Raw genomic sequence first — 51,907 nt, 5'->3', positions numbered from 1 at the left:
AGGATACTCTCCACCAAGCTGCTGTACACCATCTCCAGAACATCCTGGCTGACCCCAAACCGCTTCCATTTCCTGATTAAAAACAGCCACTGGTTTGCCTTACAATATATTTGATTAGTAATAGAGTTATAGTAAATAAAACAGTCACATGACATCTTATTTTTACAAAGTAAAACATAAAAGCGCTGCTAAAGGGTGAAGATCCCTCAAATGTTAATAACTATCGTCCTATCTCCAAACTCCCTATCCTGGCCAAAGTCTATGAATCCATAGTGAACTCACAGTTAAACACTTCTTAATTAAAAGATCATACTGACTTGGGTTCAGTCTGGCTTTATAATCGGGGCACAGCACCACATCTGCAGCTATGGCAGTGGAAAATTACATCATTAATGCACTTGATAAAAAGCAACATTGTACTGCTTTGTTTGTGGATTTATCAAAGGCCTTTGATTCAGTTGACCATGAATTGTTGCTAGCTAGACTCAGAAACATTGGTCTCAGTGAAGGGGCAGTAAATTGGTTAAGGAATTATTTTTCTGACAGAACACAATGTGTACATACTGACAATCAAAAATTTAGCTTTCTTGAGATTAATATAGGTGTGCCCCAGGGTTCCATTTTAGCCCCAGTGTTGTTCTAAATTTGTATTAATGATTTGGGAAATGGGATGCAACTGGCCAAATTATATCTATATGCAGATGATACAGTCATATATACATGTGCTCCTTCTCTGGTTCAGGCTTTTGAAGAGCTCCAGACTGTTTTTCAGTCACTGCAGGCCTCCCTTAATGGTCTCAAACTGGTCTTGAATGTACAAAAAACTAAATTCATGACCTTTAACAGTTACAACTCAAAGAAGGTTAGCATTGTCATGTCTGGTGGCTTATCCATTGAAAAAGTGTCCTCCTACAAATATCTAGGTATTTAGTTGGATGACAAGTTATTCTTTAAAGTTCATGTGGATAATCTTGTGACAAAGCTTAAATTGAAATTGTTTTTTTATTTTCGTAATAAGGCTTGTTTCCAGCTTATGGCTAGAAAGAAGCTTGTTCAGGCCACTTTTTCACTCTGTCATTGATTATGGTGACTTGTTGTATATGCATGCAGCCTCCTCTGTCTTACAGAGACTGGACTCTGTTTATCAAATCAAATCAAATCAAATGTTATTTGTCACATACACATGGTTAGCAGATGTTAATGCGAGTGTAGCGAAACGCTTGTGCTTCTAGTTCCGACAATGCAGTGATAACCAACAAGTAATCTAACTAACAATTCCAAAACTACTGTCTTATACACAGTGCAAGGGGATAAGGAATATGTACATAAGGATATATGAATGAGTGATGGTACAGAGTGATGGTACAGAGCAGCATACAGTAGATGGTATCGAGTACAGTATATACATATGAGATGAGTGTGTAGACAAAGTAAACAAAGTGGCATAGTTAAAGTGGCTAGGGATACATGTATTACATAAGGATGCTGTCATGTTTTGTCATTGGTTATCATGTCTTGTCTCTGTGCTTCCCTTCTATTCGTTTCCCTCTGCTGGTCTTATTAGGTTCTTTCCCTCTTTCTATCCCTCTCTCCCCCTCCCTCTCTTCCTCTCTCGCTCTCTCTCTCTCTATCGTTCCGTTCCTGCTCCCAGCTGTTCCTCATTCTCCTAACTACCTCATTTACTCTTTTCACACCTGTCCCCTATTTTGCCCTCTGATTAGAGTCCCTATTTCTCCCTCTGTTTTCCGCTTCTGTCCTTGTCGGATCCTTGTATGATGTTCGCTGTTCTGTGTCCTTGTTCCGCCCTGTCGTGTTTTACCTTCTTCAGATGCTGCGTGTGAGCAGGTGTCAATGTCAGCTACGGCCGGTGCCTTCCCGAAGCGACCTGCAGTCTGTGGTCGCGTCTCCAGTCATTCCTCTCTACTGACGAGTGGATTTCAGTTTTCCTGTTTTTGCTTTCACCTAGATAATATCCAGGATTATCGCTTTTGTCTAAGACTGGAATAAAGACTCTGTTTTCGTTAAGTCGCTTTTGGGTCCTCATTCACCTGCATAACAGATGCAGTCGATGATGTAGAGAACAGTATATACATATGCATATGAGATGAATAATGTAGGGTAAGTAAAATTATATAAGGTAGCATTGTTTAAAGTGGCTAGTGATATATTTACATAATTTCCCATCAATTCCCATTATTAAAGTGGCTGGAGTTGGGTCAGTGTCAATGACAGTGTGTTGGCAGCAACCACTCAATGTTAGTGGTGGCTGTTTAACAGTCTGATGGCCTTGAGATAGAAGCTGTTTTTCAGTCTCTCGGTCCCAGCTTTGATGCACCTGTACTGACCTCGCCTTCTGGATGATAGCGGGGTGAACAGGCAGTGGTTCGGGTGGTTGATGTCCTTGATGATCTTTATGGCCTTCCTGTAACATCGTGTGGTGTAGGTGTCCTGGAGGGCAGGTAGTTTGCCCCCGGTGATGCGTTGTGCAGTCCTCACTACCCTCTGGAGAGCCTTACGGTTGAGGGCGGAGCAGTTGCCGTACCAGGCGGTGATACAGCCCGCCAGGATGCTCTCGATTGTGCATCTGTAGAAGTTTGTGAGTGCTTTTGGTGACAAGCCGAATTTCTTCAGCCTCCTGAGGTTGAAGAGGTGCTGCTGCGCCTTCTTCACGACGCTGTCAGTGTGAGTGGACCAATTCAGTTTGTCTGTGATGTGTATGCCGAGGAACTTAAAACTTGCTACCCTCTCCACTACTGTTCCATCGATGTGGATAGGGGGGTGTTCCCTCTGCTGTTTCCTGAAGTCCACAATCATCTCTTTAGTTTTGTTGACGTTGAGTGTGACTCATCCTTGCGGTTTATTACAATGCCAAGTCACTCACCCACCATTACACCTTGTACCAAATGGCACATTGGACCTCACTTTATATGCGCAGAAAGATACATTTGTATGTGTTCATCTACAAAGCCCTTTTGGGTAAACTCCCTCTTTACCTCTAGTCTGCTCTCCTTCACCACCAACATTTACCATACCCAGTCTGCTAGGTGGTTGCTAGTAAAGTCCCCAGGACATTCACAGTATTAGACAAGACTGCCTCCTCTTCTTGTGCACCAGACACATGGAATATTCTACAGTCCATGCTTCATCGAGATATGTTAGTGCCACTGAATGAATTTAAAATATTGACGGGACACTCTGTTACAGAGGAGTGTAATGCTTGTTGTAGGCTGGATCATGTTGTATTGTATTGTTGTATGTTTTAATAATGTAATGTATTGATTGTTGCTGCCTTCTTGGCCAGGTCTCCCTTGAAAAAGAGACTCTGTTTCTCAGTGGGCTTTCCTGGTTAAATACAGGTTAAATAAAGAAAAGAGAATGGTACAAACCGGCAAGGTGTGCAGTGATTTATTTTGTTTGTTGCTGCTGATAAATAGGCATAACAAACTCATCATTACACTATTGTCTTTCTAAATTATTAATCAACCTCTTCACCCTCCTTATCATTCAGTTAAGAGTAATTTAAATTAAATTGTGAAGTAAGGTGCACAATTATCCCAAATCGTTAATTTGCTAGTCATTCACTGAGGAGAGAGAGAACCATTAGAGCCTGGCCGGGTACCAACGGAACGCTGTCTTGGCATGTTAAGTCGGCAATAGGTGTGAAAAAAACCTGGGTAACAAGGCTCTAAATACTTTCTGTTTGTGATTTCAAAATTCTGACAAATGAGCAATGTAAAATACAAACATTCAGGAAAATCAGGGAAGTCGCAGGACATAGCAAACTTTTGGGGGGAAGATTTGTTTAAATTTACAAAATTAAACATCAATGGCATTTGGCCTATGGTGGTTCTAGTGTTAAAGATAGAGTTTGCACAAATTAAAAATTACATTGGTTTCCTTGCCTTGTAAACAGTCTATGAGCGAGATAAGACAACAATCTAGGCTTGGGTTTTGTTTACCTGGTCACTGTCTCCAACCTTTTAGCATGTATAGCACAAAACCATTGTAAGTGAATATCCCTGATATTAGCATTTTTCGCATTTCATTTCCAAATCATCATAAAGTAACTTTATTGAGCTATACAATAATTTTAGGAAACGGAACATGGAAATGCTTATATTGCGGATTTCCACTTGCATTGGTTTAGTGCTAAAAATGCTAAACAAAATCAAAGCATGGATTGCTATCTTACCTTGTCCATCTACTTGCTAGCATGCTGGCAAATACCCATAGACTTCCAGTCAACGCTAGTTATCAATTGCGCTGGCGCTATATTTAGCACCACTTGGCTCGACACCCAGAAAGGAAAGGGCTACTTCTTCATTTCTCAAAGGAAAAACATCAACCAATTTCTAAAGACTGTTGACATCTAGTGGAAGCCATAGGAACTGCAACCAGATGCCTCATAAATCTAATATCTAATAGAAAACATTTGAAAACAGTCATCTGAATTTATTTTCCCCCTGGATGGTTTGTCCTCGGAGTTTCGCCTGCCAAATAAATTCTGTTATACTCACAGACATGATTTGAACAGTTTTAGAAACTTGAGTGTTTTCTATCTAAACCTACCTATATATAACTATATGCATATCCTAGCTTCTGGGCCTGAGAAACAGGCAGTTTATTTTGGGCACGCTTTTCATCCGGACATGAAAATACCCCCCCCCCTAATTTGTGGAGAAGTTGAAAAACTAGTTTTAATGACTCCTACCTAAATGTATGTAGAATTCCGACTTTGACTATGTCAATTATGTGATGATCCCACCGCATTCTGTCCCCTCTGCCATGTATATCTCACTAGGTCGGGGTATTTAAGCCTCCTTATATCCACTAATTCCAATATATCCATGACTTTCATGATTTCCTTAAGTGTCTGAGGGTGAAAGTTTGTAGTGTTATTTCCTTTATGGTCCATAGAGGTGTTTAAATCCGTATTATTATTATTATCTCCCACCATGATAACAGTCTAGTGTTGCTTGTAGAGTTGATCAATTCTTATATATATTTTCAAAGAAGCTTGGACCGTATAGGTTAATAAGCCAAATCTGTTTATGGTCCAATAACATATTTCAAATAATTAATCTAACTTGATGATCTGTTTGGACAATTTGCACATTTGGATCGAATTAGTTAATTGATATCATCACCCTTTTTGAATTTCTTTGCCCATGGGAGAAATTTACACTACTGTTCAAAAGTTTGGGGTCACTTAGAAATGTCCTTGTTTTTTGAAAGAAAAGCAACAAAAAAAATCCATTAAATCACCAGTCTCAATGTCAACAGTGAAGAGGCGACTCAGCAGAGTTGCAAAGAAAAAGCCAAATCACAGACTGGCCAATAAAGAGAAAAGATTAAGCTTGGCAAAAGAACACAGACACTGGACAGAGGAACTGACTAGAATGCCAGCATCCCTCTTCACTTTAGACATTGAGATTTGTGCTTTGCGTCTACTATTTAATGACGATGCCAGTTGAGGACTTGTGAGGTGTCTGTTTCTCAAACTAGACATGAATGTGCTTGTCCTCTTGCTCAGTTGTGCACCGGGGCCTCCCACTCCTTTTTCTATTCTGGTTAGAGCCAGTTTGCGCTGTTCTGTGAAGGGAGTAGCACACAGCGTTGTACGAGACCTTCAGTTTCTTGGCGATTTCTCGCATGGAATGGGCTTAATTTCTCAGAACAATAATAGACTGACAAATTTGAGAAGAAAATGTATTTGTTTCTGGCCATTTTGAGCCTGTAATCGAACCCACAAATGCTGATGCTCCAGATACTCAACTAGTCTAAAGGCCAATTTTATTCATTCTTTAACCAGAACAACAGTTTTCAGCTGTGCTAACATAATTGCAAAAGGGTTTTCTAATGATCAATTAGCTAATCCAAGTTTATCATTTTAAAAAGCTAACACAATGTGCCATTGAAACACAGGAGTGATGGTTGATGATAATGGGCCTCTGTACACCTATGTAGATATTCCATTCAAAATCAGCCATTTGTAATGCGATGCTACTGGCGGCAGAGAAGTCAGGAGCAGGAGAGCGGAAACTGATTTCCAACGGTTGTGATTAATAACCATAAACCACCGTCAACAGAATAATACAATAAATGGGTCAAACAAAACCCGGTAAATACCAGCATACCGTGAACAAGCACTACAACAAACAATTACGGACAAGGACATGGGGGGGACAGTGGGCTAAATACACAACATGTAACTGATGTAATTGGAACCAGGTGTGATGGAAGACAAAACCAATGGAAAATGAAAAGTGGATCAGCGAGGGCTAGAAGGTCGGTGACGTCGACCGCCGAACGCCGCCTGAACAAGAAGAGGGACCAACTTCGGTGGAAGTCGTGGCACCGTTTCCTGCTACAATAGACATTTACAACATTAACAATGTCAACACTGTATTGAAGTTATTTTAAATGGACAAAAAAGCATTTTTATTTATTAAAAACAAGGACCTTTCTAAGTGACCCCAAACCTTTCAACGGTAGTGTACATATTTGCAATTCCTAAATGCAATTTCTTTCTGTAGAAAAACACAATTTCTACCATATCAACCTCACAGAAACATTGTAATGGTGTTATGGGTATCCAGTGTACATTCAAGTGTCCGAATGTGGTAATTGTTACAGTAGTTGTTAAATGTGGCTAAAAGTTAGTGTTCACTATAAAAACTGAATATCTACAACACCAACCTATCTCTGACATTGTGGTGGTGTCTGGGGACATACAGGTGTTTTTTTGACCTCTCCAAAGTGCCTGTTTAGCCTAGGCATATCCAATGTATTGGTCCCACATACAAAATAACTGTTTACAAAAACAACATAAAAGTAACAGATATACAGTACAGTCCCAGTCAAAGGTTTGGACACACCTACTCATTCCAGGGTTTGTCTTTATTTTTACTATTTTCTACATTATAAAATAGTGAAGACATCAAAACTATGAAATAACACATATGGAATCATGTAGTAACCAAAAAAGTGTTCAACAAATCAAAATATATTTTCTATATATAGCAACCCTTTGCCTTTATAACAGCTTTGCACACTCTTGGCACTCTCCACCAGCTTCATGAGGTAGTCACCAGGAATGCAATTCAATTAACAGGTGTGCCTTGTTAAAAGTTACATTTGTGGAATTTATTTCCTTCTTAATGCGTTTGAGCCAATCAGTTGAGTTGTGACAAGGTAGGGATGGTATACAGATGATAGCCCAATTTGGTAAAAGACCAAGTCCATATTATGGCAAGAACAGCTCAAATAAACAAAGAGAAATGACAGTCTATCATTACGTTAAGACATGAAGATCAGTCAAGAACTTTGAAAGTTTTTCAAGTGCAGTCGAAAAAAACATCAATCGCTATGATAAAATTGGCACTCATGAGGACCGCCACAGGAAAAAAAGACCCAGATTTACCTCTGCTGCAGAGGAAAAGTTAGAGTTACAATCCCAAATAAATGCTTCACAGGTTTCAAATAGACACATCTCAACATCATCTGTTCAGAGGAGACTGCGTGAATCAGGTCTTCATGGTCAAATTCCTGCAAATAAACCATTACTAAAGGACACCAATAAGAAGAAGAGATTTGCTTGGGCCAAGAAACATGAGCAATGGACATTAGACTGGTGGAAATCTGTCCTTTGGTCTGAGTCCAAATTTGCCATTTTTGGTTCCAACCCTATGTCTGTGTGAGACAGAGTAGGTGAACAGATGATCTCTGCATGTGTGGTTCCCACCGTGAAGCATGGAGGAGGAGGAGGTGTGATGGTGCTTTGCTGGTGACACTGTCAGTGATTTATTTAGAATTCAAGGCACACTTAACCAGCATGGCTACCACATCATTCTGCAGTGATACCACAGCATTCACCATCTCACACATACTCTAAAATCAGAAATATATTTTGATTTGTTTAAAACTTGTTGGGTTACTACATGACTCCATATGTGTTATTTCATAGTTTTGATGTCTCCACCATTATTCTGCAATGTAGAAAATCATAATAATAAATAAACCCTTGAATGACTAGGTGTATCCAAACTTTTGACTGGTAGAGTAAATTAAAAACATATAAAAATGTCTTATCAAACACAAACTTGGTTACACAAGTGTCCATCACTAAAAAGTAACTATTTACAAATGCTGAACTATGTACAAATGGCATTCTTGTGTTATTGTGTATCTTGTGCATGTCGTGATAGTCTTTGAAGTAGTTCCCTCTTTGTCAGGAACAAAAAGTGATCTGGCATTTCGGAGAGAAGATCTGTCATTTCACCCTTTTTTCCCCACTGTGTCTTGTGCAACACTTGCAGTTCTTCCTTTTGTCTTTTGGCATGTGTGTTGGATAGTGGTGCTCACCTTGAGTGGGGAGTCTTGTGATGGTTGTGAGGTTGCTTTGGGGCCCCAATTCAGCCATTTACAACACCAGCTGCTCTCGGAAGGCCAACTGGGAGAGAGGGGTTTGACCTTTTGCTTTGGGCATCTACTTGTTGAGAATGAAAGCATTTCCTGTAGCAAAAGTCTTATACCACTTCCTGGTCTTATGGAGGACCTGGTAGTAGCCTATCAGAGCATCAGATAAGTCAACACCCCCCATGCTGGCATTGTAGTCCTTCACAGAAATGGGGACATTCTTCCAATTTTCAGACTCCTTGAGATGATCGTTATTGAATGCCTTATGCTGTGTGGTTAGCATGATTACTTCCCTAGTGTCCTTCCATTTCACAAAAAGCAGCTTGCTAGTCCTGATCCAAAATATGGCCCCCCTCTCATCTGTCTTTGTCATGTCGTTTACCTTGGTTTTGGGGAACCTGATTATGTCAGGACGAATGGTGCCACAAGCCCCTATTTTCTTTTCCAAGAGGCCTATGAAAAGTGGATGAAGAAGCATCAGACAAGGTTATTGACATAGTGGAGGTTGAAGACCTTGACCGGCGGGGGTGCTTGCTGGGGAGGGGTGGCTCCCAAACGTTATCATCCAAATCCTCTGCATCCTCCACTCTGTGGTGAATAATATAAAGGTATACTGTTAAGACATTTATAAAACAACATTACTGTAAAGTAAAAACACCATGCCTAAACGTTATCTGTACAGTGACTCACATAGAAGGTGTGAACCACACACACAATACAAACAGTAAAAAATTGAAGTCAAAGGCAGAGGTGAGAACCACAAATGTGATTCACCACCTGGATTCTGTCTTATGTAGCAAAATGTGAAATGGTGGTTTTTACATTGGATAAAAGTAGAGACTCAGAGCTACAAAATGGTATATTATACATTGCATTTGAGGAACAATGGGAAAGTAATTCTGCTTTGAAAGTTGACCAACTTGTAAACTCACTTTTGAGAAAATCTCCTTTGACTGTTTTGGTATCTAGTGAAGAACCCATCTTTGTCCACACCCATTCAGCATTGTTCACACCCTCTTAAGTTTAGTCCTACCCATCTCGTCTCAATTTTATTACGCTTTTTTGCAGATGTTTACCGACACAGGCCATATTCAACGGGTGTTGTACACACGTCACGTAACGTCAGCTAACGTTAGCTAGTTAAACAACAATGAACAAAGTGCCAACACTGTCTAACATTAGAGTCTATCTAGAAAAGCAAACAGCTCTGGGAAACAAATACTTGAGCTTACGCTCAAGTGTCGCTCTTGTGAAGTTGTGACGTTTGACATACGCCTAGTTTCCTGAACCAAGTCACATTTTGTCATGTTTGTCATTTATTATCATGTCTTGTCCCTGTGCTCCCCATTCTGTTCGTTTCCCTCTACTGGTCTTGTTAGGTTCTTTCCCTCTTTCTATCCCTCTCTCTCCCCCTCCCTCTCTCACTCTCTCGCTCTCTCTTCTCTCTGTCGTTCCGTTCCTGCTCCCAGCTGTTCCTATTCCCCTAATCATCATTTAGTCTTCCCACACCTGTTCCCGATCCTTTCCCCTGATTGGAGTCCCTATTTATTCCTTTGTGTTCCGTTCCTGTCCCGTCGGTTCCTTGTTTAGTATTCACCATGCTGTGATTGCGTTTCGCCCTGTCCTGTCGTGTTTTTGCTGTGATTGTGTATCGCCCTGTCCTGTCGTGTTTTTTGCCTTCATCAGATACTGCGTGTGAGCAGGTGTCTCTGTCAACTACGGCCTGCGCCTACCCGAAGCGACCTGCAGTCTGTGGCCGCTTCTCCTGTCATTCCCCTCTACAGACTAGAGGATTTCTGTTATTCCCTGTTTGGACTTGAATAAACTCTGTTTCTGTTAAGTCGCTTTTGGGTCCTCTTTCACCTGCATGACAGAAGGAACCGACCAAGGAATGGACCCAGCGACTTCAGACGCTCGTTACACTGCCGTCAAGATCCAAGGAGCCATGCTCGGCAGACACGAGCAGGAATTGTCTGCTGCTCGCCATGCCGTGGAGAACCTGGCCGCTCAGGTTTCCGACCTCTCTGGACTGTTCCAGAGTCTACGTCTCGTGCCACCTGTTACTTCCTGGCCTGCCGAGCCTCCAGAACCTAGGGTTAATAACCCACCTTGCTACTCCGGGCAGCCCACTGAGTGCCGCTCCTTTCTCACGCAGTGTGAGATTGTGTTCTCTCTCCAACCCAACACATACTCTAGAGAGAGAGCTCGGGTTGCTTACGTCATTTCACTCCTTACTGGCCGGGCTCGAGAATGGGGCACAGCTATCTGGGAGGCAAGGGCTGATTGCTCTAACAAGTTCCAGAACTTTAAAGAGGAGATGATTCGGGTTTTTGACCGTTCAGTTTTTGGTAGGGAGGCTTCTAGGGCCCTGGCTTCCTTATGCCAAGGTGAACGGTCCATAACGGATTATTCTATTGAGTTTCGCACTCTTGCTGCCTCTAGTGAGTGGAACGAGCCGGCGCTGCTCGCTCGTTTTCTGGAGGGACTCCACGCAGTGGTTAAGGATGAGATTCTCTCCCGGGAGGTTCCTTCAGATGTGGACTCTTTGATTGCTCTCGCCATCCGCATAGAACGACGGGTAGATCTTCGTCACCGGGCTCGTGGAAGAGAGCTCGCATCAACGGTGTTTCCCTGCTCCGCATCGCAACCATCTCCCTCCTCTGGCTTTGAGACTGAGCCCATGCAGCTGGGAGGGATTCGCATCTCGACTAAGGAGAGGGAACGGAGGATCACCAACCGCCAGTGCCTCTATTGCGGAGTTGCTGGACATTTTGTTAATTCATGTCCAGTAAGAGGCCAGAGCCCATCAGTAAGCGGAGGGCTACTGGTGAGCGCTACTACTCAGGTCTCTTCATCTAGATCTTGTACTACTATGTCGGTCCATCTACGCTGGACCGGTTCGGGTGCTACATGCAGTGCCTTGATTGACTCTGGGGCTGAGGGTTGTTTCATGGACGAAGCATGGGTTCGGAAACATAACATTCCTTTCAGACCGTTAGACAAGCCTACGCCCATGTTTGCCTTAGATGGTAGTCATCTTCCCAGTATCAAATTTGAGACACTACCTTTAACTCTCACAGTATCTGGTAACCACAGTGAGACTATTTCTTTTTGATTTTCCGTTCACCGTTTACACCTGTTGTTTTGGGTCATCCCTGGCTAGTATGTCATAATCCTTCTATTAATTGGTCTAGTAATTCTATCCTATCCTGGAACGTTTCTTGTCATGTGAAGTGTTTAATGTCTGCCATCCCTCCCGTTTCTTCTGTCCCTACTTCTCAGGAGGAACCTGGCGATTTGACAGGAGTGCCGGAGGAATATCATGATCTGCGCACGGTCTTCAGTCGGTCCCGAGCCAACTCCCTTCCTCCTCACCGGTCGTATGATTGTAGTATTGATCTCCTTCCGGGGACCACTCCTCCTCGAGGTAGACTATACTCTCTGTCGGCTCCCGAACGTAAGGCTCTTGAGGATTATTTGTCTGTGTCTCTTGACGCCGGTACCATAGTGCCTTCTTCTTCTCCGGCCGGGGCGGGGTTCTTTTTGTTAAGAAGAAGGACGGTACTCTGCGCCCCTGCGTGGATTATCGAGGGCTGAATGACATAACGGTTAAGAATCGTTATCCGCTTCCCCTTATGTCATCAGCCTTCGAGATTCTGCAGGGAGCCAGGTGCTTTACTAAGTTGGACCTTCGTAACGCTTACCATCTCGTGCGCATCAGAGAGGGGGACGAGTGGAAAACGGCGTTTAACACTCCGTTAGGGCATTTTGAGTACCGGGTTCTGCCGTTCGGTCTCGCCAATGCGCCAGCTGTTTTTCAGGCATTAGTTAATGATGTTCTGAGAGACATGCTGAACATCTTAGTTTTTGTCTATCTTGACGATATCCTGATTTTTTTTTCTCCGTCACTCGAGATTCATGTTCAGCACGTTCGACGTGTTCTACAGCGCCTTTTAGAGAATTGTCTCTACGTAAAGGCTGAGAAGTGCTCTTTTCATGTCTCCTCCGTTACTTTTCTCGGTTCCGTTATTTCCGCTGAAGGCATTCAGATGGATTCCGCTAAGGTCCAAGCTGTCAGTGATTGGCCCGTTCCAAGGTCACGTGTCGAGTTGCAGCGCTTTTTAGGTTTCGCTAATTTCTATCGGCGTTTCATTCGTAATTTCGGTCAAGTTGCTGCCCCTCTCACAGCTCTTACTTCTGTCAAGACGTGTTTTAAGTGGTCCGGTTCCGCCCAGGGAGCTTTTGATCTTCTAAAAGAACGTTTTACGTCCGCTCCTATCCTCGTTACTCCTGACGTCACTAGACAATTCATTGTCGAGGTTGACGCTTCAGAGGTAGGCGTGGGAGCCATTCTATCCCAGCGCTTCCAGTCTGACGATAAGGTTCATCCTTGCGCTTATTTTTCTCATCGCCTGTCGCCATCTGAGCGCAACTATGATGTGGGTAACCGTGAACTGCTCGCCATCCGCTTAGCCCTAGGCGAATGGCGACAGTGGTTGGAGGGGGCGACCGTTCCTTTTGTCGTTTGGACAGACCATAAGAACCTTGAGTACATCCGTTCTGCCAAACGACTTAATGCCCGTCAAGCTCGTTGGGCGTTGTTTTTCGCTCGTTTCGAGTTTGTGATTTCTTACCGTCCGGGTAGCAAGAACACCAAGCCTGATGCCTTATCCCGTCTGTTTAGTTCTTCTGTGGCTTCTACTGATCCCGAGGGGATTCTTCCTTATGGGCGTGTTGTCGGGTTAACAGTCTGGGGAATTGAAAGACAGGTTAAGCAAGCACTCACGCACACTGCGTCGCCGCGCTTGTCCTAGTAACCTCCTTTTCGTTCCTGTTTCCACTCGTCTGGCTGTTCTTCAGTGGGCTCACTCTGCCAAGTTAGCTGGTCATCCCGGTGTTCGAGGCACTCTTGCGTCTATTCGCCAGCGCTTTTGGTGGCCGACTCAGGAGCGTGACACGCGCCGTTTCGTGGCTGCTTGTTCGGACTGCGCGCAGACTAAGTCGGGTAACTCTCCTCCTGCCGGTCGTCTCAGACCGCTCCCCATTCCTTCTCGACCATGGTCTCACATCGCCTTAGACTTCATTACCGGTCTGCCTTTGTCTGCGGGGAAGACTGTGAGAGCCGCCAATAAACGCAGGATTAAGAGTCCAAGGTATTGTTGCGGCCAGAGAGTGTGGCTTTCCACTCGCAACCTTCCTCTTACGACAGCTTCTCGTAAGTTGACTCCGCGGTTCATTGGTCCGTTCCGTGTCTCCCAGGTCGTCAATCCTGTCGCTGTGCGACTGCTTCTTCCGCGACATCTTCGTCGCGTCCATTCTGTCTTCCATGTCTCCTGTGTTAAGCCCTTTCTTCGCACCCCGTTCGTCTTCCCTCCCCCTCCCGTCCTTGTCGAGAGCGCACCTATTTACAAGGTACATAAGATCATGGACATGCGTTCTCGGGGACGGGGTCACCAATACTTAGTGGATTGGGAGGGTTACGGTCCTGAGGAGAGGAGTTGGGTTCCGTCTCGGGGCGTGCTGGACCGTTCACTCATCGATGATTTCCTCCGTTGCCGCCAGGATTCCTCCTCGAGTGCGCCAGGAGGCGCTCGGTGAGTGGGGGGGTACTGTCATGTTTGTCATTTATTATCATGTCTTGTCCCTGTGCTCCCCATTCTGTTCGTTTCCCTCTACTGGTCTTGTTAGGTTCTTTCCCTCTTTCTATCCCTCTCTCTCCCCCTCCCTCTCTCACTCTCTCGCTCTCTCTTCTCTCTGTCGTTCCGTTCCTGCTCCCAGCTGTTCCTATTCCCCTAATCATCATTTAGTCTTCCCACACCTGTTCCCGATCCTTTCCCCTGATTGGAGTCCCTATTTATTCCTTTGTGTTCCGTTCCTGTCCCGTCGGTTCCTTGTTTAGTATTCACCATGCTGTGATTGCGTTTCGCCCTGTCCTGTCGTGTTTTTGCTGTGATTGTGTATCGCCCTGTCCTGTCGTGTTTTTTGCCTTCATCAGATACTGCGTGTGAGCAGGTGTCTCTGTCAACTACGGCCTGCGCCTACCCGAAGCGACCTGCAGTCTGTGGCCGCTTCTCCTGTCATTCCCCTCTACAGACTAGAGGATTTCTGTTATTCCCTGTTTGGACTTGAATAAACTCTGTTTCTGTTAAGTCGCTTTTGGGTCCTCTTTCACCTGCATGACACATTTGGCATAGCAAGATCAGGATCGAACATAGAGTGTGAAATAGCTGAGGTCCTGGCTGGTATTCCCAGTGTTACACAGTCAAAATCAAATCAAATGTATTTGTCACATACACATGGTTAGCAAAAGTTAATGCGAGTGTAGCGAAATGCTTGTGCTTCTTGTTCCGACAATGCAGTAATAACCAACGAGTAATCTAACCTAACAATTCCAAAAATACTACCTTATACACACACAAGTGTAAAGGGATAAAGAATATGTACATAAAGATATATGAATGAGTGATGGTACAAAATGGCAAAGGCAAGATGCAGTAGATGGTATCGAATACAGTATATACATATGAGATAAGTAATGTGGTGTATGTAAACAAAGTGGCATAGTATAAAGTGGCTAGCGATACATGTATTACATAAAGATACAGTAGATGATATAGAGTACAGTATATACATATGAGATGAGTAATGTAGGGTATGTAAACATTATGTTAAGTAGCATTGTTTAAAGTAGCTAGTGATATATTTTACATAAATTTCCATCAATTCCCATTATAAAGTGGCTGGGGTTGAGTCAGTGTGTTTGCAGCAGCCACTCAATGTTAGTGGTGGCTGTTTAACAGTCTGATGGCCTTGAGATAAAAGCTGTTTTTCAGTCTCTCGGTCCCTGCTTTGATGCACCTGTACTGACCTCGCCTTCTGGATGATAGCGGGGTGAACAGGCAGTGGCTCGGGGGGTTGTTGTCCTTGATGATCTTTATGGCCTTCCTGTGACATCGGGAGGTGTAGGTGTCCTGGAGGGCAGTTAGTTTGCCCCCGGTGATGCGTTGTGCACACCTCACTACCCTCTGGAGAGCCTTATGGTTGTGGGCGGAGCAGTTGCCGTACCAGACGGTGATTCAGCCAGACAGGATGCTCTCAATTTTGCATCTGTAGAAGTTTGTGAGTGCTTTTGGTGACAAGCCGAATTTATTCAGCCTCCTGAGGTTGAAGAGGCGGACCAATTCAGTTTGTCTGTGATGTGTACGCCGAGGAACTTAAAACTTACTACCCTCTCCACTACTGTCCCGTCGATGTGGATAGGGGGGTGCTCCCTCTGCCATTTCCTGAAGTCCACAATCATCTCCTGTTTTGTTGACGTTGAGTGTGAGGTTATTTCCTGACACCACACTCGGAGGGCCCTCACCTCCTCCCTGTAGGCCGTCTCGTCGTTGGTAATCAAGCCTACCACTGTAGTGTCGTCCGCAAACTTGATGATTGAGTTGGAGGCGTGCATGGCCACGCAGTCGTGGGTGAACAGGGAGTACAGGAGAGGGCTCAAAACGCACCCTTGTGGGGCCCCAGTGTTGAGGATCAGCGGGGTGAAGATGTTGTTACCTACCCTCACCACCTGGGGGCAGCCCTTTCTGTACATTGCTTAAGTTAAGGGTCTCATCTATGGCTTTAATCTAAAGTACCCTAAAGAACTGAAATATACCATTGCAAAAAGTATTTTTGGAACTTGACGATCTCAGGACCTCTCCACGGGTCCAAGCTCTAAAGATGAAGTTACTTGTTTTCAGAGATACACTCAGAAGCTGTGGTCTAAACCCTACTCAGTAAGTTGAAAAGCTAGTTGCTAAGTGTTATAGGAGCTACAGTTTACATGATGCTCTTTGTCAGATGAAGTCATAAGAGACATTGTCAATTCCCGTTTAAAAATCAGCTTTGTTTTACAACTTACTCCATATGCACTAGTGGATATCTTTCAGGATTATTTGTCAGGTGCAAGCTATCTGAATGTAACTTTACATAAGGAGGCAGGGTGTAGTTATACCCAGAATGCTTACAGATTACAAAATAATAAGCTCTCCACAAATGCCCAAAGTGTAGGGTTTAAGGGGCAATTTGAGATTGAAGTTGGAAGAAATGTTAAGATTTTATTCAAAATAAAGGTGTTGAAGTTTGAAATTGAACACTGTTTCTTTTTGCATATTCCCTTGTACAGAAATAATAATTTTTGTTATTTATCCCAAGAATAATGAGGAAATTATTTGCATCAGCTTTTTAAAAAGGTGTACAGCAATTTTGAGGACGAAGCTAAACACACACGTCTTGTCATTGATCATGAAGAAAAGAGAGAGCGAGAGCATAGCGCGCATACAGGGCACTATTTTTTTGGCGTTACCGAGACCTTTCGGCACGCTCAACGTCTCGTGAGCACGCGATTCACACACTGACAAGCCCCATAGAAGGCTGCCTTCACGCTGAACACGTAGAAACTGTTCCCAGAGCGGTAGCCTTTTGGGAAGTGCGTTAAAGATGACGTCAAAGCAGGGGCAACTTTTTCCATTACAAGAGAGATTTTGGGAGAATGCATGCCCTGGCACTTCTGCTTTACATAGAGACAAAATTTAAACGGTTTTAGAATTGTTAGAGTGTTTTCTATTCGATAATATTTTTTATATGCAAATATTAGCAACTTTTGAAAAAAATTGATCCTGTTTTATATGGGTACCCAAATCCTCCAGAAGGGGCAGTAAACCGTGGTATATATTTGAGAATTAGGAACCCAATTTAAATACATTTTACTAACCTGAGTAACATAAGTAACTAAGTAAAAAACATTTGTAGCTAAAACACAGAATATGAATTACAATACTGAGTAAATTCAAGAAAATAATACGTACAATATTAGTTCTGTAACTGATTACATTAAGTACAGTTGAAGTCAAAGTTTACAAACAGTTAGGTTGGAGTCATTAAAACTCAAAGCTCATACCTGTGAATGTATTTCAAGGCCTACCTTCCAACGCAATGTCTCTTTGCTTGACATCATGGGAAAATCAAAAGAAATCAGCCAAAACCTCAGAAAGAATGTATTGTAGACCTCCACTAGTCTGGTTCATCCAACGCCTGAAGGTTCCACGTTCATCTGTACAAACAATAGTAAGCAAGTATAAACATCATGGGACCACGCAGCCGTCATACCCTCAGGAAGGAGACACATTCTGTCTCCGAGAGATGAACGTAATTTGGTGCGAAAAGTGCAAATCAATCCCAGAACAACAGCAAAGGACCTTGTGAAGATGCTGGAGGAAACAGGTACAAAAGTAGCTACAGTGGGGCAAAAAAGTATTAAGTCAGCCACCAATTGTACAAGTTCTCTTACGTAAAAAGACGAGAGAGGCCTGTCAAAGAAATCCAGAAAATCACATTGTAGGATTTTTAATGAATTTATTTGCAAATTGTGGTGGAAAATAAGTATTTGGTTACCTACAAACAAGCAAGATTTCTGTCTCTCACGGACCTGTAACTTCTTATTTAAGAGGCTCCTCTGTCCTCCACTCGTTACCTGTATTAATGGCACCTGTTTGAACTTGTTATCAGTATAAAAGACACCTGTCCACAACCTCAAACAGTCACACTCCAATCTCCACTAGGGCCAAGACCAAAGAGCTGTCAAAGGACACCAAAAACAAAATTGTAGACCTGCACCAGGCTGGGAAGACTGAATCAGCAATAGGTAAGCAGTTTGGTTTGAAGAAATCAACTGTGGGAGCAATTATTAGGAAATGGAAGACATACAAGACCCCTGATAATCTCCCTCGATCTGGGGCTCCACGCAAGATCTCACCCTGTGGGGTCAAAATGATCACAAGAACAGTGAGCAAAACTCCCAGAACAACACGGGGGGACCTAGTGAATGACCTGCAGAGAGCTGGGACCAAAGTAACAAAGCCTACCATCAGTAACACACTATGCCGCCAGGGACTCAAATCCTGCAGTGCCAGACGTGTCCCATTGCTTAAGCCAGTACATGTCCAGGCCCATCTGAAGTTTGCTAGAGAGCATTTGGATGATCCAGAAGAAGATTGGGAGAATGTCATATGGTCAGATGAAACCAAAATATAACTTTTTGGTAAAAACTCAACTCGTCGTGTTTGGAGGACAAAGAATGCTGAGTTGCATCCAAAGAACACCATACCTACTGTGAAGCATGGGGGTGGAAACATCATACTTTGGGTCTGTTTTTCTGCAAAGGGACCAAGACGACTGATCCGTGAAATGAAAGAATGAATGGGGCCATGTATCGTGAGATTGAGTGAAAACCTCCTTCCATCAGCAAGGGCATTGAAGATGAAACGTCGCTGGGTCTTTCAGCATGACAATGATCCCAAACCCACAACCTGGGCAACGAAGGAGTGGCTTCGTAAGAAGCATTTCAAGGTCCTGGAGTGGACCAGCCAGTCTCCAGATCTCAAACCCATAGAAAATCTTTGGAGGGAGTTGAAAGTCTGTGTTGCCCAGCAACAGCCCCAAAACATCACTGCTCTAGAGGAGATCTGCATGGAGGAATGGGCCAAAATACCAGCAACAGTGTGTGAAAACCTTGTGAAGACTTAGAGAAAACGTTAGACCTCTGTCATTGCCAACAAAGGGTATATAACAAAGTATTGAGATAAACTTTTGTTATTGACCAAATACTTATTTTCCATCATAATTTGCAAATAAATTCATTAAAAATCCTACAATGTGATTTTCTGGATTTTTTTTCTCATTTTGTCTGTCATAGTTGAATTGTACCTATGATGAAAATTACAGGCCTCTCATCTTTTTAAGTGGGAGAACTTGCACAATTGGTGGCTGACTAAATACTTTTTTGCCCCACTGTATATCCACAGTAAAACGAGTCCTATATCGACATAAACTGAAAGGCCACTCAGCAAGGAAGAAGCCACAGCTCCAAATCCGCCATTGAAAAAGCCAGACTACATTTTGCAAATGCACATGGGGACAAATATTGTACTTTTTGGAGAAATATCCTCTGGTCTGATGAAACAAAAATAGAACCGTTTGGCCATCATGACCATCGTTATATTTGGAGGAAAAAGGGGGGAGGCTTGCAAGTCGAAGAACACATCCCAACCGTGAAGCACGGAGGTGGCAGCATCATGTTGTGGGGGTGCTTTGCTGCAGAAGGGGCTGGTGCACTTCACAAAATAGATGGCTTCATGAGGATGGACAATTATGTGGATATATTGAAGCAATATCTCAAGACATTACATTACATTTAAGTCATTTAGCAGACGCTCTTATCCAGAGAGACTTACAAATTGGTGCATTCACCTTATGACATCCAGTGGAACAGCCACTTTACAATAGTGCATCTAAATCTTTTAAGGGGGGGGTGAGAAGGATTACTTTATCCTATCCTAGGTATTCCTTAAAGAGGTGGGGTTTCAGGTGTCTCCGGAAGGTGGTGATTGACTCCGCTGTCCTGGCGTCGTGAGGGGGGTTTGTTCCACCATTGGGGAGCCAGAGCAGCGAACAGTTTTGACTGGGCTGAGCGGGAACTGTACTTCCTCAGTGGTAGGGAGGCGAGCAGGCCAGAGGTGGATGAACGCAGTGCCCTTGTTTGGGTGTAGGGCCTGATCAGAGCCTGGAGGTACTGAGGTGCCGTTCCCCTCACAGCTCCGTAGGCAAGCACCATGGTCTTGTAGCGGATGCGAGCTTCAACTGGAAGCCAGTGGAGAGAGCGGAGGAGCGGGGTGACGTGAGAGAACTTGGGAAGGTTGAACACCAGACGGGCTGCGGCGTTCTGGATGAGTTGTAGGGGTTTAATGGCACAGGCAGGGAGCCCAGCCAACCAACAGCGAGTTGCTGTAGTCCAGACGGGAGATGACAAGTGCCTGGATTAGGACCTGCGCCGCTTCCTGTGTGAGGCAGCGTCGTACTCTGCGGATGTTGTAGAGCATGAACCTACAGGAACGGGCCACCGCCTTGATGTTGGTTGAGAACGACAGGGTGTTGTCCAGGATCACGCCAAGGTTCTTAGCGCTCTGGGAGGAGGACACAATGGAGTTGTCAACCGTGATGGCGAGATCATGGAACGGGCAGTCCTTCCCCGGGAGGAAGAGCAGCTCCGTCTTGCCGAGGTTCAGCTTGAGGTGGTGATCCGTCATCCACACTGATATGTCTGCCAGACATGCAGAGATGCGATTCGCCACCTGGTCAACAGAAGGGGGAAAGGAGAAGATGAATTGTGTGTCGTCTGCATAGCAATGATAGGAGAGACCATGTGAGGTTATGACAGAGCCAAGTGACTTGGTGTATAGCGAGAATAGGAGTGGGCCTAGAACAGAGCCCTGGGGGACACCAGTGGTGAGAGCGCGTGGTGAGGAGACAGATTCTCGCCACGCCACCTGGTAGGAGCGACCTGTCAGGTAGGTCACAATCCAAGCGTGGGCCACGCCGGAGATGCCCAACTCGGAGAGGGTGGAGAGGAGGATCTGACGATTCACAGTATCGAAGGCAGCCAATAGGTCTAAAAGGATGAGAGCAGAGGAGAGAGAGTTAGCTTTAGCAGTGTGGAGCGCCTCCGTGATACAGAGAAGAGCAGTCTCAGTTGAATGACTAGTCTTGAAACCTGAGAGAGATAGCGGGAGAGCTGGCCAAGGACGGCACGTTCAAGAGTTTTGGAGAGAAAAGAAAGAAGGGATACTGGTCTGTAGTTGTTGACATCGGAGGGATCGAGTGTAGGTTTTTTCAGAAGGGGTGCAACTCTCGCTCTCTTGAAGACGGAAGGGACGTAGCCAGCGGTCAGGGATGAGTTGATGAGCGAGGTGAGGTAAGGCAGAAGGTCTCCGGAAATGGTCTGGAGAAGAGGGGAGGGGATAGGGTCAAGCGGGCAGGTTGTTGGGCGGCCGGCCGTCACAAGACGCGAGATTTCATCTGGAGAGAGAGGGGAGAAAGAGGTCAGAGCACAGGGTAGGGCAGTGTGAGCAGAACCAGTGGTGTCGTTTGACTTAGGAAACGAGGATCGGATGTCGTCGACCTTCTTTTCAAAATGGTTGACGAAGTCATCTGCAGAGAGGGAGGAGGGGGGGGGGAGGATTCAGGAGGGAGGAGAAGGTGGCAAAGAGCTTCCTGGGGTTAGAGGCAGATGCTTGGAATTTAGAGTGGTAGAAAGTGGCTTTAGCAGCAGAGACAGAAGAGGAAAATGTAGAGAGGAGGGAGTGAAAGGATGCCAGGTCCGCAGGGAGGCGAGTTTTCCTCCATTTCCGCTCGGCTGCCCGGAGCCCTGTTCTGTGAGCTCGCAATGAGTCGTCGAGCCACGGAGCGGGAGGGGAGGACCGAGCCGGCCTGGAGGATAGGGGGCATAGAGAGTCAAAGGATGCAGAAAGGGAGGAGAGGAGGGATGAGGAGGCAGAATCAGGAGATAGGTTGGAGAAGGTTTGAGCAGAGGGAAGAGATGATAGGATGGAAGAGGAGAGAGTAGCGGGGGAGAGAGAGCGAAGGTTGGGACGGCGCGATACCATCCGAGTAGGGGCAGTGTGGGAAGTGTTGGATGAGAGCGAGAGGGAAAAGGATACAAGGTAGTGGTCGGAGACTTGGAGGGGAGTTGCAATGAGGTTAGTGGAAGAACAGCATCTAGTAAAGATGAGGTCGAGCGTATTGCCTGCCTTGTGAGTAGGGGGGGGGGAAGGTGAGAGGGTGAGGTCAAAAGAAGAGAGGAGTGGAAAGAAGGAGGCAGAGAGGAATGAGTCAAAGGTAGACGTGGGGAGGTTAAAGTCGCCCAGAACTGTGAGAGGTGAGCCGTCCTCAGGAAAGGAGCTTATCAAGGCATCAAGCTCATTGATGAACTCCCCCGAGGGAACCTGGAGGGCGATAAATGATAAGGATGTTAAGCTTGAAAGGGCTGGTAACTGTGACAGCATGGAATTCAAAGGAGGCGATAGACAGATGGGTACATCAGTCAGGAAGTTAAAGCTTGGTCGCAAATGGGTCTTCCAAATGGACAATGACCCCGAGCATACTTCCAAAGTTGTGGCAAAATGGCTTAAGGAAAACAAAGTCAAGGTATTGGAGTGGCCATCACAAAGCCCTGACCTCAATCCTATAGAACATTTGTGGGCAGAACTGAAAAAGCATGTGCGAGCAAGGAGGCCTACAAACCTGACTCAGTTACACCAGCTCTGTCAGGAGGAACGGGCCAAAATACACCCAACTTAATGTGGAAGGCTACCCTAAATGTTTGACCCAAGTTAAACAATTTAAAGGCAATGCTACCAAATACTAATTGTGTGTATGTAAACTTATGACCCACTGGGAATGTGATGAAAGAAATAAAAGCTGAAATAAATCACTCTACTATTATTCTGACATTTCACTTTCTTAAAATAAAGTGGTGATCCTAACTGACCTAAAAACAGAGATGTTTTACTCTGATTAAATGTCAGGAATTGTGAAACACTGAGTTTAAATGTATTTGAATAAGGTATATGTAGATTTCCGACTTCAACTGTACCGTAATTGCTGGACTATTAAGCGCACCTGAAAATAAACCGCAACCCACTGAATTATTAAAAAATATGTATTTTGTACATAAATAAGCCGCACATGTCTATAAGCCACAGGTGCCTACCGGTACATTGAAACAAATGAACTTTACACAGCCTTTAAACGAAACACAGCTTGTAACAAAAATTAAGCAGTGGCCTACCAAGAAAGTCATTGGTCACTATCTTCCTCCTCCTGTGCAATGAAACCACTGAATTCATCTCCTTCGGTGTCGGAGTTGAATAGCCTCAGAATTGCTTCATCCGATGTTGGATCGTTTTCATTGTCGCTCTCGTCACTTTCATCCGGAGGCAAATACCCCGCTGAGCTCATGCTGCCCCTTCAACACGCAGCAGTCCAGCCTTTCGAAACCCGTTGATGATAGTGGATTTTTTGACAATGCTCCACGCTGGCAGGACCCACTGGCAGACTTGAAGCCCATTGCATTGACATTGGAGAAGTGCAATTCCTATTACTTGTGAAGGCCCACTAAGTTTATGGCATTTCTCTTCAATGAGTGTCAGGTTGTGTTGGTTCACATGCCTTATGTGCTAGTTATGTGTGTTTGCATCCTCCCCATACACCATGATGTCACAAAGTCAATATACATTACCAAAAATATGTGGATACCAGCCCTTCGAACATCTGATTCCAAAATCATAGGCATTAGCATGGAGTTAGTGAGGTCGGACACTGATGTTGGGCGATTAGACCTGGATGGCAGTCAGCATTTTAATTCATCCCAAAATTTGTTCAACGTGGTTGAGCTCAAGACTCTGTGCGGGCCAGTCAAGTTCTTCTACACCAATCTCGACAAATAATTTCTGTATGGCCCTCTGTGGGCATGAGGGCATTGTTATCCTGAAACAGGAAAGGGCCTTCCCCATACTGTTGCCACAAAGTTGGAAGCACAGAACCGTCTAGAATGTCATTGTATGCTGTAGCGTAAAGTTTTCCCTTCACTGGAACTAAGGAGACTAAAATAACAGCCCCAGACCATTATTCCTCGCACTATTTGGGCTGTAGCGAACTTTATAGTTGGCACTATTTGGCTGCCATCCGCCAAACCCAGATTTGACTGCCAGATGGTGAAGCATGATTCATCAGTCCAGAGAACAAGTTTCCACTGCTCCAGAGTTCAATGGCAGTGAGCTTTACACCAATCCAGCCAACGCTTAGCATTACGCATGGTGATCTTAGGCTTGTGTGCGGCTGCTCGGCCATGGAAACCCATTTCATGAAGCTCCCAATGAACAGCTCTTGTGCTGACGTTGCTTCCAGAGGCAGTTTGGAACTCGGGAGTGGGCGTTGAAACCGAGGACAGACAAATTTTACAAATTTCAGCACCTGGTGGTCCGGTTCTGTGAGCTTGTGTGGCCTACCACTTTACGGCTGAGATGTTGTTGCTCCTAGACGTTTCAACTTCACAATAACAGCACTCACAGTTGACCAGGGCAGCTCTAGCAAGGCAGAAATTTGATGAACTGACTTGTTGGAAAGGTGGCATCCTATGACGATGCCATTTAAAAGTCACTGAGCTCTTCAGTAAGGCCATTCTCTGCCAATGTTTGTCTATGGAGATTTCATGGCTGTGTGCTCGATTGTATACACCTGTCAGCAACGGGTCTGGCTGAAATTGCAGAATCCACTCATTTGAAGGGGTGTCCACATACTTTTGTGTATATAGTGTATAAAGCAACTCCAGGGCAGAGAGCCAGGATGTTGGACATGATTGTCTGGAAGAAGCAATGTGCCAACTCAACCCAAACAGGACAAAAAGGCACCGGAACATCCCAATTTGCATCACAATACAGTGAGCTAGCAGAAGGTCATGTTGGATTCAGGCAGATGTATTGGACTAGCAATGAATCAAAGCTCACTTCTAAATTATAAGGAGGTGACTTAACAGACCAATCCTGGAGGCGCAAGTTATACCACAGTGGGGGCAAGTTGTTGAGCTAGGGAGAGGGTGTCAGAGTCCAGGATTCTCTTTTCTTTAATTGGAGCATCCCAGTTGTCTTAAAGATCCTCAAAGAGGCTGGAATGCTTGTTGTTGCCATGGCAAGCAGTCTGTTGCCTTTTTATATATCCAGACAAAGGTATTTGAGTGTATATGATGGGCATATTAGATGTATAACACAGTTGAGGTACACAAAAATAGTGTTGAGTACAGGGCATAAGTGCGGTACACAAATCTGGAAAAAGTATCTCATTTAAAACGTGTACTTCTACAGGTGATTAAAACACCATTTAATGGTATTGTGGAAGCCATATTGGATTTTGGACACCAAATTGGATTTGGAGTCAAGTCTAGGAGTGGCCCCTAACGTAATTGCAAGTGTAGGGGCTAAACATATAGAATACACAGAGGAACAGTTAACAGGAAAACATGACAGTTTTCAGAGTCTGAGATCACTTGCCTTAGAGCCGTTCCGGTAGGCACAACATCATAAAACGTGTAACTTTATGCATTTTGTCAGGCAGGCCATACAGCACTAGAGCACATTTGACTTGGAAAGTTGTCTATTGAACAGTTACCAAAGAGTTAACTTCATCATACATATTCAAAGTTGATATATATGCCTATTGTATCTGTGTGTTTACAGGTTTATATTTCCAAAATGCTTTAAGATATTCTAATGCTGTTTTTTTCATGTATGTGGGCCAGACAATTTACTATTTGTATTTCACATGTTTGCAATATCAAAGCTTGCAATATTGGGTTACATGAGTTTATGTGGACCCCTCTCACAACAAATTATTTCCCAGTTGTAATTGGCAATGAAACAAATTTTCACAACAACAAAAATATTTTCATTATGGCCATTGGCCGCAACCAACATGATGATAAAACATTGATTTTGTAACGATGATTTGAATGAACGAGCAACCCAAAGGTTTACGCAAGTTGTGCATTCTCACTCATTCATTGTGAACGTTAGTGCCTCGTCAGCCTTTCTCTATGCTGCTGTTGTGTCACACAGAAAGGCTTGCTCTTCTCTTCAACAATAACGACTAACGACAAAACTCTAAGCAAAATCACAAACATTACCGGATCTACATCCAGTTATTCACTTTAGATTGTTAAAATACAGTTATTTTTTTGTGTAATATTTTCAGTGCTCCTCAACTTTTCCTGCACTTTTTACCGACCTGTCAAATCATCGAGGGGCCGAGGGATGAGGGTTGGAGCAGGTTTGGTTGCGGAGGAAACGGACTATTGTCCCATCGCGATAGGTGCTTTCAGCTAATGCAAAGACTGCCTCCGGACACTTTTATAAAACAAACTTGAATTCTCATCACATGTTCGTTGAGGACTATTGAGGGACGTCTGTAATTACTGTAGAATCAACGGGATGTCTGGAAGGCCAGGTGAGTACCGTTTTTTTGTGTTAAAAAAGGATTTAGTAATGGTTGAATGAGTAAGATAGACTGGTGCGTAAAATTCCGCTCACGACTCACCTGTCAAATCATCCAGCACATTGTAAAGGCTCTCTCTCATGCGTTGCGTAATTCTCCTGTGATGTTGCAGGCAGGTGGATGTCATTCTGCTCTACTGTAAATTGTAATCTCGCTGTGTTATACACCATGTTCATGTGTTTTAGAAACTATGAGAGAATGACATACTTACTCACACACCTACAACATCCTTGGGTACATTTTAAATAAGTTAACCACTTTTTTTATAGAAAATAAGATGTTTGTACAGGCACTCCTGATACGTTTTCTTCTTGAATATTTGGTTATCTTATTTTCATGAGCAGTTTATGAAGAGGGCAGAGTTGACAATAAACCCAGATGTCTTTTGTCCTCTTATGTGAGTCACCCTTCACACACACAGAGAGAATGGGTCAACAACTTCTAACACTCCTGTCTGTGTGTGTGTGTGTGTGTGTGTGTGTGTGTGTGTGTGTGTGTGTGTGTGTGTGTGTGTGTGTGTGTGTGTGTGTGTGTGTGTGTGTGTGTGTGTGTGTGTGTGTGTGTGTGTGTGTGTGTGTGTGTGTGTGTGTGTGTGTGTGTGTGTGTGTGTGTGTGTGTGCGCGCCCGTGTGTGCTGGGGGGTGTAATCACAGATTGTAGCGAGTTGCTGGATGTCGACCCTGACGAAGCTTCTGAAGAGCTGACAGAGGTGGTGTGTCTGGAGTCAGAACTAAAGGACGGACAGTAAGAAAGAGAGGGGAGAGGGGGGGGGTATATATATATAAAAGACAGATGGTGTGTCTGGAATCAGAACTACAGAATGGTCAGTAATAGGGATGTGGCATATTTTTTTTAAATAACGTTTCAACCGTAATTTCCTTTCTTATTTAACTTCTCAAAGTATTCTCATACCCATACAGGACTTCTTTCCACCTGTTAACGATGATGACGTAGTGGTGGAGAGTCGGCTACAAAATCATTGTTTCCTCGACTCCCATTTATGAGTGTCAAGATTCTTATTCCGCTAAGAATGGACTCCTAAGATTCAGTATTTTTGGAACAGATGGGACTGATTAGTTGCCATACTTCCGACATCACAAACACACGCATGGAGATACAGAGAGAGAGGGGAGGGGCACAGTATAGGCAGGTGGGCCACCAGGGAGACCAAGTCAGAACTGCAAACTAGGCCTATTAAATCGGCAATCAAAAGCTGTTTCTCACAATGGAATGCTGTACCCCAACATTTCTAAGCTTGCAATGTCTCTCAACTTCAGTAAAGCCGGGCCTATCATCAATGAATAGGCTAGGATACTAAGAGGAGCTAGATGAAAAACTGGGTGATAGCCAAGCAGTTAAGCGATTGGGTTAGTAACTGAAAGGTTGCTGGTTCAAATCCCTGCGATGATTAGGTGAAAGCTGCCGATGTGCCCTTGAGCAAGAAACTTAACCCTAATTGCTCCTGTAAGTCGCTCTGGAAAAAGAGCTTCTGCTAAAATGACACAAAACAAACATCACACAGGTTCACAGGTTCTGTTCACAGCGTGGTAGCCAGGAACCCAGATAGTGGAGAAGTTGAGCCTCGCGCTTAAGTGCTCTAAGTTGTTGCGGAAATTGACCTACTATGCTGTTTACCATCTACATCATATCGATGAATTACCTTTACACAACTTTCCCCAGGTCTTTATAGCCTATCGCCTAGTTAGGCTATAACATAAAAAAAGAACATGTTTTGTGATTCAAATGTTTGGGTATTTTCTTAAATTTATGGATCCAAGTTTCATCACACCCTATTCAGTTAGAAAGAGGGAAGAGAGGATGGAGATAGAGAAAACATGGGTCAGAAAGCACAGAGAGACAGATCAGTACACGTTGTACACACATTCGTTTGTGTGTGTGTAGGATGATGGAGGTGGAGGTGGGACGTCACAATGTTCTGTTGGTACGGAGTGAAGGCATATACAGCGCCATCGGCAACCAGTGTACACACTACGGAGCTCCCTTGAGCAAAGGTGAGGAAGTACAGTCAGTGTGTGTGTGTGTCCCTGTGAGTGCATGTTTTCCAAGTCATGTACTGTACACAATGTATTGGTTGTTATAATAGTGTATTGTGTGTGCATGTGTGTGTGCGCGTGTGTGTGTGTAGGGGTTCTATCAGGGCACAGGGTGCGATGCCCGTGGCACGGTGCCTGCTTCAACATCCAGACAGGAGACCTAGAGGAATACCCTGGCATGGACTGTCTACCCTGTCACACGGTAGGGAGGGAGAGGGTGGCAGGGAGGGAGAGGGAGGTAGGAGAGGGGAAGGGAGAAATATAGAAAGAGAAACCTTGAGGAATACCCAGGCATGGACTGTCTGCCACAAGGTGGGTCTAACAGACAGACAGACAGGCAGGCAAGAAGACAGGCTTTGATTGACTTTGTTTGATATATTTTTTCAGGTGAAAGTCGAAAACAACAAAGTGTATGTGTCCGTAAACAAAAAGGTAAGCATTACTTTAAAAAATCGCATTGCTTTTATTAAATGGCAGAATATTACAACATGCTGCATTTGCTGTCAAGCTGAAGCTCTCAATTTGGTTTTGATTTACTGTTACTGTTGCCTTAACCGTGTTATACAGAAACAGTAAGAGCCGAAAAACTATTTGAGTTAGTTATAGATGGATCCTAAAGGAGTTATGAATTCTTTATGTCACTCTATGTCATGTGGTGTTTGTGTGTAGGCAGCGAGACAGACCAAACGAATAAAGTGTATGGGATCCAGAGTAGAAGGCGTCATCCACACCATCCTACTGCTCGGGGGAGGTGAGGACGGGATACTGGGGCTCAGTGTGCGTGTGTGTGCACAAGTGTCTTGTGTGTATGTGGTTGCTTGCGTGAGTGTGCGTGATGGTGCTCTCTCTCTCTCTGTAAGCGCAGGGTCTGCGTCGTTAGTGTGTGCGGAAACTCTGAGACAGGAGAACTTCGGAGGCAGAATCATCATGGTAACCAGGGACAACCTTCTGCCCTATGACAAAACACGACTCAGCAAGGTAAATTACCCAAATTCTGTATCTTCTGCAAAATTCCCAGGTTTTTCCAGAAATCCTGTTTGTAGGATTCCAGATTTCCTGCTCATTCCCTTCTTATTCTGGGCTCCCGAGTAGCACAGTGGTCTAAACACTGCATCTCTGTGCAAGAGGCGTCACTGTAGTCTCTGGTTTGAATCCAGGCTTCCTCACATCTGGCTGTGATTGGGAGTCCCATAGGGCGGTGCACAATTATCCCAGCGTCATCTGGGGTAGGCAGTCATTGTAAATAAGAATTTGTTCTTAACTGACTTGCCTAGTTAAATAAAACCTTCTGGGCATCAACCGACCAGGATTTCTGAATAACCTGGGAGCATAACCAGAACTCTACAACCCTAGAGCTTACCCTCCCATATCCTTACCTTATGTTTCTATTCTGGTAGGGGCAAAGGTCATGGGGTCAGAGCGGAGGTCAAGCCCTATAGATCTATAAAAAAATAGAATAGATGGGTAACTCATTCTGGAGTTTTAAAAAGTTTTTAATTCCTAAAATATGTTTTTATTCTTTCTAACCGTCACCTAGTTGGGTTCGAGTAACACATCATTGTACCCCCCCAGGTAATGAATGTGGAGGATGACAGCATTTTGCTGAGGAGGATGGAGTTCTTCCATAAACACGACATCGAGGTGTGGCTCCGCAAAGAGGTGGATACAATATAGCTTTATTTATATATTATTACATTAAACATATATACATTATACAATATTATACATAGTTCTCATTCTCCTGGCCTTTACTTTCTGTTGCGTTAATTTAGGAAGGATGAGTTTCTTGAACAAATTATTCTCAAGATTCTATTGGAATTCTACTGTTCGAACAGATGACCTCAAAGGGTTCATTTAGATAACATGGCTCTCTCTCACTATGTTTTCTCTTTTGTGCTCATTAACCTGTAGTATATCTGCCTGTATTTACAGCATATGAGTGCACTATATTTATGGCCATTGCTTAGTTGTTTGCAAGCTCTCAGAAGCCTTCTCAAGCTCTGTGTTATTTTCATGGCAGGCCATGTCGTTGGACACAGAGAAGAAGAAAGTAACATTTGATGACGGTTCAGTCCAGAGCTACGACCAGCTCCTCATATCCACAGGCTGCAGGTGTGTACATACTCACACACACACACACACACACACACACACACACACACACACACACACACACACACACACACACACACACACACACACACACACACACACACACACACAAACACACACACACACACAGAGAGAACAGTAACCCCAAAAGGATCACAATTCCACCCACCCCAGAACACAGCAGTAGTTAGAGAATGGGAATAGGAATGTCCATTCTACTTATTCCAATTCTGTGTTCTGATCCATTCTAATTATGTTGTGTAGAGCGAAGGGTCTGGAGTGTCCAGGTAAAGACCTGGAGAATGTAAAGATGCTGGAGACACCAGAGGATGCAAGGCAGATACATGTTGCCTGTATGGGCTGTCATATCGTGATCGTGGGGACATCCTTCGTTGGTACATTGTCTCATTCAGTCTCAAATTGACACTTTATGCCCCGACAATAGTAGTGCACTACTTTTGTCCAGACCTCTGTCTTTGTGTGACTCTAGCCAAAAGCAGTGCACTACACTACGAATAGCCCTGATCTGTGTATTTCCCTGGCTGTGTGTTGTGTTTAGGCATGGAGGTGGCATCCTATATGACAGACAAGGCCTCCAGCATCACAGTGATTGGCAGCAGTGAGCTACCCTACCAGAAGACCTTGGGCCCTGAGATTGGCAAGGTCACCATGATGGTGAGAGACAGGAGAGGGCGCTCCGAACCCTCCTTTTATTTTTTTATATATATATTTTTTGCCTTTATTTTACTAGGCAAGTCAATTAAGAACAGATTCTTATTTTCAATGACGGCCTAGGAACACTGGGTTAACTGCCTGTTCAGGGGCAGAACGACAGATTTTGTACCTTGTCAGCTCGGGGATTCGAACTTGCAACCTTTCGGTTACTAGTCCAAACGCTCTAACCACTAGGCTACCCTGTAGTGGTAGCCTAGTGGTTAGCTTCCAATGTATAACTAAGCTGCATATAAAACTGCTTAGAAGTCATCTTTCTTTCTGCCTCCTCACCCCTCTCCCCTCTCATCCCCTCCTTGTGTTGACAGATGCTTGCAGAGAAGGATGTGGCATTTTATATGAATGACAATGTGTCAGAGGTCCGCGGAGAGAACGGAAAGGTACTGTAGAGAGACCTAGCTGTGTCCGTGTTCTGGCAACATGAAGACAATCCCATTATAGTTGTATAGCTGTGTTGGGTTATTCAATGAGAATATCATGTGTTTGTCTCTGTGCAGGTAAAAGAGGTTGTGCTGAAGAGTGGGACAGTCATTCCTGCTGATGTTTTAATAGTTGGCATAGGTATGTACAACACAGGACAATTATTACACTTTCAATTTAGTATACTACACAACCTCATAAAGACCTACTACTGTATGGCAAATCTGAACTATAAAGACTTTATTTTCTTTGTACATCTCATACTTTCCTCTCTCCATCTCCTTTCTCTCTCTTTCCTGTATCTTCCTCCCTCCAGGTGTGATCCCTAACTCAGAGTTCCTGCAGGGTACTCCCATAGCGATGGACTCTAAGAGCTCAGTCATAGTGGACAAGGTGAGCTCCAATTGGATGGCTGAATAAAGCATGTTGTTGTCCTACTGAATCAAACCAAGGGTTGCTTTGTTAATAGTAAGAATGTTGACATCTAATTTGTGGCATTTGTTGTAGCTTTATTTGTGGGGGGTTGGGAGTAAATAAAGCTTTACTCTTTTGATGGTATGTAGGTTCTATGTTAGCCTAAAGGCCTGGCTGATAGCAATATTGAGGGAAGGTATGCAGCTGGCTATACACTCGTATCTCCCGTGGACCAGTTCGTACAAAAACAAAAATTCTCCATTCAGGCTGTAAAGGCGTCTGTTTCCTCCTTAACTACATTTAATGGCGAGGGAAAATATGCATACTTTCTTTATGAAGCAACATTTTCCACCACCATTCTAGAGTGGCTAATGTTAGTCCCAAATGTTTGTCACGGCTGTTGATTGAAGAGGACCAAGGTGCAGTGTGGTGAGCGTACATATTGTCCTTATTAGAAAAGACATCCAACAAAACAATAAACACTACGAAACAAACTATGAAGCTAAAGGCTATGTGCCATAAACAAAGTCAACTTCCCACAAAGAAATGAGGGGAAAAGGGCTACCTAAGTATGGTTCCCAATCATAGACAAGATAAACAGCTGTCCCTGATTGAGAACCATACCCGGCCAAAACATAGAAATACAAAACCATAGAAAAACAAAACATAGAATGCCCACCCCAAATCACACCCTGACCAAAGCAAAGACATTAAAAGGCTCTCTAAGGTCAGGGCGTGACAATGTTGCATAGCGTGTTCAGCCAATCAGGTTGCAGCAGTCTATTTTTTTTCTCCTCTGGTCTGATGGTCCGTGACTAGCATTAGCCATGGTGCTTCATAAAGAAAGTATGCATATTTTCCCTGTTTTTTAAAGATGAATTAAATTGAGTTAAGGAGGAAACTGACGCCTTTGCAGCCTGAATATAGAAACCGGTCCACAGGAATACGAGTGATTAGCCAGCTGCACACATTCCCTTCGAAGGTAAGATGAAATAGCTCAACATCACCATCTGCCGACCTTTGGGCTAGCTCTATGTAGGCTGTATGACAGTGTTTATAGGGAGAATCTCAATTGCATACTCCTCGCGTCCTCTTTCCTTGCCTCCTTCTCAAAACCTGTTGGGGGGACCAGTTGAGGTGGTGAGGTGGTGTGGAGAGAGATCGTGAGGAATATGCAATTGAGATTCTTCCCCAGAGTTTCTTTATAGAGTGTAACTATCAGTGATGTAGTGGAGACAAACACTGATCACCATTCACCAGTGTTGGGGAAGCTACTCTGAAAATATAGTTTACTAAACTACACACTGGAACAAAGGTAAGCTACACTAAAGCTACCCTCAAGAAGAATATAATTTACTAAACTACCAATTACTTCACACTGGAACAAGGTAAGCTAAACTAAAGCTACCCTCAAGAAGAATATAGTTTACTAAACTACCAATTACTTCACACTGGAACAAGGTAGGCTACACTAAAGCTACCCTCAAGAAGAATATAGTTTACTTAACTAAGGTTAGTTAGAAAAAGTAGTTCACTACTAAATTATCATATCTAAATCTAATGTCATAGACTACAAATTGCAAGAACAGATCACTTTGGAATCAGATGTTAAAAGAATGTGTACTTTCGCCTATGAAACATAAAAGTTTCAAATGAGATTAGGGCAGGTCTGATGCTGAAAAATAAATAAATACTTCACCCATATGTCAAAAAGTTATGAATTACTGAGATTTTAATTTAGTTCAGCTACCACCAAGCTACTACAAAATGTAATTAAATTACTAGTTGAACTATAAGTAGTTCACGACTCCCCAACATGGCCATTCGTGGTTAGTAAAGTAACGCTCTAGAAGAAAAAGAAACACACACCTATTAAGACGAGGTGCTGGCTAGCGGAGTAGAAAACTTGAAAATAAAAGAGACACCTGCGTCTTTTGACACTATATAAACGAGTCACCCCGCAGTGTTTGTGATTATAGCGTGATGAAGACAGCTTGGCTGTCGAAACGTTGGTAATTCAATTTTTGCATCTGAGCTCCGAGAGTGTGCGGCTCTCTTTTATTTTCTAGTAAAGTAACACTCCCTATATTTTCAATGCATTGTTCTGCAAAAGGTGTTGACATGCGCTCACCCTCCACTACACAACTTGTTACTATACTAAGTGTGTGTGGTTCCTCTCCTCTCCTGCAGTGCATGAGGACCAATGTTCTTGAAGTGTTCTGTGGAGGAGACCTGGCTACCTTCCCCCTGACAATGGCCAAAGACCAGAGGGTCAATATAGGACACTGGCAGATGGCACAGGCACACGGTAACTCACCCAGGCCAATTTAAAACACATGCATCAGGCTTTTACCTTTATTTTTAATTTCACTAGGCATGTCAATTAGGAACAAATTCTTATTTACAATGGACGGCCTACCCCGGCCAAACCCAGACGACGCTGGGACAATTGTGCACCGTCCTATGGGACTCCCATTCACGGCCGGATGTGATTCAGTCTGGACCTTTGCTGTTATATGGCCTCAATAATCTTTCAGATCAAAACATCTAAAAAACAAACCTTGTTTGTGCAAAGGTCTCTAGGGTTTGACTAATGTGGGTTTTACTGGGCTTTTACTTAAAGTACCAGTCAAAAGTTTGGACACATCTACTCATTTAAGGGTTTTTCTTTATTTTTTACTATTTTCTACATTGTAGAATAATAGTGGAGACTTCAAAACTATGAAATAACACATATGGAATCAGGTAGTAACACATTTACTACATGATTCCATATTTAAACAAATGTTATATTTGAGATTCTTCAAAGTAGTCACTTGTTGCCTTGATCACAGCTTTGCACAATCTTGGCATTCTCTCAACCAGCTTCATGAGGTAGTCATCTGGAATGCATTTCAATGAATAGGTGTGCCTCTTTAAAAGTACATTTGTGCGTTTGAGCCAATCAGTTGTGTTGTAACAAGGTAAGGTTGGTTTACACAAGATAGCCCAATTTGATAAAATACCAAGTCCATATTATGGCAAGAACAGCTCCAATAAGCAAAGTCAAACGACAGTCCATCATTACTTTAAGACATGAAGGTCAGTCAATCTGGAAAATTTCAAGAACTTTGAAAGTTTCTTAAAGTGCAGTCACAAAAACCATCAAGCACTATGATAAAACTGGCTCTCATGAGGACCACTACATGAAAGGAAGTCCCAGAGTTACCTCTGCTGCAGAGGATAAGATCATTACAGTTACCAGCCTCAGATATTGCATTCCAAATAAATGCTTCACAGAGTTCAAGTAACAGACACATCTCAACGTCAACTGGTCAGGGGAGACTGTGAAAACAGGCCTTCATGATCGAATTGCTGCAAAGAAACCACTACTAAAGGACACAATAAGAAGATACTTGCTTGAGCCAAGAAACACGAGAAATGGACATTAGACCAGTGGAAATCTTCCTTTGGTCTGATGAGTCCAAATTAGAAATGTTTGGTTCCAACCGCCGTGTTTTTGTGATCTCCACGTTTGGGTCCTACCGTGAAGCATGGAGGAGGAGGTGTGACTGGTGACACTGTCAGTGATTTATTTTTAATTCAAGGCACACTTAAACAGCATGGCTACCACATCATTCTGCCTGGATGCACCATCCCATCTGTTTCGCATTTAGTCAGACTATCACTTGTTTTTCAATAGGTCAATGACCAAACACACCTTCAGGCTGTGTGAGGGCATTTGACCAAAAAGAAGAGCTTTATCAGATGACCTGGCCTCTACAATCAACCAACCTCAACCCAACTTAGATGGTTTCGGATAAGTTGGACCGCGGAGTGAATGAAAAGCGGCAAACAAGTGCTCAGTATATGTGGGAACTCCTTCAAGACTTTTGGAAAAGCATTCCAGGTGAAGCTGGTTGAGAGAATACCAAGAATGTGCAAAGCTGTCATCAAGACAAAGGGAATCTAAAATATATATTTTGATTTGTTTAGCACTTTTTGTGGTTACTACATGATTCCATATGTGTTATTTCATAGTTTTGATTTCTTCACTATTATTCTACAATGTAGAAAATAGTAAAAAATAAAGAAAAACCCTTGAATGAGTAGGTGTGTCCAAACTTTTGACTGGTACTGTATATAGTTGCTATTGATTTTGATGTTGTTGCTGTGTGTGTGGTGTTGTTGTTGTAGGGAGAGTAGCAGCCCTGAACATGCTGAATATACCCACTGAACTCAACTCTGTCCCTTACTACTGGACCGTCCTACTGGGGAAGAACATCAGATACACAGGTAAGCCTATCTACTACACACACCTGAACACACCTGAACACACACTAATCATTTGTGTATATGTGTCCTTTGCAGGCTATGGGGAAGGATACACTGACATCGTGGTAAAAGGGAAAGTGGAGGAACAAAAGTTCCTGGCCTTTTATATCAAGTGAGTCAACAAAAAACGGCATTGTTCCTGTGGCTGTGTGTATTTGTATGTGTGTGTGTATACTTTATCACAAGATGTGTGTGTGTGCATGAATGCATGGCAGGGTTTCCATTAGCCTGTAATTGATGGCCTTTGGCCTATGCTACTGTTGATTGCAAAGATGGAGGCTGTTTTCATTGAAGTAGATCAACAGTTAGAGAGCCTATAGTGGAAAGCCTACAAGGCAGAGCTCCAGACTGCAACCATTTAGTCACATTTTGCGACCTTTTGACTTGGCTGTGCGAGTAAAAAAAATATTGGTCGCATCGGTGGGAGCTGCACATTCCTTCACATCACTCAAAATGTCCTATTTTTTAGGAGGCTAAAACCATGATTTGGTCAAACAGTAAAGTACATTATCCTCATTATTCCTGTAATGAAAGTGTTTGCCTGCCTGTTAGATGAATACATGGCTCATAGCTGTGGGTATTATCTGTAGAGATAGTGATCTAGTAGTTGGGTTTTGTTTCTACATTAAATGTCCCGTTAGATTAATACATGGCTCATAGCTGTGGGTAGTATCTGTAGAGATAGTGATCTAGTAGTTGGGTTTTGTTTCTACATTAAATGTCCCGTTAGATTAATACATGGCTCATAGCTGTGGGTATTATCTGTAGAGATAGTGATCTAGTAGTTGGGTTTTGTTTCTACATTAAATGTCCCGTTAGATTAATACATGGCTCATAGCTGTGGGTATTATCTGTAGAGATAGTGATCTAGTAGTTGGGTTTTGTTTCTACATTAAATGTCCCGTTAGATTAATACATGACTCATAGCTGTGGGTATTATCTGTAGAGATAGTGATCTAGTAGTTGGGTTTTGTTTCTACATTAAATGTCCCATTAGATTAATACATGGATCCTAGCTGTGGGTATTATCTGTAGAGATAGTGATCTAGTAGTTGTGTTTTGTTTCTACATTAAATGTCCTGTTAGATTAATACATGGCTCCTAGCTGTGGGTATTATCTGTAGTGTTACTGAGCTAATGTGTTTTGAGTTTCCACTTACTCAGGTGCTGAATTATTAGTTTAAATTAGCCTATGATATTAGAGCACGTAAAGATGCAGGCAAATTCATCTCTGTTGAACAAGAAAATGCAGGCCACTGTGCAACTCACTATTCAGGTAGGATGCCATTTTTGAACTTCAATGTATTATTCTTTTCGTATTTATAATAATTTGTTTAATCATTATTACTATTATTATTATTGTATATAGTTGTTATTATTGTAGGCCTATTTATTAATCTAAACCTGTTCATCTAAACCAGTTATTTAAAAATGCTAAACGTATTTTGTTTCAGTCTGAATTAAATTAAGTTCGATCTGTCTTTTTAATTGTGTAATCTGTATTTAATTTAAGATAGGTTATAAGTAGGCATGTTGTAAAATAAATAGGCATGTTGTAAAATAAATAGGCATGTTGTAAAATAAATATAATTAGCCTATTGCTGTTATTTTGGGGTACGGTAGGCACAAGTGTTTCTTGGTAATTGCTGCAAATTAGCCTGTTAAACTTTTGTTAAGGTTTAAACCAGTTCAGTTGAGCTATTTTCCTTGGCCAAATGAATGTTTGTGTTTGCCGCAATATAATATCCTTCTCGTATTTGTCCTATAAACATCGGCTTGACTTACTTTTGATATTACCCTAATAAATTTCAGAAACTTTTGCGAAGTTTTGGTGTGGTGCGGCATTTAGCCTAGAGTCATGGCCAAAAGTTTTGAGAATGACACAAATATTAATTTTCATAGTCTGCTGCCTCAGTTTGTATGATGGCAATTTGCATATACTCCAGAATGTTGTGAAGAGTGATCAGATGAATTGCAAAGTCCCTCTTTGCCATGCAAATGAACTGAATCCCCCCAAAACATTTCCACTGCATTTCAGCCCTGCCACAAAAGGACCAGCTGACATCACTTCAGTGATTCTCTCGTTAACACGTGTGAGTGTTGACGAGGACAATGCTGGAGATCACTCTGTCATGCTGATTGAGTTTGAATAACAGACTGGAAGCTTCAGAAGGAGGGTGGTGCTTGGAATCATTGTTCTTCCTCTGTCAACCATGGTTACCTGCAAGGAAACACATGCCGTCATCATTGCTTTGCACAAAAAAGGCTTTACAGGCAAGGATATTGCTGCCAGTAAGATTGCACCTGAATCAACAATTTATCTGATCATCAATAACTTCAAGGAGAACGGTTCAATTGTTGTGAAGAAGGCTTCAGGGCGCACAAGAAATCCAGCAAGCGCCAGGACTGTCTCCTAAAGTTGATTCAGCTGCGGGATTGGGGAGCCACCAGTAAAGAGCTTGCTCAGGAATGGTAGGATGGCCTGGTGTCAAGAAGGGCAGCAAAGAAGCCACTACAGAGATTGGACTGCTGAAGACATTTTCTCATTTTCTCTGTTGAATCCCCTTTCCGATTGTTCCGAGAACAACTCTTCCAACCATCCAGGAACGAACAATGGTGACGAACAATGCCTTTTCCAGCATGATGGAGCACCTTGCTATAAGGCAAAACATCAATATTTTTTCTCAATTCCCATTGAGAACTTGTAGTCAATCCTCAAGAGGCAAACAAAACCCCACAAATTCTGACAAACTCCAAGCATTGATTATGCAAGAATGGGCTGCCATCAGTCAGGATGTGGCCCAGAAGTTAATTGACAGCATGCCAGGGCAGATTGCAGAGGTCTTGAAAAAGAAGGGTCAACACTGCAAATATTGCCTCTTTGCATCAACTTCATGTAATTGTCAATAAAAAGCCTTTGACACTTATGAAATGCTTGTAATTATACTTCAGTATTCCATAGTAACATCTGACAAAAATATCTAAAGACACTGAGGCAGAAGACTTTGTGAAAATTAATATTTGTGTCATTCTCAAAACGTTTGGCCATGACTGTACTATACTGCAGGCCTATGACATGAAGGTAGTGGACTCCGACACAGCAACTGGCTCCGTCAATTGATCTTGAGGTGTGGAAGAATGTTTTAGGCCTACCAGAGTTATTCAAACAAACTAACAATATAATGCTTATCTTTATAAAAAATATTCTGATTACAATTTTGGGAATTAGCTTCCTTCTGTATACTTATATCTGTATAGTAGACGCAGTAGCCTGACAAGTATAAATAAATTAAATCATTGTTTTAGGAAAGTAAAAACCAATAAAATGATAGGCTATAAAGATATGCATATTCTTTACCTTTATTTAACAAGGCAGGTCAGTTAAGAAAAAAATCTTATTTATAATGACAGCCTACCCCAACCAAACCCAGACATTGCTCGGCCAATTGTGCACTGCCCTAAGGGACTCCCAAGGACTGCCAGATGTCATACAACCTGGAGTCGAACCAGGGACGCATCTTGCACCGAGATGCAGTGCCTTAGACCGCTACGCCACTTGGGAGCCCCAAATGCATATGCTACACATCGAAACACAAGGAATAGTGTTTTTTTGTAATGTATTATATAGTCTGTGAGGACACGTAAATGTGGCTCATTTATCCATTGATGGCACTGGCTGCGTGGCCTAATATGTTAAGCACCCACTGCATATGGATGACCGGGTACATTTCTCTATTGTCCGATAAATTAAAATATTCCCCTGGTCACTTGTCTGGCGCAAAATTTTCCAGAAAACCTGGTGGATGTATGTATTGTGGCAAACCTCTTCAAGGTTATGAGCATTTGTCACAAATTAAGTGGGAAACTGTCACCAAATCACCCCAGAATGAGAGTTCTTTCAAACAGGACAGTACCTGTGTGTTTGTTTCTCCGTCCTGGTCCACCCAAGCCGTAGGCAAGGTCAAGGATAGCAGGGTTCGGTACACGAATCGGGTTCTCGGTAGGTCCAGGACCAAACTGTCATGTTTTGTCTTTATTGTCTTGTCATTTTGCTTTCCCTTCTGTTCGTTTTCCCCCTGCTGGTCTTTTTAGGTTCGTTCCCTTTTTTCTCTCTTCCTCCCTCTCTCTCTTCTCTCTATCGTTCCGTTCCTGCTCCCAGCTGTTCCTATTCCCCTAATCAATCATTTAGTCTTCCACACCTGTTCCCTATCTTTTCCCCTGATTAGAGTCCCTATTTCTCCCCTTGTTTTCCATTTCTGTCCTGTCGGATCCTTGTATATTGTTCACCGTGCTGTGTCTTTGTATCGCCCTGTCGTGTCGTGTTTCCCTCAGATGCTGCGTGGTGAGCAGGTGTCTGAGTCTGCTACGGTCAAGTGCCTTCCCGAGGCAACCTACAGTTTATGATCGAGTCTCCAGTCTGTTCTCGTCATTACGAGTGGAATTGTTTTTTATGCTTTATTTACCGCTCCGATTTGTCTAGGAGTATTGCATATTTCCTTTAATGGATTAAAGACTCTGTTTTCGCCAAGTCACTTTTGGGTCCTCATTCACCTGCATAACACAAACGCCAACAGGTAAGTCCAAAACAGTCCAGCTCATATACGGTAAATCCAGCCAATCTCTATTGTCTCTTTCTCTATGGTTCATAGATCCTTCCAGCCCTCTCTCTCTCTTCCTGGTTTTTCTTGACCGTTTATCTGTGGGTCGGCTTCACCTTCTGAGGGTTCCCCTTGCTTCTGGGACTTAGTTTTGGCAGTCATTTTGTGATCTGTAATTCTGATCGGGGTGGCCATTTTAGAGATCGGGCAGAGCCCGTTTATTAGTTCTGCTCTCACATATCTGCCATTTATCACTCGACCCCCTTCTTTTCCACACATCTCCCCCCCTAGATCCGACACCCTAGGTCGGGCTACTGCAGCAAAATATGCATGCATGCGGGATAACCCATCTACATTTCCCATTTCCTTCCCTGCTCTGTGTTTTAAGTCAAAGTGAAACAGTTGGAGACTCCAAAACTGTTTGGGATGAACTTCCGGTAGTAACTGGTCAGCCCTAGGAAGGCTTGAACCTGCTTCTTATTTACTGGTTTCGGCCATTCTCTAATTGCCTCCACCTTGTGTATCCCAGATACTCTGTTTCCTCTAACCCCACATAACACTTGGCAGGGTTCGCGTGAGCCCTGCCTTTCTAAGGGCGTCTAACACCGCCTGTACCCGGGGTAAGTGGGATTCCCAATCTGGGCTGTAGATCCCCGCGTCATCTAAATAAGCTGTGGCGTATGCTTGGTGTGGTTTTACGACCTTGTTCATGAGCTGTTGAAAGGTGGCTGGGGACCCGTGTAAGCTGATTGGCATGACGGTGTATTGAAACAAACCGCCAGGGGTTGCAAAGGCGGTCTTTTCTTTTGCTCTGGGGGTCAGAGGAATTTGCCAGTACCCTTTTGTCAGGTCCAGGGTCGTAATGTACCGAGCTTTACCAATTTTCTCCAGTAGTTCGTCTACATGGGGTAGGCATCAAACTTGGAGATTTCATTTACCTTCCGAAGGTCGTTACAGAACTGCAAAGACCCATCGGGCTTGGAGACCATCACAATTGGGCTAGACCACTCACTATGTGACTCCTCGATCATTCCAGCTGTCAACATTTTCTCTGTCTCTGCTCTAATCGCGGCGTGTCGAGCCTCGGGTACCTGATATGCTCATGCTCACTTTTCTCACTGGTAGGGAAACGATATCATGAGCCGTAACCTCAGTTCGGCCGGGTACCTCTGAAAACACATCTCTGTTTTTCTGGATCAGGGTCTTTACTTCCTGTATTGGTGCTGGGGACAGAGTAGGTAAAAATGTACTCCGGCTGTCTCCTGAGTGTGTGTGGGGTATGTGACCATTCGTGTTTCTCTCTCTCTCCATGCTTTTAACATGGAGAGATGTGATAGATCTGTTCATGGGGCCGTCGACTTGGCTGTCGGATCCGATAATTAACTTCCCCTATTCTCTCCAGTACTTCATATGGTCCTTTCCACGTGGCTAGTAGTTTGCACTCTACCGTGGGGATCAGCACTAACACCTTATCTCCCGGTTGAAATTCTCTCAGGGTAGCCTGCCGGTTATAAGTGTGCCGCTGGTGCTCTTGTCCTTGTCTCGTGCTCTCTGACGATGGGCATGACTGTGGCTATCCTGTCTTGCATTGCCGTGACATGCTCTATGACACTAGTATACGGGGTGGATTGGTGCTCCCAGGTTTCCGGGCGATGTCTAAGATTCCCCGGGAGTGCCTCCCATATACCAGCTCAAAGGGAGAAAACCCCAGCGAGGCTTGAGGAACCTCTCTAATGGCAAACATCAGATACGGCAACATGCAATCCCAGTTTTCCCATCCTTATCGATTACCTCCAGAGCATTGACTTCAGGGTCCTGTTGAATCTCTCAACCAGTCCGTCTGAGGATGGTAAACCGATGTCCTGTTTCACCTGCCACAATTTACAAATGTCCGGGACATAAAGGGGGTCCCCTGGTCAGTAAGGATCTCCTTTGGAACCCCTACCCTGGTGAACAAGAGCACTAATTTCTTGGCAATATTTTTGGAAGCCATCGTCTGAAGGGGAATGGCTTCAGGGTAGCGAGTGGCATAATCTAGAATGACCAGAATGTATTGGTGCCCTCTGGCATATTTGGGTAATGGGCCGACTATATCCATCGCTATCCTCTCAAATGGCGTTTCGATTATGGGGAGTGCCACTAACAGGCTTCTAACAGCTGGTAGTTAAGCTGTTATCTGGCACTCCGGGCCTTCTCCACAATGCCGAGCCACTTCAGCCTGAATTCCTGACCAGTAAAAACTCCTTACAATCCGGTCTCAGGTTTTAGCGATATCAAGGTGTCCACCCAGAATGTGCCCATGAGCTAGATCCAGAACTGTCCTCCGGTACCGGGTGGGGACCAACAACTGTTCACCCACATCAACGCCTATTTTTGAGACTCTGTACACTAAACCCTTTTTCATAATGAAGTGGAGAAAACTATTAGGCATCATCCCATCATTTATGGGAGTACCATATACGACCTGCACGTCTGCTCTGGCTTGCTGCAGGGTTGGATCCTGGTTTTGGGCCGTTCCGAAATTAGTCAAGGACCCTGCCAGGTCTGCTGGTTCTAGATCGTCATCCTCTCGTTTCAGATCGACCCCAGCCCCACTAGTACGGGGCTGTTCGTTATCAATGAGGTTTGCCACTTCATCCTCATCCTCCCCTACTAGCACCTGTGAGGTTGGCCCCAGGGAGACCTCTTTTTTTGGCTTTGGTTGAAGAGCCCATGCTTCTTCTTGCTTGGTCAGGGTTGATGGCTTCTCAAATATGCCATTATTTTGGCCTAACTTCGCAAAGTTAGAAAAGTATCTACCCAATATTAGATCATATGGCATCTTTGGGACCACGCCGATCTCATAATCCAGCAGACCGTCCTCTGTTTGTATGCTCACTAAGGCTGTGGGGTACAGATGGGTATCCCCATGAATGCATGTAACACTGATATCCTGACTTGTATCCAGTTTATGAGTTGGCACTAGGTTTGCAACGACCAGGGTTAGCATACTGCCGGAATCCAGCAGTGCTTCAACTTCTTTCCCTTCAACCTGCACATATGTTTGTTTCTTGATCTTTCAAGTAGAGTGGTTACAACAGGACATGCATACCATATATCATCATCTTTTTCACCGAGGTTACATTGCTTCTTTAATAGGCCAGTAGGCTGCAATATGTCCTGGTCGATTACAATTGTAACAGATAATAGGGGTTCGGGGGGGGAGACCTCCCGGTTTCCGTTTTTTTCCTTAGTTTCTCGGCCCAATTCTGATTCTTTGCTCATGGCCCCACGCTGCTCTCCTCCCCCTCCACCTGTTGGGACAGTCTTACCCTGTCCACTGGTTCGCCCAGGCCTGGGGAATGGGAATCTTTCCTCCTGTGCTTACTCAGCTGTTCCTGCCATACAATACCGTTCAACCAGGCCCACGAGATGGTCGGCGGAAAGTACCTCGTTCTGGCCAACCCATCGTCGCACTTCTTGGGGTAGACCTCGCTGAAACTGGTTGAGTACGATGGTCTCGACGATCTCTGCGGAGGAACGGGCCTCCGGTCGCAACCATTTCCGTGCCAGGTGAATCAAGTCGAACATCTGTGTTCGGGGAGGTTGTCCAGGTCGGTAGGACCACTGGTGGAAGCGGTGTGCCCTCACGGTATCGGTCACTCCCAGTCTAGTCAGAATCTCTCCCTTTAGTTTATCGTAATCCTGTGCATCTTTCAACTCCAGGTCGAAATACGCTTTTTGAGCGTACCCTGCCAGGTATGGTGCCAGAAGCCCTGCCCATTCTTCTTTCGGCCTCTTCTCCCTCTCTGCAGTCCTTTCGAAGGTGGTAAGATATACTTCCACATCATCCTGTGCTGTCATTTTTTAAAGAAAATTATTGGCCTGCCTCTGGGTATTTGCAGCTGGTAATTGAGTTCCAATTTGGCCCGCTAGCCCCTTTAGGCCTTCTCTTAACTCCTGGGTGTTTCTCTCTTGCTCTTCTCTGAGCAGCTGGTTGGTCCGGTGCTGGACCTGTAACATGTCCTGGTACATTTGCATTGCATCCTGATGAGCTATTTGTTGAGCTCTCGTTGCCTCTTGTTGGGTGGCCGCCGCTTGTAACATGGCCTGTATGGCTCCCTCCATACTCATTTTCCTGAGAAACTGTCCTAACCAAACAAACCACAAAAAAAACCTGACTCCCCTTTGGAGTGCTAACTGAACATTTTTTCCTACCTAACCAGCGGTATGGTTAGTCCATTACCCACATTCTCCACCATGTGTGGCAAACCTCTTCAATGTTATGAGCGTTTGTCACAAATTAAGTGGGAAACTGTCACCAAATCACCCCAGAATGAGAGTTCTTTCAAACAGGACAGTACCTGTGTGTTTGTTTCTCCGTCCTGGTCCACCAAGGCCGTAGACGAGGTCAAGGATAGCAGGGTTCAGTACACAAATCGGGTTCTCGGTAGGTCCAGGTCCAAACGCCAACAGGTAAGCCCAAACAGTCCAGCTCATACACGGTAAATCCAGCCAATCTCTATTGTCTCTTTCTCTATGGTTCATAGATCCTTCCAGCCCTCTCTCTCTCTCTTCCTGGTTTTTCTTGACCCTTTATCTGTGGGTTGGCTCCACCTTCTGAGGGTTCCCCTTGCTTCTGGGACTTGTAGTTTTGGCAGCCGGCCATTTTGCGATATGTAGTTCTGATCGGGTGGCCATTTTAGTGATCAGGCAGAGCCCGTTTATTAGTTCTGCTCTCACATATCTGCCATTTATCACTCGACCCCCTTCTTTGCCACAGTATGAATACTATTCTTCTCCCCACTATTTTTCTCCCCGCAGGGATGATGAGGTTATAGCAGCAGCCAGTCTGAACTATGACCCAGCTGTTTCTGCTGTGGCCGAGAGGTTCGCTGCAGGAAACACCATCACTAAGAAAGAGGCTGAGTACGTGGCTACCCACATCCCTCTCTCTCACTGTAAACTCATTATTTTATTTTCTCCAGGCAGATAGACAGACACAAGCACATACGGACACACACTGTAATACAGTGCCTTCAGAAAGTATTCACACCCCTTGACTTTTTCCAAATTTTGTTGTGTTACAGCCTGAATTTTAAATGGTTTACATTGACAGTTTGTATCACACAATACCCCATAATGTCATAGTGGAATTATGTTTTTAGAAATCAAATAAAAATGTGTTTAAAAAGTCACAAATTGCATGGACTCACTCTGTGTGCAATATTAGTGTTTAACATGATTTTTGAATGACTACCTCATCTCTGTACCCCACACATACAATTATCTGTAAGGTCCCTCAATCAAGCAGTGAATTTCAAACACAGATTCAACCACAAAGGCCAGGGAGGTTTTCCAATGCCTCACAAAGCTGAGCACCTATTGGTAGATGGGTAAAAGTATTTTTTAAAGCAGACGTTGAATATCCTTTTGAACATGTGAAGTTATTAATTACACTTTGGATGGTGTATCAATACACCCAGTCACTACAAAGACACAGGCGTCCTTCCTAACCCAGTTGCCGGAGAGGAATGGCTGTGAAAGGTGCAAACTCAGGAAGGACCAACATTGGAGTTACTCCACAATACTAACCTAATTGACAGAGTGAAAAGAAGGAGGCCTGTACAGAATACAAATCTCCCAAAACATGCATCCTGTTTGCAAAAAGGCACAAAAGTAAAGTAAAACTGCAAAAAAATGAAATTATGTCCAGAATACAAAGCATTATGTTATGGGCAAATCCAACACAACCCATCATTGAGTACCACTCTTCATATTTTCAAGCATAGTAATGGCTGCATCATGTTATAGTTATGCTTGTCATCCACAAGGACTAGAGAGGTTTTTTATTTATTTTTATAAATAGCTCAGGCAAAATCCTATTGGAAAACCTGTTTCAGTCTGGTCCAGACACTGGGAAACTGGGAAACATCTTTTAGCAGGACACTAACCTAAAACACAAGGCCAAATATACACTGGACTTGCTTACCAAGATGAAAAGGAATGTTCCTGAGGGGCTTAGTTACAGTTTTGACTTAAATCAGCTAGAAAATCTATGGCAAGACTTGAAAATGGCTGTCTAGCAATGATCAACAACCAACGTGACAGAGCTTGAATATTTTTCTAAATAATAAATGTGCAAAAATTGTACAATCCAGGTGTACAAGGCTTTTTGAGACTCACCCAGAAAGACTCACAGCTGTAATCGCTGGCAAAGGTTATTCTAACATGTATTGACTCAGGGGGTTGAATACGTACTGTATCTAATTAAGAGTTTTTTTTAAATAAATGTTTTACAAATGTTTTTTTTTTTATCCACTTTGACATTACAGAGTATTTTGTATAGATTATTGAGAAAAAATTGACAATTATATACATTTTAATCCCAACTTGTAGCACAAAATGTGGAAAAAGTCAAGGGATGTGAATACTTTTTGAAGGCAATGTATCTCTTTCCCTTCTCTTCCTCACAGATCAGATGACCTGAGGTGGCTGAAGCTGAAACTGTCCTGATCATCCCTCCTTCCACTCATCCGTCTCAACATCACTTCATCTCCGACACACAAACACAGAATGTCCCCCCTCTGTCCATCTCTCCCTCCCTCCTCCTCAGGCATCCTTCCTCATCCCCTCTCTCTTCCCCTTCTTCTGGAGAACAAGTCGTCTGGCTCAGAAGAGGACGACGTGACATTTCTGAGTTATAACCAGTAGTGTAGTGGAGGGTAATCGCATGTAAACGCTGTATTTGCACTTTTTTTCATTTCATTTTGTGCGAGCGTTTTCTCACCTTTTGCAGAAAAATGCATAGAAAGTGCACGGGGCGTTACTTTACTCACTGATAACGGCGATCAGCACCTATTTTACCACGACATCACTTGTTATGACATCAGCCATATAGCAGAACAACACTCAACAGTTTGTCTGCTCTGTTCTTAGCCAGTTTGTTTAGAGGTGGGGGGAAACAGCAAAAACAGTGATACCTCAGATAAACACATTTTGTGGGTTTCATTTTTCATTTACAAGGATGGGTTTTATATGTTCTCCGTTTTGGGGAAACTACAAGGTCATGGTGTCGCCAATGCCCACCTGTTGATGTAGACATTTCTTACTTCACATTCTGAAAAGGGAGAAGAAGAGATTACAGAAAGGTAGCCGTGTGTGTTCTACTGTAGATATGGTAGTCATGGTAGCTACCCACTGGGCACACACTAGTTGAATCAATGCTGGTCAAAATAAGATGAAAGTAGTCCTGGTTGATGATTTTTTTCAAATCCAATGTATTTTCCACGTTGATTCCACGTCACAATACGTTGACCAATTACGTTGAAACAACGTTGATTCAACCAGTGTGTGCTCAGTGGGTAGTGTTCTACTGTTGACACGATAGCAACATGATGACATGCCAGGTTGGAAGTCATGGTAGCTGGTGTTCTAATGTCGATACGGTGGTCACATGACAGGTTGGTAGTCATGGTAGCTGGTGTTCTAATGTCGATACGGTGGTCACATGACAGGTTGGTAGTCATGGAGGCTAGTGTTGTACTGTCAACATGTCAACCAGTGGTGGTGGCATAGTCTGAGTTTACGCTTACTTTGGGTTCCATGGAAGGGGTTGCTAGGTAGGCCGTTGCCGGGTTCATGGGCAGTGGAAAAACAGGTGACCTTAATGGCCACTGTGGCTATGTGGATGGACCAATCAGAACGCTGTTTGGGGGATTAGAGGGACAGAAGGCCAGGGCCGAGGTCTTTGAGGCAGGGATGCTGAATTAGGCAACCTGAACAAAACAGGCTGCAGAGAGAATAATAGACATGGACAAACACAACACAAAAACATAACACCAAAATGCTTTCAAAAGAACTGCTGTGCTTCTCTCTCACCCATCTCTCTTTCTATCTCTTACATCTCTCCCTCTCACCACACTGGGCACACTAGGTCGTTTCAACGTTGATAATTGGGTAGTATTTGGTTGAGATGTTGATCAATGAGTTTACAATCTATATTTGTTGAATTTCCAATGTGTTATCACTATGCTTTCAACCATCTAAAAGCACAACCTAATTCCCATTTTTTGTTTATTTATAAAACAGATGAATGAATGTGTTATCATTGTTCTTCATCTAATATCTGAACCACATGACCTGGGCTTGGTTTCCCGATAGCAATGTAATTTAATACCACGCAGAGAGAGTGTTCGCTAAGTGCGTTGTTGAGGCACAGGCCTACAGTCGAAACTAATAGGATCGAAAGAAAGTTAGCGCGGCTCTCGAATCAGCTTTCTCCATTCAAATCTTACTTTAACATTCAAATTTTTGATGGGTCAGCTCCTAGAAAGATATTATCACCTATGACTGCAACTATTAGCCTACCCCAGTGGTCGCCAACCGGTCAATTCAAATCAAATCCAATCAAATGTATTGGTTACATACAAATGGTTAGCAGATGGTATTGCGGGTGTAGCAAAATGCTTGTGCTTCTAGTTCTGACAGTGCAGCAATGTCTAAATCAAATCAAATCAAATCAAATTTATTTATATAGCCCTTCGTACATCAGCTGATATCTCAAAGTGCTGTACAGAAACCCAGCCTAAAACCCCAAACAGCAAACAATGCAGGTGTAAAAGCACGGTCTAACATGTAATCTAACAACTCCTCAACAACTACCCAATACACAAAAATCTAGCGGCATAGGCAAGATACAATAGATGGTATAAAATACAATATATACATATGAGATGAGTAATGCAAGATATGTAAACATTATTGAAGTGACTAGTGATCCATTTATTAAACTGGACACTGATTTCAAGTCTGTATGTAGGCAGCAGCCTCTCTGTGTTAGTGATGGCTGTTTAACAGTCTGATGGCCTTGAGATAAAAGCTGTTTTTCAGTCTCTCGGTCCCAGATTTGATGCCCCTGTACTGACATAGCCTTCTGGATGATAGCGGGGTGGACAGGCAGTGGCTCAGGTGGTTGTTGTCCTTGATGATCTTTTTGGCCTTCCTGTGACATCGGGTGCTGTAGGTGTCCTGGAGGGCAGGTAGTTTTCCTCCAGTGATGTGTTGGGCAGACCACACCACCCTCTGGAGAGACCTGCGGTTGCAGGCAGTGCAGTTGCCGAACAAAGCAGTGATACAGCCCAACAGGATGCTCTTGATTCTAAAAACTGTCAAAGTTTGTGAGGGATTTAGGTGACAAGCCAAATTTCTTCAGCCTCCTGAGGTTGAAGAGGCGCTGTTGCACCTTCTTCACCACACTGTCTGTGTGGGTGGACCATTTCACTTTGTCTTATACTACATAAGAAAAAATGTATAGTTACAGTAACCTCAAAAAATTTAATGGATATGTATCTAGTGCTTGGATAGTTTCATCTGACCACTGGCTTAAAATCCCATTCTTTAACTATTATATTTGGTTGAGTTGGAGACATGACTCCAACATATCATTTGTTAACTTGTCAACAAGTTAATATGCTATTTATTGTGTTTCAAAAGTGATTTTGAATTGTGTTTGGTTGTCAATGCAACCAAATATCAACATTTAAATGAGATTTTTCTTCCACTTGGAGAGGTCCATCAATGGCACTGATTAGTCTGGCTTTAATTCTAGTTTGACTTCAAATTAATCATTGATATGTTGGACTCACGTCAATTGCTGTTGATGACTTTTGCAAATGCTATAGGACAAAATAGCATCATTGATGATATACAGTGCATTCGGAAAGTATTCAGACCCCTTCACTTTTTCCACATTTTGTTACGCTACAGCTTTATTCTAAAATTGATTAAATAGTTTTTTTCCCTCATCAGTCTGAACACAATACTCTATAATGATAAAGCAAAAACAGTTTTTTAGAAATGTGTCCAAATGTATAACAAATAAATAACTGAAATATTCCATTGACATAAGTATTCAGACCCTTTACTCAGTACTTTGTTGAAGCACCTTTGACAGCGATTACAGCCGAAAGTCTTCTTGGGTATGACGCTATAAGCTTAGCACACCTGTATTTGGGGAGTTTCTCCCATTCTTCTCTGAAGAATCTTTCAAACTCTGTCTGGTTGGAGGGGGAGCGTTGCTGCACAACTATTTTCAGGTCTCTCCAGAGATGTTTAATGGGGTTTAATTTCGGGCTCTGGCTGGGCCACTCAAGGACATTCAGAGGCTTGTTGTGAAGCCACTCCTGCATTGTCTTGGCTGTACGCTTAGGGTTGTTGTCCTGTTGGAAGATGAACCTTCGCCCCAGTCTGAGGTCCTGAGCGCTCTGGAGCAGGTTTTCATCAAGGATCTTTCTGTACTTTGCTCTGTTCATCTTTCCCTCACATGTTGTGTTACCCGATCAGGAATGCTGTTAAATATAATAGATTTGAGGTTTTATTGAAAGCACATTTCTATTATTTAATTTATGCATAAGTCTTCATTTTACACATTCTGTCCTTGAGGTAAGGACCATATTGTGTTGGTTCTACTTGAGGATTCATTCAAACGCTTCATAGAATTGATTCACTACAGTACATAAATATTTAGCAGGACACCTTCAGCTGTCAAAAAAAGGCATAACAAAGCATAACCATAATTGTGTCTTGGGAAAAAGACACTGAAATAATAGACAAACACCTCTTGTAATAACCAACTCTTTTCAATGCAAACGGACTCTAGGGGCTCTATTTTCAGCTGGTATTAAGCCAGAACAATTGCCAAACACACATCTGTTTGAAATTTCTATCTGTTAAAGCCAGTGTTCTTCTGTTTTCAAACCTTAGTGCCTGGATTGGTAATTTACTTGATTACTATTTTGCTCTTTTCGACCAGTATTTCTATTTGCACATCTATCATGCCAGTGTTACTTTGCTAAATTGTAATTACTTTACTACTATGGCCGATTTATTGCCTTACCACTTCACGCTATTTGCACACACTGTATATAGACCTTTCTATTATGTTGAC

At 43.4% G+C, this 51,907-nt stretch overlaps 1 protein-coding gene across 1 annotated transcript; it reads left to right on the top strand.

Annotated features, from left to right (window-relative positions):
• The first annotated feature begins 25,932 nt into the window (after nt 1-25,932).
• Nucleotides 25,933-49,439, top strand: aifm5 (apoptosis inducing factor mitochondria associated 5). The gene is made up of 19 exons (XM_046325000.1): nt 25,933-26,289; nt 26,990-27,080; nt 28,239-28,348; nt 28,483-28,592; nt 28,778-28,822; nt 29,060-29,141; nt 29,256-29,368; nt 29,963-30,049; nt 30,411-30,502; nt 30,767-30,897; nt 31,062-31,177; nt 31,543-31,614; nt 31,732-31,795; nt 31,971-32,047; nt 34,259-34,376; nt 36,245-36,343; nt 36,419-36,494; nt 45,784-45,888; nt 47,436-49,439. The coding sequence occupies exons 1-19, from the start codon at nt 26,274-26,276 to the stop codon at nt 47,473-47,475; spliced, it is 1,644 nt and encodes a 547-aa protein (XP_046180956.1). The 5' UTR covers nt 25,933-26,273; the 3' UTR covers nt 47,476-49,439.
• Nucleotides 49,440-51,907: the final 2,468 nt, after the last annotated feature.

This window comes from Oncorhynchus gorbuscha, linkage group LG01 (genome assembly GCF_021184085.1).
Source record: "Oncorhynchus gorbuscha isolate QuinsamMale2020 ecotype Even-year linkage group LG01, OgorEven_v1.0, whole genome shotgun sequence".
Taxonomy (NCBI): domain Eukaryota; kingdom Metazoa; phylum Chordata; class Actinopteri; order Salmoniformes; family Salmonidae; genus Oncorhynchus; species Oncorhynchus gorbuscha.
The sequence above is the reverse complement of the archived record's forward strand: the minus strand, read 5'-3'. Positions and strand labels throughout refer to the sequence as shown.

What these genes read in the sequence shown, in the direction of transcription:
- aifm5 (XM_046325000.1), top strand. An exon ending in AGGTGTGGCTCCGCAAAGAG is followed by an intron (nt 30,050 to 30,410) that starts GTGGATACAATA and finishes TTTTCATGGCAG; the next exon opens with GCCATGTCGTTGGACACAGA. An exon ending in TGTTTTAATAGTTGGCATAG is followed by an intron (nt 31,796 to 31,970) that starts GTATGTACAACA and finishes TCCTCCCTCCAG; the next exon opens with GTGTGATCCCTAACTCAGAG.